Raw genomic sequence first — 72,089 nt, 5'->3', positions numbered from 1 at the left:
GGTGCCAGGAGCCAGTGTGGGGCCTCTTCTGCCCATCTGGGGCTCACCCTGTAATTTATCAGATGACTGCTGTGGTAGCAAATGGATCGTGCCACGCGCCAGGGATCTTTGGAACTGAAAGAGTGTTTCTGAAATGAGCCCTAATGCAAACCAAGGAGGGTGTGGCAGTGAATGGGTGCAGACAAAACCCCACTTTGGGGCAGGGTGGCTTTTCTACTAAGACCACATTTCACAGCACGTGCTGCCAACTGTTGCAAAAAGGAAAAAAAAAATCTCAGAAGAAAGAGAGGGGGAGACGCACGTATTCCTGCTGCCCGAACTCCCTTCTCTGCTCGTCATTGTTCCCGGAGCCGGCAGCAGGCGCAGCCAACAGCTGTACACTGCGTGGATCACTAACAGCTGCTTTCTCCTGGGGTGAAATTAAAAGATTAGGGGGTGTGGGCACGTGCTGGCCTCAGGAGCCCAAACAATGCTTGATTTAGGGTGAAACTAGTCTGGGAGGCTGACAAAGAAGAAGGCTCCGAGTTGGCCAAGGGTCAGGGTGGTGCTGAGGGGCTGGCTTTGACAGAGACAACAGGAGGGGGGGGGTGGGGCCAGGCCGGGGGAGATGGGCGCAGTGAAAGGAGGCGTCCAGAGCAGCTGCTCCTGCCCCAGAAATTTGAGACGGGTCTTTTCACAAACACAAATGCCCTAGAAGAATAGAGAGCCAGGCTTAGCTGAAATGGCTCGTTAGCAAATGAAAGGGAGACTGAGAGCCCTGTCCATTTTCCAAGTTTCCACCTAAGAGGATGGAAAATGATTAGGGCAGCTAGAAGTGTGCGGCCCGAGCAGATGGGCAAGCCACCCTGGAGCTGGGCTCGGTGTTTACATAACAATCATGGCCATGCTGGGGTGCCGGAGCTAAGCCCTCCCCCAACACCCTGTGCCAATACGGAGCCCCTGATTCCAAGAGTACAGTACTACCCAGTGCCCCCCCCCCCCCCCGCGGAGGTCTTGGCTACAGCAGATATTAATTGATGTGCTAAGTTAAATATACTTCATAGTCATGAAGGACCCAGAGGGCTGCCAGCAGGAGGCAGCCAGCCTTGTGTACCCTGTGAGGTTTTATCTGGGCAAGAAATCTGTCAGACCCAGCTTTACTTCTTTTTTTGGCGGGGGGGAGGGGGGACAATCTCTGAGAGTGGAGATTGACCTTTTAGAGGGGAACTCCTCACTTCTGAACACCCCCGCTCTGGAGGCACAGCCTGTGCGAACACTGAGGACACTTCTGACAAGTGGACTCAGCCTGAGCTCTCCCTAAGACTCCAGCGTCCTGGAAGACAAAGGGGCGGGAACATGTGGGACAGAGCCCAGATCCTGAGACTGGGTCTGCTCAGTGTGACTGCCGCCATCCAGGGCAACACTGAAACAGCTGGTGCTCTCTGAGCGTGACCTGCCGCTGGAGGTAGGGTGGCGCTGTCAACATCTAGTTGACTATGACTATGCTGTGGGCGTTTAGGAAAGGGTCCCTGAGTCTCAAGAAATACTCGGCAAGTACTTAGTAAGAAAGGTCCATGCAACTGCTTCTAGTGTAGATGAGATAAAATACAGCATTTCAGTATAGCTCAGTATTCATAACAGATGGTTTCAGGATCTCCTTAGGTATCAGAATGAGCAGGAAAGTTTGCACTTGCTAAAAATCAAAGATGATCTGATTTATCTCTTGCCTAGTTCCCCAGACCTGTTTTTCCACAAACAGCCAGGACCCCTCCTGGGAGGGAGGTCTTTTATAAGATTTAAACATTGTGGTTGGTCAAGTTCAACCCCCTCCTCCCAACTTGGTGCCAGAGCTAACCTCTTCCTGAGACAGTCCCTAGCCCTAACCAACCAGCTGGCCCTCTGGTTCACCTGAACTGAAAGATAGCCCATCTCCATAAGGTCATAAATACTCTCTGATCACTTGGGAACTTCCCGCTGTGGGTGAGTTTTTTTCCTCAGCTGGGCCTGGGCTGGTTTGGCTCAGGCCCAGGTCCAGCCAGGAGAGACCCCTAGCTCTTACTGTCCACATTATCCTTCTCAGTCTTCTTTTTAAAATTCAATTCTTTGATTAAAAATTAGAAGTAGGGCTGGAGAGATGGCTTAGCGGTTAAGGCATTTGTCTGCGAAGCCAAAGGACCCAGATTTGATGATTCCCAGGACCCACGTAAGCCAGATGCGCAGGGGCACATGCGTCCGGAGTTCGTTTGCAGTGGCTAGAGGTCCTGGCATGCCCATTCTCTTTCTATTCTGTCTCTCTTCTCTCTCTATTCACAAATAAATAAAAATTAAAGAAAACTACTACTAATAAATAAATAAAAATATTCTTAAAATATATTAATAGGATGTATTGCATATATGTAAGCAGAAGAACAGATTAATGGAGGTGAAAAGGCCTAAGTGAGGTCAGGGGAAGAGATTGAGTAAAGGAAAGGTGGAGGGAGGGCTAATCAAAATCTAAGAGGATTTAAATAAATCATATGGAAACCTACTTTTTTGGACAATGGAACACTAACATAGATTGCTACTAGAAAATTTTCAGTGCCAGGGATGGGATACCTTCCAGTGAGTTGTTGGCCAGGGAGGTTCCTAATGCTCCCAAAATATTACAGGCTATGGCCAAGGCCCTTGGTTTCCCACAGGAATAGATGGTAAGACCCTATTGCTGAAGACTCCACATACTTGTGCTGCAAAGTCATGAGAAATCCTGATGGAACTGAGCTGAAAACCTCCTCCATGTGGACCAGCTAACAGAAAGCTGGAAAAAGCCACATTGCTTGCAGCTCAATAGGAGACAGAGAAATCACCAATGAAGAGACTCAACAGTGGACACTGCAAGCCTTATATTTGGCCAGCCAGGCCAAATGAACTAACAGGTGCAATAGTGGCACATCTGTTATGGGGGAAACCAACCAGCCTCTAATTTGACTGGAGGTCTACTCCATGGAAGGGAATATATCCCTGATACTGAAAACCTACAACAGAGGTAGTCATGAGCTCTAGGGGTTGTAACATCTGCTGTTGTCTGGCTAAATGTATATACTATGCTCACCAAACTGCCCAGTAAGCACTTCTCTTAATGTTCATACCTATATATGAATGCTACTCTCACTTTTGGTTAGAGAACCTTCTCTTTTCAGGTGGCAATGACCTTGGGATGACTTAAAAGGTACCATGGTGCTGAGAAGAAGTGACAGAGGAGTGCTCAGCACTGAAACATCTCTATCACACCTTCCAAGGCTCATGGTCCATTGAGGAAGAGGTGGCAAAAAGAATGTCAGAGCCAAAGGAAGGGTAGGACTCCTTACAACATGCTCTTCCAGACACAAAATGGCTTGGATATTCATGACCTCTCAGGGCCTGACACTACCTACACAAGACCATCATAATAGGAGGAAAAGATGATGACATCAAAATAAAAGAGAGACTGATTGAGGTGGGGGGGATATGGAGAGTGGAGTTTAAAGGGGAAAGTGGGGGGAGGGAGTGAATTACCATGGGATATTGTTTACAATCATGGAAGTTGTCAATAAAAAAGAAGAAGCAAATAGAAGTTAACTTAGGGTTTGGGGTGCAAAGACTTTCCTGGATCCTTAGCACCCCATTACAAGAACAGTGTTAGGGATGGAACCCAGGGTTTTGTGCATGCTAGCCAAGGGTCCTCCCCCTGACTGCTACCAGCTGCCCTCCTCAGACACTTGGAATCACAGTTAGATGCCTTATAGTTGTTATAGTGCACTTTTCGGGGAATAATGGCAAGAAACAAAGTTTGTACATGTTTAGTACAATGCCAACTCCTCCTCCACCCCCCAATTTTTACTCAGAGGCTGGGGAAAGAGAAAGAGAAGAGGCCAAAAGGGTAGAATGTCAACACTTAGGTTACTATTTGGGAAACTGGGTGAAGGGCAGAGGATAATTCTTTGTTTCATTTTTGCAATATTTTTCTAAATCTGAAACCTGTCAAAATATCCATGTTGAAAGAAAGAGGCAACTGAGGCCTCGAACATGTGCATGGCCTCTGACCTCGGGCACATCATAAATCAGTTGACATCAGGTCTCAGGCAACTTTCTCCACTAGTCTTATGGTCTGACTGGCCTACTTATGGGGACAACCCCTGAACCTAGGATTGCAGCCACCTGAGAAGATATGTGGAGAAGAGCTGGTGCTGTTTTGGGGGTTCCCCAGATGAGTTGCCTGCTATAGTTGTCTTGATGAAGAGGCCCCAAGTCTCTGTTTGCCTTGAGAACATGAGAGGTGAGAAGGTTTTCATGACTTAAGGGGATCGAAGCCCATAGCTGAGCTAGTGGTACAGGCAAAAGCAAATGAGGCTACACCAGTTACTGAGAGGTCAGGCCTGTCTCAGAGACATTTTTGATGATAAGCTGTCATTTTCAGTTTTTAATTTACTTATTGGTGCGTATGCATGGATTTGGAGGGGCACAAATGTATGTTTGAGTGTGCATGTGTGTGTGTGTATGTGCATCTTGATGCTAGAGGTTGATGTTGAGTCTCTTCCTCAATTACCTTATTTTCTCAATTTACCTTATTATTATTATTATTATTATTATTTTGAGACAGGATCTCACTGAACTTGAAGCTCACTGACTAGGCTAGAACACCTAGTCAGCAAGCTCTAGGGAGTCTCCTGTCTCTGCATTCTCAGTGCTGGGATTATAGGTGAACATCAACATGCCTGGCTTTTACTTGGGTACTGGGGAACTGGGGATCTGAACTCAGTTTCTCAAGCTCAAATGGTAAACACTTTACCATATCAACTATCTTCCTAGCCTCAATTTTCACTCTCCTATGACTGCACTAAGTAGCTTCCTGTCCCAGGATATTCAGTAGATCTTTTTCTTCCATCTATACATTTGTTTTCCTTTGTCACCTGGGAGGTTCTTAAGACACGTGTAGGCCTCACCTAGAACACCTGCATTTGAATCCCTGGTGATTGGGGCTAGGACTGGCTAGGCATTGCCAAATATAAAAAGTATTTGGTGGGATTTCAGTATGTACTGGGGCTGCCAAAGAATATCTGGGGGTTTGGAGTTGAGAGTAAGCTAGTCAGGTAGCTGTATTAGGCAGGCGGTTAGAGGAAGACTCACAAGAGAGAAATCTTAAGATGTCACCCTCAGTCTGTTGCAGCAAAACTGGGATTTAGCATCTGCTCCACTCTCACCCAGCCAGGTATCTCTCTTTCTCTCCCTCCCGCCTTCCCTCCATTCATCTATCTAGCTATCTATCATCTATCTAAAATGGGGAATAGTATGTTAGGAATAATCCTAGAACCCAAAATCTTGAGTTCGTGTCTGTTAACCAAAGAATTGGCAATTCAGACGAAAGAGAATGTGTTGTAAACCACCACATTTTATTCTAATGTAACAAGGAGTAAGGGGAGAAGAGGGCCAAGGGCTTGAGGGCTGAGGAGGAAGAGAAGAGAAGAGAAAGTGGCTGGGGATGGGGGAAATACACATTATCCTGGGAGTTCATGTAGAAGAATGAACATGAACCCTGGACCCCCCCCAAAAAAAAAATGTGAGGAGGGTTTTTCTAAGAAGCAAAGACGTGAGCTTCCAAGGAGATGAAAAAGTCATAAAAATAGTAATTAAAAAAATCCCAGGGCTGGAGAGATGGCTTAACAGTTAAGGTGCTTGTCTGTGAAGCCTAAGGACCCAGGTTCGATTCTCCAGGTCCCATGTAAGCCAGATGCACAAGGTGACTCTAGTGTACAAGGTCACACATGTGCAGAAGGTGGCGCAAGCAGCAGAGTTTAATTAGAGTGCCTGGAGGCCCTCGAGCACCAATTTTCTCTCTTTCTCTCACTCTTGCTCTCACTCTCTCACATAAAATATAAAAAAGGTCAGCCTGTTAGGCTTGCCTCAGAAAAGAAAAAAATTCTAGCTGGAGAGATGTCTTAGCAGCTAAGGTGCTTGCCCGTGAAGCCTAACGATGCAGGTTCCATTTCCTAGAGCCCACAAAAGTCAGATGCATATGATGGCACATTCATCTGGAGTTGATTTACAGTGAGGCGCCCATTCTCTCACTCACAAATGAATAAATAAATAAAAACATATCCCTGGAGCAGAGAGGAGGCGTAGAGTTGTGTACAGCTCAAAAGTTAGAGAGAGAAGACTAACCTCTTCCGTGGACCCAAGTAAAAAATTTTTGGAGTTCACGCTTAGGAAGAGATTGGCATACCTTCATCAGGTGTATGGGCCAATTTGCCTGGGCTCAGAGGAAAGGTCCACCCATACCTGGACAGGGCAAGCCTGTGCTTGTGAGGGACAGAGAGAGATTAAGATTTGATTGATTGAGATGGGCAGATGCTCAGTTCTGCTACTGAAGCAGGCCGGGCACCTGAGATAGGTGGGGTGAGCTGAGTTAGGCATGGAGACGGTGTGATGTACGATCCTAGGTGGGCCGGCTGGCTCCCTGCCTGGCTACCTCAAAAAAGCTATCTAACCCAGCCCTCATACTTTCACACCTTCCCAGGTGTGTGTGGACTCCCTTCTCTGAACCCATATCAATCGGCTCTCCTGCGGTAGCCGGCCATGCCAACCTCTTCAGGAAACAGCACCCTGAGTCTAAATAAATAAAGATTTAAGGGGGGGGGGTGGAGTACTTTCTCTATCCTTTTCAAGCTCACCTGAGTCTCAGAATTCTCAATACTGGTAAGACCATGTCCTTCCCACTCTGTGGCCTGGCTGGCAGAGTGGGAAAGAATATTCCTTTTCTAAAATTATTTTTATGGCCTTTTAATTTCTAAAAGCACAATCCTTTAAAAAAAAATCCTTTCTACATTTTTTTTCCCCAGGCCCATGCTCAATTCCCATATGGACTCTCAGAGCATATGGGTGCGTCCATTCCCCTTTTCTTAGTTCATGGACTCTCTCTGACTCCCTGAATAAATGTAATAGTTTCTAAGTTATCTTTCTCAATATGTTTATTCCAGTTCTTTGTTAAAAACAGGTAAGAACTCAGGGCTTGGGGTTTAAAAACTTTCCAAACCCCATTATAGACTCAGTGACTTGTTTTCTCTCTCTGTGTGTCTCTCTCTCCCTCTGTGTGTGTGTGTGTGTGTGTGTGTGTGTGTGTGTTGTATGTACAAATGCATGTGCCCTGTGCACACATGTGCAGGGGCCAGCATAGAATGTTGGCTATCTTTCCTCCATTGCTCTTCCACATTGTTTTCTTGAGAAGGAATCTCTCACTCAACCTGGAGCTGCCAGTTTTTCATCAGACTGGCTGACTAGCAAGTCCCAGAGATTCTCCTTTCTCTGTCCCCCTCAGGACTGGAGTTATAGGCACATGTCACCATTCCTGGCATTTAACATGAGTGCTGGGGATCCAGCTTGTGCACCAAGCACACTTGCCTGCTGAGCCATCTCCCCAGCCTCCTTTATAAAAAGTTTATTATTATTAGTTATGGATATGCTTAGTATATAAATACCACATGTTGGTATCATCCTTTCCCTCATCTCTGCCCCTTTTCCAAAGGGGCCCTCCTTGTTGGGGATGTAGGTCATCCCCATGGGGATTGTAGGTCACCCCAGCCTCCTTTTTCTTTGTGTTTTTAAGAGGGGTATGAGCTTGGCCATCTGACAGAACTCCTTGGGGCCTGGTGACCCTGAGGACCAGAATCAGGACTGGGTGAAGATGCGCTGGTTTGTTCTGGTCAGGAGACAGGATGGCCACCCCAAAATCAGAAAGTTGAGTTACATTAAGGTCAGTCTTCATTCCAATCCTGGCTGCTGGCTAGAGTGGACATATGCGTGGAAACCATGAAATCTGCATTCTGAGTGGCTAGTGTGAAAATATGGGCATCATATGCCACCCCTGGGGAGCCTGGTCTTTGCTGAGCAAGGCCATGCAGTTAGAGCCACAGCTCTCACCGTTCCCCCATCATCCAGGCCCCAGGGCTAGTGCTGATGGATATTCAGAAAGCTGCAAGGAAGCTCTCTGAGCTGCACCCCAATCTACAAACAGGACGTCTTGGTCACATTGTAATCTCTTCCGTTCTCCAGGATTTGGGGAGCTTCCTGTGCTGCCTGTGCTGGCTGTATGCTTCTCCAGGGATGCATGTAGCAGGATGATTTTCAGAGCAGACAACCACGGTTCAATTCCCTAGCACTCATGTAAAGCCAGATACACAAGGTGGCAAATGCACCTGGGTTCTTTGAAGCAGATTGAGGTCCTGACTCGCTCATCTCACCAATTCTTTCTTTATCTCTGTTTGCAAATATATATATATAAACAAAAGGGATGGCTGAGAGAGAAAGCACCCTTCCTGCTGCCTTCACAGGCTGGGTGATTTCAGTGACAGTGACAGGAGTTACAGGGCAGTGAGTGGTGACGTTCCTGGTCACCCAGTCCTTGCATCTGCCTTCTGGACTAAGGAGAGGGGCAGGAGGTCAGGGGCTTTTGCGGATCACAGGACACCAGAGGCCCAGTGCACAAAGGCCCAGCTGTTGGAAATGACAGAAACCAGAGCCTGGATGGAAGGCTCTGCCCTCTGGCATGTGGGAGGCAGGTGAGGCAGCTGCCCACCCCCAGCCAATGTGGGCACTCATGTAAGCCTGGGTGGAGGGATCACCTGTCCCTGATTCAGATGTGGCCTGAAGCAAGGACACTAGGACCCTAAGAAATCTGTTGTCTGAGGAATGGAGGGGTGTCCTGCAGTTGACCTTCTTCCTCCACCCTCCCAATCTCAGTCCCTCTGAGCCCCAACATATTGGTACTGGTGGAAAGCTTGACTTGGTGCTAATTCTGCACCCGGGGGTTGTCACATGATCAATGTGAAAACAAAAATGAATCCAGACTCAGTGACACACCTAGAGTCCTACCAGTTCATTGGCTGAGACAGAAAAAACACCTGAGCCTGGGAGTTCAAAGCCAGCCTGAGCACCATGTGAAACCCTGTCTCAAAAAAAGCAAAACAAGGGCTGGAGAGATGGTTCAGTGGTTAAAGTGCTTGCCTGCAAAGCCAAAGGGCCCAGATTCAATTCCCCAGTACCCACATAAAGCCAGATGCACAAAGTGGTGAATGCATCTGGAGTTTGCAGTGACTAGAGGCCCTAGCATGACCCCCTTCTCTGTTTGCAAATAAAAAAAAAAGTTTGTAAAAAAAGAAAAAGCAAAACAAAGCTGAGCCTGGTGGTACAGGTCTATAATTCCAATTGCTCGGGAGGTGAGGCAGGAGGATTGCAAGCTGAGGGCCTTCCTGGGCTGCAGGGTAAGTTCAAGGGCAGCATGAGCATCTTAGTGAGACTGTCTCAAAATAAAAATGCACAAACACAACCAAAGCAATCAGACCCTAAGTGAAAGGATAGAATCCAGGCATAGTGCATCTGTCCTACCTACAAGGTCAGACTGAGCCATGGCTGACTTGGAGTTCTGAGGTCACACCGTCTCTGAGGTTTGGTTTCCTGGTCTCCAGTTGCGGAAGAATAGCCTCACGGCCCTGTTTTTACTGTAGATGGCTCTTAATGGCCCTACATGGCCGTCGTACCTGAGCAGGATAAGAAAAGTTCTGCTAGATATCAACACCGCTCAGGATGATCTTCACTCTGCATATTTCCATCTGTTGATTTCCTTGTCTGTAAGGACCCATGCCCAGCGGCTGGGGGCCGAGACTGCAATTAAGCCAAAGCTAAGGAGAGTTGCTCTCCTTTGCACACTAACCCGCTAAGCCCTCTTAACTCAGTAGACTCCTGTGGGGCTTGCTCTGTGGGGCCCAAGCCACCTGCACGCTTCCTAATTCTGTCCTAACCTAAGGTGGTAAGGTTGGTCTGACAAGTGTCCTGCCAGTGTCCCTCCAGCAAAGGGGTGCTTAGGGCAGAGCAGTGCCTGGTGAAGGGCTCAGTGGTAAGGCCAGCTCTATCCTGGCACTGCTGTGGGGTCCTTGCTGTAGACTTTGAAGGCAGGAAAAGTTATAGGTTTTGGCTGTGTGGAGGGGTGAAGGCCTTGGCAGCTGACCGTGAGGCTGTGGGGATATTTGATGGCCACAGCTGGAACAGAAGCCCTACCAACCACAAACAAACAAGTTCTCAGCAGCAGGCCACCCATCTCCTCTCATCGCCTGCCTTCCCTGAGGCTCAGATGGCATGCAAATTCATTCACTCACCTTCATCCTCTATCAAACATCACAACATAGTCCTCAAAACCCAGGCAAGCAACTGCAGCACAGACAGTCTAATCAACAGAGGGATGAATCCCAAAGGACCTGGCCTCTGTATTTTAAAATTTTTCAATTTTTTCAAACGGACAAGCACATATTAAGCTGTCACTGCCCTGGAGCCTAAGGCTGATCAAACTGTGAGCATCCCCATTGTTTCCAAGGAAGCAAAGCTGAATAGGCTCCTGGCAGGCGAGGGCACCAGCAGTGCCCAGTAGGCAGCCCCTTTCTGGGGCCCACAGTGCATCTAGCCAGCAGCCTGGCAGATGCTGAGCCCCAGGGCTCCCAGGGCTGGCATTACCCAGGAAGGATCTATGTGACCCATGCTTGGCTAGAGTGCTCCCACAGGGTGGCCCCGTTTCTCCTCAGGCACCGCCAGACCAAGGCGCGGGAGGGGGCGAGGCTTCTGTCCTCCATGGCTGTTTGGTGGGCTTGGCCTACACTTGGGCATGGCTTTTTCATAGGTGAGCACAGCCTCTAGATTCCTGGTTTTAGTGGGGTGTGGCCTTTGCGTGAGCTTGGCCTACGGGGTGCACGGCTCCGAGTGGGCGTGGCTTGCGGCTGGGCGTGGCTTTGGGAAAGCACAGCTTGGGGCTGGTTGTGCTATGTGGGTGTGGCCTGGGGATGGGCGTGGCTTGTGAGAGAAGTGGACCACAGTTCTCTTTTGGGTTAAGGTTGGGCCAGGGAAAACTGGTGTAGCAGCTTTAAGGAGGCCACTTGTGTTTTTTTTTTTTTTAAATCAGCTGTCCCGCAGATTGGGAACGCAGGGCCACCTTTAACTCTGGCACGTACACAGCACCGCAGTGACGTGACCGGCTCCTGACTCCAGTGGAGTCCTTGCTGATGGCTGCACCGTGTTCACTGGAGCCCCGAGCTATCCCACAATGGCTCCTAAAGGCAGAGGTGCCCTGTTGGGAGGGAGCACACGTTAGTGATGGACAAGCCGTGGTGGGATGGAGGGTGCAGGTGTTACCGGCTCCCCCAGCTGCAGCTGCCTCGGACCCCGCAGCCCAGGATCCTGGCCTCACCTCAGTACCCAGGTGCAACACACCGAACCCATGAGTGATCAGAAAACGAAACACACTTGTTTTAACACACTAAGTTTCGAAGTGACTTTATTACACAGCAACTGATCTGTGAAAAACGAGGCGCCCTCTTGTGTAACTGTCCTTTGCCTGCTTCTTTTTATCTATTAATTTATTTGCAAGGAGAGAGAATGAATGAATGGGATCGCTAGAGGTCTCTAGTCACGGCAAACGAACTCCAGATGCATATGCCACTTTGTGCATCTGGCTTTACATGGGTGCCAAGGAATTGAAGCAGTGTCATTAGACTTTGCAGGCAAGTGCCTTCACGGTTGAACAATCTCTCCATCCTCTCAGCCTACTTCTTTACAAGTGTGTGTTTGCTTGTTTCTTTTTAACTCCTCCCTGCTTTCAAAGAGCTTGCAGGTGTCTTGGCAAGAAGTTAAAGTGAGGTCAGGGACACCGGCAGAAGAGTAGACAACTAGGAAGGAGAAGCAGTCCAGCAGAGACCAGAGCTGAAGAGCATGCTGGCTCTCACTTCTCAGCAGCTCGGGCTTTAAACAAACAAAACAAAACAAAACCCCCTTCAGGTTTTAATTCAGAAAGAAAGCAGCCTTCTTCAGGACAGGTGAGCTATTTTCCTGGCATTTTTGTGAGGGGATACGAAGTACTTGAACATTAGAGGCAGGAAACAACATAGCCACAGCCTCCCATGTTTCCAGGAGCATTTGCTTTTAAGAAGAAAAGCTTTTTTAAAGACAAAAAACAAAAACCAACTTGGTAATTTTTACTGTCCTTGCGTAATAGGAGCTGTGGGCAACATGTTTTTTCTCCTCCCGGCAGGCACAGAGTATCTCTTGCTGCTGGATGGAGCCCAGGAAAGCAGGGAGATGGCCTCTGACTGGGCAGCATGTCCCCTGGGGACCTCAGTGGCCCTGACTGTGCTTTTGGCAGGAACAAGGTGATGTCCCGCGAATGCCAGGAGCAGATTTTCTGTGCTGTTGATGGAGACCAGCCCCACGTGCCTTAGGGCCTCCAGACGCGCGAACTGCTGACAGTCTGGGTTCTGCAATCCTGTTTGTGCTGCGCATGGGTCTGTGCCCTCAGTGCCTGCTTCTCCCCCAGGTTGGAGGTCAGAGACTGGAGACTGGCACCATATGGACTTCTCATCTGTGCAGTCTGATCCCAGTATTCACTCTGCGATCCGTGGGCTATGGGGCTTCTGGGCCTGGGAAGTGGCCTGTGGTGACTGACTGGCTTGAGGAGCTGAATAGCATCCTGAGTAATGGCTCTGTCTTCTCACTGGTCATGCGGCTGTTGAATCCTTTCCATCCCAAACACAGGCACAGCGAGTCACGTGTTTACACCCTATTCCCTCCACCCAGGCAAACTCTCCTTCTGACAGACTCAGTGCCTGGGTGCCCTTGCCTTCTGTGGGGGTTCCTCTGTTTCTCTTTCCTCCCTCTGACAGTCACAGAGAGGAGCTGCATGGAGAAACACAGATATTTGGGGCCCCAGATGTCTGCAAGGCAGGGGCACTGCACAGGTCCCTTCCCTGAAGTTCCACTATGGCCTGGTCTTGAATAAATCCCAGGAGTGTGCACAGACCAGCAGGGAGGGGCGTCTGAGGTACCTCTAGGAGGCAGAATCTCCTAGATATGCTCTGTGGACCCAACTCTTTGTTGGCAAGAAACAAGTTGTCATTCATGTCCACCCAAGCTCCATATGAGCCTCAAGAGCTTTTCTTATGTTCTGGAGGACAAGAACACTCTTTTCTCCCAACTCCCTGCACTCAGGGTAACACACCCCTAGCTGCCTGGTGGTTCTGTCTCTTGAAGGAGGCCTGATGATGCTGTGGGTCCTCTCCTGAGTCCAGCTGTGGCTCTCTTGAGACACCCTCCAGGGTGCCAGCCTTGCCATCTACCTGCCCATCTTTTGTCATAAGAGACCAGGATGGCTGTTGGAGAAGACATTAAGATTCATTTGTGACCTTCTCTACCCTTGAAGAGACTGAGTCAGGCTTGGAATTCCAGTTTGAGCCCCTGAGTAGGACCTTGCATGGTGCCCATGTAGCAGATGTCTTCTATGCCCAAGGGGCTCCTTCAGACAAGTGCTTCTCCTGTGACCTGTGGTGGGTTCCGATGCCTGCCGCATCTCAGGGGCATAAGAGGGTCAGGTTAGAGCTGGTGACCCACATACCCAGGACCTCTCATTGCTGCTCCTCACTACAAGATTCCACAATAGTTGCTTTTCCTTAAATTTCCCCTTCTTTGGTGACCACATGCAATGGTGATGGAGGTAGAGGCACAGGGCCAGCTATTGCCTAACAACAGCAAGTCTTCAGGTCTGTCAGCCCTGGAGCTCCTGGGAAGATAGCCCAGGCAGTCATGAAGTCTACTTCCTGGGGTCCACTGTGTTCTACCACACTGTGTTCCTAGGGTGCTCCTTAATCCAGTTCTGTTTGCTGGAGCCTGTTATGACAGGTGCCATGTGAGACACGGGTGGATCCAAGAGTTCTCCTGTGCTCTTCTGTAGCTGGGCACACTTCATAGAAGCCTGGTTTAGACCTCTCTCTGGTATCTGTCATGGCTTCCCTTTGAGACCCCTCTTTCCTGTCAAGAAGACACGCTGCACCTTTGTCAGGTCTTATGATTATGAATTTGTCTTGTGTCTCTGGTTCTGTCAACTAAGCACAAGGTTAAGGGCTGGTCAGCCCAAGGCTAGCCTTCACACTCACTCTGGATGTGGTTGGACTGTTGTCTGGCATCACGTGTCTACATCCTGGTGCCTCATTCTGCAGAACACCTCCAGGTTCATTTTTGGGCTTCACACTGTCCATAAGGTGTGGTCCTGACACCATCATCTTCAAGCTCACCAAGGTGACAAGACATGAAGTAATCATGCAAGCTAATCATAGCGGTAGGGTGTGACCTTGTCTACCTTCCTTGTGTAACAGTGCCACATCCAGGGTGCCCAGCAAGCCTGGACCCCAGAGAATTTGGGCCTTTGTTCAGGGATCATGTGGATGTCATAAGGGCCTTCTGAGTTGTAAAGTGGGTTTAAAATTAGACTAAACTGGTGTTTTTGGTTGGCTCACAATTCCCTCTGCACTCCCGCCTGCCTTTGAGCTCCCAGAAATCCTCCTGCCTCAGCCTCTGAGTGCTGAGATTACTGGGCATGAGCCATCACCCCCTACTCAGAAATCTTTTCTTAGATTCCACGGGGAAAGACTGAAACACAGCACAGCTCTCAGAAACCTGCCTGTAGAAGAATCAGCAGGTTCTGATCCTTACTACCATACTAATTATGGAGACACGGAAGATAGGGGCCAGAGCTGGGGTCTGGTGGAGTGATTGGTCAGCTTTGTAAATGAAAAAGGAAAGAAAAAGGAATACTAAGCTGTAGTCTAGATTGCTGCATCATCTTCAGTGGGATGTTCCCTGGTTAGTTTCTGTGGTCACAATGTCTTAAGAAAGAGACTCAATGTCTGGTGGTCTAACAGGTGACCTAAAATTACTGGACAGAAGTACTATGTGGAGAAGAAATGGCAATATGGCAATGAAGTGGATGGAATAAGAAGAATTGAGGGAAATCGAGGAAAATGAAAAGCAAGGAAGATGAGAGGTGGGAGTGAGATCACAGGATAGGCAGGAGGAACCGGGGTGGAGAATGGTGCTGGGCTAGCATTGGCATGGTTCAGAGTATTGACTATTTTTTGAAGCAAGTGCCTCTAACCACTAAGCAATCTTCCCAGCCCCAACTGAGAGTGCTTTGGGAGGAGGTGAGAACTTGGGAAAAACGAAGGTCTTGTGGAGAGGGGTTGAGGCGGGGAGCAGCTGCCTAGGGTGACATGCCAGATGCACAAGGTGGTGCATTGTCTGAAATTCTTTTGCACTGGCTGGTGGCCCTGGTGTGCCTATTGTCTTTCTCTCTCTCTTCTCTGTCTTGCTCTGCTTGTAAATAAACAGAAGTTTAAAAACTCATTGTTTAAGAAAATTTCAAGTCTCTAGGGTTACATTAAATTTTGTTCACCTTAATTTTTAGATCCTGGGAGATTAGTGTGCATGGGGTGGGGCTCATATTACAGTGATGGGTGCCCTGTGTTCTGGAAACAGCCACGCTGAGTGTCTATGGCAGGCTCTCTTTCCATTCTCAAGTCCTCTGGGCCTCACCTCCCCTTCAGGTGGCCAGTGTGAGAATAGAAGAAATCAGAATGTGTGACGAGTGGGGTCCATGTGGGAACTCAGCCTGTGCACCTGCAAGCTAAGGCTGGTGGTAGCTGAGTGCACTGCAGGGAGAATGTGGGCTGGAAACCACGGGTGGGATGCATGTGGGCGGGCACCCGGGTTGCCTCTTTCTGAGGTCTTAGAGATGCTGAGGGCTGAAGGGTTTCCAGGAGAGGAGAATTCATCCCCCTCCAAGCCTTCTCAGGCTTTCCCAGGCTGGGGGTAGAGTGCTCTGGTCTCTGAGTGGAAAGACTCCATCCAGTAAAGATGAAGAAAGGAGGCTGAGTGGGGCTGTCTGCAGGCCAGACAGTTCTGAGGCTCCCCAGGGGGCATGCTCAGGGACTGCCTGCCATCCTTAAGCAGCACCATTACTATGGAGAGTGGTTGGCTAAATGGCATGCTTGAACCAAGACTAGCTCACACCTTCTTTGGTGGCATGTATTTATGTCTGAAGAAAGATGTGATCACATACAATGCCCGGCAGTCCAAGATGGTGGCTTAAATTCAGGACAGAATGGCAATATTTCGTTGATTGTCCTCACAACCCCAGGATCAAACCCAGGGCCTCATGCGTCCTAGGCAACTGTTTCATCGCTGAGCTATATCTCTAGTCCTCTTTTTACTTTCTTCTTCTGTTTCTCATGTGTGTGTCTGTGCACATGCATACATGTGTGCATGCATGTGAAGTCTGGAAGTCAATGTTGGGTGTCTTCCTCAGTCTCTTTTCAGCTTACTTATTGAGACACAGTCTCTCACAGAACCCAGAACTCACTAATTGGGTTAGTCAAGGTAGCCAGCAAGTCCCGTGGGTCCTCCTGTCTCTTCCTTACCAGAGCTGGGATTATAGGTGTATACATAACACTGCACCTGGGCCTTCAGATCCTCATGCAAGCACTTAACCAGCTAAAACAAAGTGCCAACCTCTCTTTTTTACTTTATTTCTATTTTTAAACTTTTTAATTTATTTGTGCACACTTGTGCTTGCATGTGTGTGTGTATGCACGTGTGCATGTGTGCCCTGGGTCCCCTTGCTGCTGCAGAAGAATGCCAGATACTTACACCAATTTTTGTGTCCCTTATGTCTCACTTATGTGGATGCTGAGGAATCGAAGCCAGGTCAGCAGACTTTGTAGCTTGAGTGGAGCAGGAATGAAGCACCAGATATGCCCCTGGTGCAGGTTTGTGAGGGCATCTGCAGGAAGGATGAACTGAGGGAGAAAGACTCTCCTTCAGAAGTGGCAGCCTTCCTGGTGGCAGCCTGCATTAAAAAAAAGTTCCAGAAAAAGCAATGCCTTTTTGCCTGGCTGCCCTTGTTACCTGTTTGTGACATCCTTTGTGGACGTCAGAACCTGCTTTATCAGCTTCCAGTATGAACTGAAGATCAGCAGCCTTCAGGAATCCTCCAGCCTTTGGGGCCAGATTGGGACCACTGAGGCCTCCAGCCTCATGGACTGAGCTACTTGAGCTTCTCAGACTCTCCAACCTGCTGTCATTGTTGAGCTGCCCAGCTCGTGTCCTGTAAGCCAATCTAATAGATTTCCTTTACAATATATAGTTATTCTATCGACTCTACTACCTCCTCCTCCTCCTGCCACATTTGGGTTTCAAGTCATCCTGCTCCCCAGTGACTTCCAGCCCTGTTCTGCTCTCAAGCTGCACTGCTCTCCCTCCCATTCCAGCCTTGGCTCCCCTTCTCGGTGGCCCTGTTCTAGGCAGCACCTGACAGCCACCCTTCCCTCCTGCCCGTGTGCCTGTCTGCTTTCTTCAGTAGAGCAGAGATGTCTTCACTTTGCACCTTTGTCTCCAGTGTGTTGACACACATTCCTTTGTATCAGCCAGGGGTCCCCGGGGCCCGGTGTCCCTCTCTGGCCAGCTCTATCTGGTGACCTGTACACAGGGTGCTAGAGGAATGTTTCTGCAGGGAGAGCATGTGCTGTGCTCTCTGCCACATATCTTAGAGAACCATCTCAGCAGAGCTCAGAGCACCATGTGCAGTGGAAATCTTTGGCCTCTAAACACAGTTTGCAGTATGCCACAGTTACTCTGGATGGTTTTTACAGCAAATGGACAAAGAACTTTTGGGTTTTTAAATTGAAATTCATCAACTGTATATCTGGTTAGAAAACAGGGACCAATGAGCTGAGGATGAAGTTCAGCTGGGGGAGTGCTTGTCTAGCATGCACAAAGCTCTGGGTTCAATTTCAGATACCACAGACGTGAGAGGGGTATACGCACTTAGGAGTGGTGGCACAAAGACCAGAAGCCACACTCCACATAAAAAAACTGAAAACATGACTACCCCTGTTGTAGGTTTTCAGTATCAGGTATGTATTCCCTCCCATGGAGCAGGCCTCCAGTCAAATTAGAGGGCAGTTGGTTTCCACCATAACAGATGTGCCCTGTTGCACCTGTTGGCTCATTTTGCCTGGTTGGACAAATATAAGGCTTGCAGTGTCCACTGTGGAGTATCTTCACTGGTGATTTCTCTCTGTCCTATTGAACTGCATGCAGCATGGCTTCTTCCAGCTTTCTGTCAGGTGGTCTACATGGAGGAGGTTTTCAGCTAAGTTCCAGCAGGATTTTTCAGTGATCTTGCAGCCCAAGTATATGGAATATTCAGCAATAGGGTTTTACCATCTATTCTTGGTGGGAAACCAAGGGCCTTGGCAATGGACTGTAATGTTTTGAGGGCATCAGGGACCCCCCTGGCCAACAAATCACTGGAAGGTATCCCATGCCTGGCATTGAAACTTTTCTAGTAACAATCTATGGCTCCTGAGTGTTCCATTGTCCAAAAAAGTAGGTTTTCATATGATTTACTTATATCCTCTTAGATTTGATTGCCCTCCCTCCATCTTTCCTTTACTCAGTCTGTTTCCCTGACCTCACTTAGGTCTTTTCACCTCCATTAATCTGTTCTTCTACTTACATATACACAATACCATCCTATTAAGTCTCCCCTCCCTTTCTTTCTAGTCCCTTTATATCTCCTTTCTAGCTTTCTGGCCTCTGCTACTGAGTTTTCTTCCTACATACACAGAAGTCCAATCATTTGTAGCTAGGATCCACATATGAGAGAGAACATGCGACATTTGGCTTTCTGGGCCTGGGTTACCTCACTTGGTATAAGCCTTTCCAGATCCATCCATTTTCCTGCAAATTTCATAACTTCACTTTTCTTTACCATTGAGTAGAACTCCATTGTATAAATGTTCCATATCTTCATTATCTACTCATCAGTTGAGGGACTTCTAGGCTGGTTCCATTTCCTAGCTACTGTGAACAGAGCAGCAATAAACATGGTTGAGCAAGTATCACTAAGGTAATGAGATGAGTCCTTAGGATATATGCCTAGGAGTGGTATAGCTGGGTCATATGGTAAATCTACATTTAGCTGTCCCAGGAACCTCCACACTGATTTCCATAATGGCTGGACCAGATTGCATTCCAACCAACAGTGTAGAAGTGGTCCTGTTTTTACATATCTTCACCAGCATTTATGATCATTTGTTTTCATGATGGTAGCCAATCTGATAGTAGTGAGATGGAATCTCAACATAGTCTTAATCAGCATTTTCCTGATGGCTAGGGATGTAGAACGTCTGCTGCTGTCTGGCTAAATGTATATACTATGCTCATCAAACTGCCCAGTAAGTACTTCTCTTCATGTTCATACCCATATATTAATGCTACTCTCACTTTTTCATTAGAGAACTTTCTCTTTTTAGATGGAAGTGACCTTGAGATGACTCAGAAGGCATCATGGAACTGAGAAGAAGTGACAAAGGAGTGCTCAGCACTGTAATATCTCTATCACAACTTCCAAGGCTCAGGGTTCATTGCAGAAGAGGTGGCAGAAAGAATGTAAGAGCCAAAGGAAGGGTAGGACTTCATACAACATGCTCCTCCAGACACAAAATGGTCTGAATATCCATGACCTCACAGTGCCTGACACTACCTATACAAGACCATCATGATAGGAGGCAAAGATGATGAGATCAAAATAAAAGAGAGACTGATTGGGGGGGAGGGGATATGATGCAGAGTGGAGTTTCAAAGGGGAAAGTGGGCGGGGAGGGAGGGAATTACCCTGGGATATTGTTTACAATCACGGAAGTTGTTAATCATAAAAAATTTTAAAAAAGAAAAAAGTTGAAAACAGTGGTGGTCTTCTGTGATCCCAGCATATGGACACTGAAGATGATATGGGAGGTGGGCAGGAGAACTTCCTGGAAGCTCATAATGAATCCAGCCAAGAACAACAGCAGAGTGAGATCCAGTGAGGCAAGCTCTGCCTCAAATAAGTGGAAAGATGAGGACTATGAAAGTCGTTTCCTGACCTCCACCTGTGTATACACTCACACACAAGAACAGACACACCAAGAAGGAAAGAAAGACTGAAAGAAAGAAGAAATAAAGAAAAAGTAGCCTTTAAGAAATAGCCTCCCACTGCTATGGGATAAACTATGCTTTATTTACAATTTCCCCTGTCCACCCACAGGGTCCACCCAGTCTCTGGAGACTTTCCCCTTCATTTGTGGTAGCTTTGCATTACTATGAGGAAATGCCTGAGATAGGCTAACTTGATGAACAGGTTTATTTAGATCACTGTTTTAGAGGCTGACAGTTCAAAGTCAGAAGCAACCCTGTTGGTCCAGCCTCTGGTAATGAAGACATTCTGTCAGAAGAGCATCCGAAACAGGGGGATCACATCTCAAAACAGAATACCATTGGGAGTCTCAGGGGTTGTGGTGACAGACAACCATCTTTCTCCCAGGATCTCCTTCTCAAAACATGCTCCTGTGATCTGAGGGCTGCTTAACACACTGGGAACCAAGCTCCTAACACAAAGGCTTTTGGGTGGCAAGCCACATCCAAAGAAACCCAGTGACCTTAGCGTTCTGTTTGTGTCCCTGGAGCTGTCGGTTGCTAAGCATTTCTATAGCCTGCTGGCCTTGGGCTCTGGGCTGCTTGAGTGGTCCTTCAGTAGTTTTACAGTTGACTTTTCAGGATACCTTAAACTATGTTTGTACTATTCTCTAACTTGTGTGTGTATGGGCATTGCATGTATGCATGAGTTTGTGTGGGGGGATGTGTGTGTGTGCACATGCAGGTGCATGTGGAGGTCAGAGTTCAATGGGACAGATTTTCTTTAATCACTCTCCACTTTAGTTTTTTATTTATTTGACAAAGAGGGAGAGAGAGAGAATGGGCACGCCAGGGCCTCCAGCCACTGTAGATGAACTCTAGATGTGTGTGCCCCCTTGTGCAGGTGGCTGATGTGGGTCTGCAGGATCAAACCTGGGTCCTTTGGCTTTGCAGGCAAAGACCTTAACCGCTAAGCTATCCCTCCAGCCCTCCACCTTAGTTTTTGAGACAAGGTCTCTCACTGAACCTGAAGCTCACTAATTTGATTACACCAGCTTGTCAGCAGGCCCCAGGGACCTTTCTGCCTCCACCTCTCCAGCACTAGGATTATAGGCACATAGCTTTTTGCATGTGTTGTGGTTTGATTCAGGTGTCCCCCATAAACTTAGGTGTACTGAATGCTGGGTTTCCAGCTGATGGAGATTTGGAAATTAATGCCTCCTGGAGGCAGTGTCTTGTTGGGGGCAGGCTTATGGGTGTTATAGCCACTTTTCCCTTGCCAGTGGTTGGCACACTGTCTTGTTGCTGTTGTCTACCTGATGTTGGGGAGGAGGTGATGTCCACCCTCTGCTCATGCCATTGTTTTCCCCTGCCATCGTGGAGCTTCCCATTTTCCCTCCACAAGCTCACTTGGTCAGGCATTTTTCACCAGCAATGTGAACCTGACTGCAATAGCATGGCTACTGGGGATCAGAACTCAGGTCCTCACACTTGCATGGCTAGCACTTTGCCCACTGAGCAGCTCCCCAGTCTCCACTCTCCAGCTCCATACATGAGAAGTTCCCAACTAGGGGAGGGCCCACTCAGAGCTAAAGGGCCACTAGCTCGGGGTCTGAATTTCTTTCTGAGGTTGCTGGAGTCACAGCTGAAGTGAGGAGTGTAAGAAGAGCAGGAAGTGGGAGAGGCATGTGAAGCTTTCGGGGCTGAAAATGCCAAGAGCTGTTTGGAGGTGGCACCCCAGGGGCAGCTCTATAATTTCCCCAGAGGAGGTTGACTGAGCCTTTCTTAGAAAAACTGAGGTGCCTTCAGGTCTTACAGACCTGGGGACAGTCCCCAAGGAGCTGTGTGAAGCTAGCAGGCTGGGGGGAAATTTGGCCCTGATGTCCCCTGGCAGGTGGCAGCCACCCAGGTGCCTGGTGTGGGTGAGTGTCCAGGCCTGGTGGTGATGCCTGGTGACCAAGGCCACCCATGCGGATTAGCCAGCTTGGAGGTCCAGCTGGTCCCTGGCAGGGAGGCCTCTGCCAGCAGCCATGTCTGGTCTTGAAAGTCTCAGTGTGAGCCTGTGCTGGCCTTGTTTCCAGCTGTCTTCCATTGCTTGACACTGCTGCCCGGGAGGCTGACCAGGGATGTCTGCTGCAGGGATGTGGCGTCAGTACCAGAGACGAGGCGGTGCTTCCTGGAAGGTAAAGTAGATTAGCCCAGATTTCCTGGGCCAAATACTGGGGTGTTTCTGTTAACAAGGAGCACAACATTACAATGAACACTGCCCGTGGGCCAGGAGACCACTCAGCTGGTAGTGCTTGCTCTGGACACATCCCCAGTACATGGTTGTGGTGGTACATGCTGTACAGAGCACTCAGAAGTTGGAGCAGAAGATAAGGCACTCAAAACTTTCTTTGACTACATAGTGAGTTCAAGACCAGCCTGGGTCCGGCTACTGTGATAATGAAAGGACTGCCGAACATCTGTTAGGAGGGGAGTTGGTGAGGGAGCCACTGTCACTATCAGTTTTAACCTGCTGCATTTTCAACCACTTCCTTTGTGAAATTCACGGAAGGGGGTGATGGTGATTGTGGGGAAATCTCCTCTCCCTACCCAGGTGGCCCATGTCAGGGAAAGGGCAGAGTGTCATCCCAGACTTGGGAGCCCTGTGCTACTGCTTCTGACTTGACTCTGACAAGCTGCAGAAGCATTGGGACAGCACCTGGGCCATGACATTTATTTTGAAACGTCTCAGAATGTGACACGGCAGAACTATGCTGAAGGAAGGAAGTAATGAAAGAAAGCACGCCACCTTATTCTGTCATTCTTGATAAGCTTTCTTCTTAGTATGAGCAAGAGTTTTAAGACAATTAGAGCAATAATCTTGGAGGATGCTATGAGAATGCTGAACAGCCCCTCGTAGCCAAATCCACATATTTGAACCTGACTCCCAGTGTGATGTAAGGAAATGGGGCTTCTGCAAGGAGATCTGGCAGAAGGGTGACACCCTCATTTATAGAGAGAGATGCCAGCACACTGCTTCTTTCTTCTACTGTGTGAGGACATGGCACAAAGGCATCATCTAGGAACAAGAACGCAGGTCATTGCCAGAACCCAAATACGCTGGTGTATTAACCTTGCACTTCCAGCCTTGGAACTGTGAGAAATAAATGGGTTATTTACGACCTACATAGTCATTGGTGATTTTTGTTGTAATGGCCCAGGTGGATTCAGACAGTCCTCTCTAAGAAGGACCCAGGAGGTAGAAGGGAGGGCTGAGGAGACGGCTCCTCCTTGTTGGTAAGAGCACTTGCTGCACATGCATGAAGAGCTGGGTTCAACCCTCAGTGCCTGTGTACGAAGCTGGGCATAGCCTTACATTGGTCAGACAGTCTAACTGGAAAATGGCGAACCCCAAGTTCAGTGAGAGACTCTGCCTCTCCCAAGGAAGTGAGGTGGAAGAGGGATGGAGGAGGACACCTGACATCCCCTCTGGCCAGTCTCGGCAAGTATCTGCATGGGGCATGCACATCCGTAAACACATGAAAGTACAAATGATTGATACGCATAAGAATAAACTAGTGTAGCTGTACATACATATGCCAAGCCAAAAGATAAATGAAAACCTAGGAAAATATTTGCAACTCAAACAAAGACAAAGGGGTCATTTTCTTAATTTATAAAGAAATCTTACAAAGTAACAACAGAAAGTATGATAGCCCTAAATGATAAGAAGATATATATATATATGGTTTTCAGATACAGAAACACAAAATGACTAAGCCATGAAATGAAGTTCTAACTCTAAACATAAAAGTCAGGCAAGGGCTGGAGAGATGGCTTAGCGGTTAAGCGCTCGCCTGTGAAGCCTAAGGACCCCGGTTCGAGGCTCGGTTCCCCAGGTCCCATGTTAGCCAGATGCACAAGGGGGCGCACGCGTCTGGAGTTCGTTTGCAGAGGCTGGAAGCCCTGGCGCGCCCATTCTCTCTCTCTCCCTCTATCTGTCTTTCTCTCTGTCTCTGTCACTCTCAAATAAATAAATAAATAAATAATAAAAAAAATTAAAAAAAAAGTCAGGCAAATAAGAGCTATACGGAAGAGTTTAAGAGCAATATTAAAAAAAAAAATGAACCCTGGCAAACCCTAGGGATGCCAACAAACTCCTCTGTGAGCCAATGTGATCCTGAAGAAGAAAAATAGCACAAGAACCTAAGCTCTCCATCTTAAAGCCAGGGAGAGCCAGGCTGTGGTGTGCACACACACACAGACCAATGCAGCAGGAGAAGGAAGCCCAGAACAGAGACCAGGGTTCATGACCCCCTTGATCTATCCAATAAAAAGACGGCGAGGCTGGGAGATGGCTCCATGGGAAAAGTGCTTGCAGTGTGAGTGTGAGGGCTGGACTCCAATCTCCAGCACGCATGTGCGAAGCTGGACATGGCTGCCTGTTTTTTATCTCAGTGCTGAGGGGTGGGGCTCCGGTTCAAGAGAATCATCGGAGCTTGCTGGTCAATCAGCCTCATCAAAAATGATATCTCTGGGCTGGAGAGATGGCTTAGTGGTTAAGGCATTTGCCTGCAAAGCCAAAGGACCCAGGTTTGATTCCCCAGGACCCACATAAACCAGATGCACAGGGGCCGCATGTGTCTGGAGTTCATTTGCTGTGGCTGGATGCCCTGGCATGCCCATCCTCTCTCTCTCTTTCTTTGTGTCTCTCCCTCACTCACCCTCTTTCTGCCTCTTTCTTCAAAAAATAAATAAAAGGGCTGGAGAGATGGCTTAGCAGTTAAGCGCTTGCCTGTGAAGCCTAAGGACCCCGGTTCGAGGCTCGGTTCCCCAGGTCCCATGTTAGCCAGATGCACAAGGGGGCGCACGCGTCTGGAGTTCGTTTGCAAAGGCTGGAAGCCCTGGTGCGCCCATTCCCTCTCTCTCCCTCTATCTGTCTTTCCCTCTGTGTCTGTCACTCTCAAATAAATAAATAAAAAATTAAAAAAAAATAAATAAAAATGAAAATATTTTCAAAAGTAACAGCTCTGATTTCAGTGAGAGACGCTGTCTTAAGGAAACAATGCATAAAAGTGATAAATAAATGGCATTTGTTAATTAGGTATCCATATGGAAAAATACTTTGTTTTGATGCCCACCTTCCTTTAAATTCATAATGAACTACAGATGAATAGCAGTCCTACATGCAAAAGACAAAGTAATAAAACAAAGAAAACAGGTTGTCCTCCTGAGCTTGGGGGAGGCAAATATTTCTTACCCCAGGCATGATCAGCAGGAGTCCACCGAGATTAACATTAGACTGTGAGAAGGCAGCCTCAGAATGGGAGGAGATATTTGCAAACTGAATTTGACAGAGGACTCATATGTAAAATATAGTTTTAAAAAGCCGTGATGGCTCAGTGAGTAACGTGCTTGCCATGCAGGCATGAAGACTTAAGTTTGATTCCCAGTACTCACATAGAATGCCTGGTCTGGTGGTGTGTGCCTGCATCATGTTTTAGCTCTGGGGAAGCAGAGGCAGGAAGATTCCCCAGGGCTTGCTAGCTAGCTATTCTAGCTTAGTTGGTGAGCTATGGGTCCTGCGAGAAACTCTGTCTCAAAAGATATGGAGAGCCACTGAAGGGGACACAGAATGTCAACCTCTGCCTGATGCCCCCCCCCAAAATGCATACACACACCACCACCACACATAAGCTTATAGACACAAACACACCATATCAACACACACACATACACACACACACACACACACACACACACACACACACCTCACTCCAGTAGGAAACCGGGACTGCTCAGAAGAGGAAACAGTTCCTTAAGCTCATGAAAGGCACTCAAATTTCTTAGTCATTAGGGAAGGACACATGCCATCAAATTGGCTAGTGTACAACAGGGCTGGCAGGGGTCAATGTTGAGAAGGGTCTGGAGCAACTCACCCCAAACTACTACTGGTGGGGTCCACTGGGTGTAGCCAGTCGGCGGGAGCTGGCCGGGTCTGGCCTTAGACTCACTGTGTAGCTGCAACTGGACTCCTGATCCTCAAGCCCTCCCCTCTCCGGTGCTGGGATCAGAGCTGTGCAATGCTGGCCTCCACACTTCTTTATTTTGTTTCTTCACGGAAGGAGAACCAGGCTAGGCTCAGGGTGGTCCTTCCCCTTCTTTCCCCTACTTCTCTCCTCTCTCCCCTCCCTCCCTCTCCTTTTCTTTTCTTTCTTGTGATTCCAAGTATCTTGATTCTGTCATTCATCTTTCTTTAAATTGCACCAAAAAAATTATTGAAATGAAAACCTATACTCTTCAGTGGGTTGAAAATATTGTTCATGTTAGTAATGATTTTCAAAAGTCAGTTTTATAAAATATGTAAATTTATAAAATATGAAGATATGTAAGCCAAACAACTGGGAAAAGTTTCCAAAATGCTCAACATGCACATGTGTGCTTTGTGACTAAAAATAGATTTACGTCCTTGTAAGATCAGAGTTTTCAGAGAGAAAAATATATTTGTATACCAAGCACCATTTTTGCATCTACTTTGCTTATAAGTCACCTCGTCTTAATTACTATTAAAAGGAATATGGGCAGTGACCCAGAACTACACACTGCAGAAGAAGAGCTGTGAAGATCTCATCTAACAGGCCTGTGCTATATGACTCCCGGGGCAGACACCCTAGGAAGGTGCTGTCCATCCATCGCAGATGCCGGTGGCACTGATGACCCACGTAGTCTGAGTTGCTATGTTGGCAATGTGTCTTCTCCAACTGGCATAAGCTGCATGTAGATTGTATTGGGTGAAATGTTTATTTTTACACACCAAACTTTTTGAGGGGCGGAATCAAGAAGGGCAACACTGGGAAGGAAGTGGTGGGGTTGGGGGACAAGGTGGCCTGGGCACTCAGGGGTACAGGCATGGGAGAAGGAACTGCTCTTGTACTTCTCAGGCTCCTCCTCATGGGCTCACAGCACAGCACTTACTGTGGGCAAGACATGCTATTTCTTCTACCCTCTGCCCCACTTAGTAAAAACAAGATCCCAAACTGTAAATCCCAGACCTCGGCTATGAATGTTTCTCAACTAGAAATATAGAAGCCCATTCCAGGAGGCCCCAGGAACCCAGGTATGGGAGTTTCCACTGTTCAGGAAAGATGGCACCCTGGATCTGGCTGGCTTTGGCCATATGATGGCAAGGCAGAGTGCTGGCCTGCTCTTACCAGCTGGAGAAACAAGGATGCAGGTTTCCTTTGGCCTTTGAGAGAGTAAGGAGATGGAGACATTTGTCCTGGAGTTTACGAGTGAGTGTGGCCCAAAAGCTCAAAGGGAAGTGAAAACCTCTGATGACCTAGCCTTGGCAGAGCCAGAACTTGAATTGCTTGAGCAGGCCATGAGGCAGGCTAGGATTCAAGGGAGGGAGATCAGCCAGCTATGGAAGACAGTGGGCCATGCGGCTGTGTCCAGCCACCCATGGAAAACAGGTCTGCCACTCAGTGGCCCTGAAGCCACTGCTTTCCTTTCTGTGCTTTCTTGTCCACTCTGCCGGATCAGAAAGTGCAGGCTGGCCGGGGGACCTCATCTGAAGAGCTCTCAGCTGGGCCCCTGCATCTGCCCCCACCTCACTGTGCTAAAGTGGACAAAGTGAATGAGCCATCCATTTTGCTTTTAACAGGGGGAATAAAACTCTATAGGGTGAATATCCAAGCTAGAACACTTTAACAGAGGAGGCGAAGGTACAAGAAAACTGGGAATGCTGTTGAATTGCCTAGGGACAGGCTGCCGCGTTGCCCTCATTCACTGTGTCATTTAACAGACGTTCAATGGCATTCATGACATGTGCCAGAAACAGCAGTGGATTATAGGGACTTCACAAAAACATTGTCACACCTCACGGCTCTTTGTTGGTGAATTTCCATGGGCCTTTGGGCAATATCACTGACCCTGCATTGGACATGCATGCTATGCCATGCGCTGCACCAAACTATGTATGAGTGTTGGCTTCTTGCATTCCCCCTTTTAAAATAATTTATTTGCAAGCAGAGAAAGAGAGGAGAGAGAGGAGGGGGAGAGAGAGGGAGAGAATGAGTACATCAGGGCCTTCTGTCACTGCAAACAAACTCCAGATGCACCTACCATTTTGTGCATCTGGTTTTACGTGAGTCCTGGGAATCAAAGCTGGGCCATCAGGCTTTGAAAGCAGATGCTTTTAACCGCTGAGCCATCTCTCCAGCCCAGCTCCTTACATTCCTGCAACAACGTTTACCAGCTGGTTGCTAGCATTCTTACTCAGTAGACACAGACTCTGGACTTCAGAGACATAGAGTGACATGTGCACGGCTTTACAGCTGTCTTCTCTACCATCACAGCGTGCTATCACCAAGTGCCAGCTGCTCCATGGGTGGCATCTATCCATGGAACTGGGCCTAAGTCCTGTGGTCTCTACTGCTGGTCATATACCCCCTCATCCACCAGGGCTGGGGGGAAGTGCCAATCTGCACTTACAGTCTTCTGGGGCTCCTGCAGGCAGGTGGGTCCGATGTGAGTTCAATAGTCAAGAGTGAAAGAAACAGTGTGAAAATAAAATCTGACCTATGACTAAGAAGTCAGCAGAGGCCAACAGGAGATTTGTGTGAAAAACTAACGTGCTGGGGGCAGGAAGGGGTGGGGGGCAAGCTGCCTTACTCTGGCTGATGATGACTTCCTGTTTCTGAGCAAAGAGGCCCCTGGTGGACATAAAGTATTTCTTACAAAATGACTGTCTGTTGGTCTCAGGCCAGTGACTCAATGCCATGTGGGTTATGTTTCCTACAAAAAGAAACTGGGCTGAAAAGTCAAGGGTAAAGCACTAGAAGGGGCTTTGGGAAGTGGAACATGCTGGGTGCAGAAGGGGTTTTCTCCACACTCCTTGGGGCCATGGGCTGCAAGATTCAGGATACCTTGGTAGGCTGGGCAGGCAATGGCGCTCTCCCTCTGTGCTCTGGACCTCACATACTGCTATAAGTCAGGTAGGATTTTTTTGGCATGTGTAGATATATATGATGAATGTGGGTATGTGTATTTGTGTATTGTGTATATTTGTGTGTGTGTGTGTGTGTATAGGCCAGAGGTCAACTCTCAGGTGTTGGTCTTCATCTTCTATCTTGTTTGAGACAGGATCTCTCCTTCACCATCCTGCATAGCACTTTCCAGCACTATGGCAGCTAGTGAGCAGGAGGAGGAGGCTTCCAGTTCAGCACCAGTTTGGTTTCTCAATGTCTAACATCTGAAGCATGTTGTGTCTTCAGCAGAAGAGTCTTCCATTCTAGTTATGGTGGGGAACCAAGAGCAAGGGTCTGGAAGAGCCTGCATTGTTTTTGAAGTCTCACAGACCTCCCTGGAAAACAGCCAACACTGAGAGCTTCCCCACCATGGCACTGGGATTTCCCTGTAAGAACCTATGGCTTAAATTTTATATTTAGTTATTTAAACAAAAAAAGTAAGTTTCAGGCTTGAGAGATGGCTTGGCTGTTAAGGTGCTTGCCTGCAAAATCAAAGGATCCAGATTCAATTCCCCAGAATCCACATAAGCCAGATGCACAAGGTGGCACATGCATCTGGAGTTTGTTTGCAGTGGCTGGAGGTCCTGTGATGTGTCCATTCATTATCTCTCTCTCAAATGAGAAAATAAGTTAAAGAGTACATTTCCATATGGTGTATCCATATCATCTTTAGTTTTGGTTAAGCCTCTCCCACCCTCTTCCTTCCTCCATCTCCATCTCCTGAGTCTCCTACATCACCCTACTCCTAACACTCTGTCCCTCTACCTATCTGCTATTCCTGTTTTTCTAGTCCCCTCATCCCCATGGCCCCATTCTAGCTATTTGGCCTCCAGTACTGACTATTACTCCATGTTACATATGGATCTAAACATGCAGTGTTAGGATCCGCCTATGAGGGAGAGAGACTATGAGACATTCGTCTTTCGGTAGAACCTCATTATAAGTAGGCTTTCCCAGTGGTGCTGGCTTTGAAGGGCCATAGATGCCCCTCAACTATGGGCATTCCTCACACTCAGATAACTCCACTCCACTGGGGAGGGGATCGTTTTGTTATCCACGCTGATTAACCACCCTGATAGCAGGGTTTATTTTTTATTTTTTATTTTTTAATTTGAGAGCAACAGACAGAGAGAGAGAAAGAGGAAGATAGATAGAGAATGGGCACTCCAGGGCTTCCAGCCACTGCAAACAAACTCTAGATGCGTGCATCCCCTTGTGTATCTGGCTAACCTAGGTCCTAGGGAATCGAGCCTCAAACCGGGGTCCTTAGGCTTGACAGGCAAGCCCTTAACCGCCAAGCCATGTCTCCAGCCTGATAGCAGGGTTTGAAAGAACAACATAGGGAACCAGTGGGTTGCTTTCTATGGTCAGGAATCCAGGTACATACAGTGGTGGGGACACTCAGCTGGGCTCCTGCCTGGGTCCTTGGGGATATTTTCTGAGGCTATAGCCATTTTAAGGCTCTGTGTGAATTCTTTTGCATTGCTGAATTTTGTTGTTCTGTCAGGTGTTGTGGTGGTTTGATTCAGGTCTCCCCCATAAACTTAGGTGTTCTAAAAGCTAGGTCCCCAGCTGATGGCAACTTGGAAATTAAAGCCTCCTGGAGGCAGTGTATTATTGGGAGTGGGCTTATGGGTGTTACAGCCAGCTTGCTCTTGCCAGTGTTTGGCATACTCTCTTGTTGCTGTTGTCCACCTTATGTTGGCTGGGGAGGTGATGTACACCCTCTGCTCATGCCATCGTTTACCCTAACCATCATGGAGCTTCCCCTTGACTCTGTAAGATAAACTAAATGCTTCTCCCCAAGAAGCTGCTCTTGGTTGGGTGTATTCTACCAGTAATGTGAACCTGACTGCAACTGGTGTTTACAAAATACCTAACAGGAACAACTTAAGGAAGGTAGGATTTATTTTGGCTCACCATTTCACAGGGGTCAGCCCATGGTCACATGGCCCTTTACACTTGGGAAGTTCATCATGGTAGCAGGAGTCTGCATAGGAGGCTGTTCTTCCCTTGTAGGCAGGAAGCAGAGGGAAGTGGTATGAAGGGAGAGGCCAGCACAAGATACAGCCTCCAGGGACACGCCCCAGTGACTTACCTCTTCCGACTGCCTTTCACAACCTCCTACCAATTCCAGGATGTGGAGAATCCATGAAGGCATTAATCCATTCACCGCATGAGAGTCCTCAGGAAGTGTTCAGCTCTGGTAATACCTTCACAGACACTACAGATGACCGTCACTAATCTCTTTAGTGTTTCTCAATCTAGTTAAGCTGATGATCAAAACTAACCGGACAGGCTTGTGCTTTAGTCCTGGCTGTTGTAACAAAAGTACCACAGAGGGGGCAGCTTAAATGTTTGTGTCTCACTGCTGTAGAGACTGGAAGTCCAAGACCAAGGTATGGGCAAGTTGGTATCTAGGGAGGTCCACTTCTTGATTCATAGATGGATACCTTTCCATGGCTTTGAATGGTAGCAACTGTGAGAGAACTCTCTGGGCCTCTTTGAAAAGTCTTTATGGGCTCCTCCATCCTGACCAAGTGTTCTCCAAGGGCTGTGGATTCACTGTGAATGTTTAGGAACATAAACATTTGGTCAGCTACATTCTCTGTTCTCAGTGACAGGTCCAGGTCCTTATGGGCCAGGGCCTTGATTTCTCCTTGGCTGAGAGGCTTGCTTTGTTTCTTGCCATCTGTGGTTGCCTTCAACATGATTCTGTGCTGGTCACAGTGAGCCAGACAAGAGAGAAAGCTCAAGTGCAGCAGAAGTCACCATCTTATGGCCAAGTCTTGAAAGTGACATCTTGTCATCTTTTCTGTGTGTTTTAAAATAGTTTCACTTATTTATTTTCAAAGAGAGAAAAATAGAGGAAAACAGAAAGCATGAGAGAGAAGAAATGGGCTCACCAGGGCCTCTTGCCTCTGCAAATGAACCCCAGATGTATGCTCCACTTTGTGCATTTGGCTTTACGTGGCTACTGGGGAATTGAATCTGGGCCAGCAGGCTTTAATAGGAAGTGGCTCTAAAAGGCTGAGCCATCTTTCTAACCCTATCTTTGCTGCATCTGATCCTCAGAATCACCTTACAAGGTGTAGCCTTGTCCTTTTCCCCTCGCCATGGGGAGAGGGGGAGGCTACTATGAGCCATTTCTCCAGCCTGTCCTCTGTTCTCTGGGGACTCGTGTCCTGCTGCTGGGTCCCCCATGTCTCACCACATTGCAGCACCAGCTCCACGTTGAAAATGTTGCTCCCTAAGCCGGGTCTGGAAGAGGCTGAAGCGCCTGTGTAGACGTGCTGTGCTGTGCCGTGCCATACCCTCCTCTCAGTCTGCAGCCCTGTGCGCTGGGCTGGGCAGGAGGCTCAGTTAGGAGAGTGCTTCTTAGCACGCACAAGGCTCTGGATTCCACCCCTAGCATTGCCATGGGGATTCCTCCTAGGTCTCCCTACAGAAGCTCCTAGATTCTGCTTTTCACGTGTTTGCAGCTTTACCCTAATTTCTCTTTAAGATTTTCAGTTTTCCTCAAGTCCACATGTTCACAGCCGTATTCCAGCTTTTCCTCAAAGACCCTCAATTTCTCCCCTGTGTTGATACTTTCTCACTTCAGGAAAGCATGTGGTGGATGCCTTGTGCGTGCTTTCTGAGCCTCTCTACATATACATCTAAGTGCTCCTTTCCATGTGCTTACAACCTGTTCCAGGTATTTCTGAAAGGCCTTAATTTCTCTTAAATGAGCAGTGTTTCCACATGACTGTGTTTCCTATACACCACGATTTGTGGCTTCCCCCTAAATAAACTTAACAATTCATAATTTATTTTTCTTGAGTCTATCTTTATTAATTTTTTTTGGAGGCAGGGTCGCACTCTAGCCCAGGCTGACCTGGAATTCACTCTGTAGTCTCAGGGTAGCCTCCAACACACGGTGATCCTCCTACCTTTGCCTCCCGAGTGCTGGGATTAAAGGTGTGTGCCACCATGCCAGGCTAATAATTCTTTACTAAAGGTTGGACCGAACCCAAAACCTTGGGTTCATAAATTCTTGGGGGACCCTTCCTGAACCCCCAAATCCTGCATCAATATCTTAAGTCAAAAATGTATTTGTGGGCTGAGATGTCTCAGTCACTAAAGTGATTACCACACAAGCGTGAGGAACTGAGTTTGGATGCCCAACACTCATGTAAGAGCTGGGCATGGCAGCATTTGCTGTAATCCCACTGTCTGGGAGCCAGAGACCGGAGTGTCCCTGGGGCTTGCTGTCTATTTTAGCTCAGTAGGTGAGCTCCAGGTTCAATGAGCGATTCAAGGCCTTTGAGGCTTTGAGTATCTCAAAGAATAAGGTGGAAACTGACTGAAGAAGAAATCTACATCAGCTTCTGGCCTCTACACACATGTGTGCATACACATGACACACACACTCACAAGAAGAAAATAAACTGGGGAGGCTGCTGGTCACACCCTTTTATTTTATCTCTGCTTGTTGCCAAACTTTCATAGGTCCACATACATGATGGTGGAGCCCCAGCGGCCAGTGCTGCTGTACCCTGCATGGGTGGTGGCTGCTCCTAAGGCTCTTGGTCTCTGGAAGCTGCTGGCTCAATGAACCTGACCAATGTCTTAGAGGTTACCACAGCCATGAGGCTGCTAAAGCTAATGCTTAGAATTGTAAAATGGGCTTATCCTCTCTGTCCATCAGTCCCTCCAATGTTTTATAAATATTTTTGTCCTTGGGGGAGTGGAAGGAACCTTCAGGGCTCCTGTCGCAGCTTTTTCCTTCCCAACCACCAGCCCTGGGCTGGTGTGCCTGAGGCCCACAGTCGGCTAGGGGACACAGCCTGGTTCCCTGGTCTCTGGCCAAAGCTCTTGGCTGAAAAGTCAGGGACAGACTGAGGGCATTGGGGTTGCTGAGTTCCATGGCCAGTTCTTACTTACTACAGTGGGCATCTTAGTGTGTGCCTTGTATCCCAAGAAGCAGTGAAGCCCCGACCACTGTTGAAAGTTGTGTACATAATGGGGCACCCCTTTGTTTGTTTTAAAATTTTTTTAAAATTAAAAAAAAATATTTTATTTATTTATGTGGGTCCTGGGAAATCGAACCTAGGCCCTTAGGCTTTTCAGGCAAGTGCCTTAACCACTAAGCCTCCAGCCCTTTGCTTATTTTTAATTCTAGTAAAAATGCATTAAAAAATCTAGCATCCTAGCCATTTTCAAGTAGTGTTAAGTCACCCACATGGTTGTTGTGGGGCAGGCACCTCGAATGTCTTCATGTGGCTAATCCAACACCCTGTCCCTGTTAAGGAGCGGATCCCCTCCTATTGTCTGTCCACCACCGTTCTGCTGTCTGTTACTTTGGAATCACGTAAGTGGAATCACGTTCTATTTGTCCTGTGGTAACAGACTGGATTATTTAACTGAGTTCATGTCGTCAAGATTCGTTTGTGTGCCGAAATTTGTTTTGCAGGAATCTTTTGTGTGTGTGTATGTACAATGTGGTGCATGTGTGGAAATGAAAAGTTGCCTGCCCTCTCCTACCTTCTTTGAGACAAGGTCTCTCTTTCAATGTTGTTGGCATTGCCAGCAGGCGTGAGCTTCAGGCTTCTTGTGCCTCTCCCATTGCCGTAGGTATGCTGGCATCATGGATGTGTGTACCATTTGGCATTCAGGTTTATATGGATGCTGCAGAGGATTGAACTTGGGTCGACAGGCTTTCAAACAAGAGTCTTTACCTGCTGAGCCATCTCCTGAGCCCCAGACATCTCTTTGTAAGGCCCAATAATATTCCATTATCCAGACGTGACCCACTCTGACCTTCGTCCACAGAAATTCGGTGGGTTCCGCTGTGGCCATTGCAGAGCTGCTACAGACACGAGGAGACACATTCAGTACATGGTTTCTGTCCGGTGGGGCTGTGGCCATGGACCCCTTTCTCCACAGCAGACACAGGGCACCTGGCAGCTGGCTGCCTGGGGGTCCAGGCTGAGGGTCTCTCTGAGAACTCCCTGACAGAATAGATGGGCCTGAAGTGTCTGGCCTCTTTAAAGTCATGCAAAGGGGAACCTGCATCGAAATGGGCTCAGGCAGCTGTCATCTTTCTTCACACCACAGGGGACCAGGTGCCACCAGATACAAGTCATGAATTACCCCTAACTAGTGCCCTGACAGCCATAGTTGTGGACCCACCTGTTGCTTGAAAAGACGTCTCGGGTTTCCTTGGCCAGCTCGAGTCAGAGGGCTTCCAGCACAGATGTTCCGTGGATCCCAGAGATCGGGGCCTCTGTCAGATTATCTGCTAAACCTGCAACACCAGACCCAGTCGACTGAGGAGATCCTAAAGGCGCAACCTGAAGGAATACCTGACGAAGCCAGTTTATTGCAGGCAGATATGCAGCGGCCTGCGGTCTGGCGGCCCAGCTGAGAGTCCTGTTGAGCAGTGTGGCCCAACACAGTGCAGGCAGGGGGAGGAAGAGGTCGTAAAACTGGATGTGCTGATGGGGCTCGTAAGACAGATGGGCTGGGTGGGTTGGGCTGAGGAAGGTGGGGGAACGGGTCCCAAAGGTCATGACCTGGGTGGCTTTCAGACTTATGGGGTGGTCTGCATAGGAGACATGGGACTGCCACTCGGGAGTGCTTTCCAGAGGACACAGAGGCAGGCTGGGTGCAGGGAGGCGGTGGGGAGTGAGCAGGCCATAAATCTCAGGTTTTAGGAGGTGTTAGGATGCCAAGGCCAGTGGGAAGAGAGAAAGGTTTGACTGCATTTCCCATAAGGTATTTTTTTTTTTTTTTTTTAGTTCTTAAGTGAGTGTCGGATTGAGTGTTTCCCACACACTTTAAATACCAGAGCTTGAGCAGTGGTCTGGGAAGGATCTAGATAGAGTTCCAAGTAACCTTAAAGCATCAAAATGGTATCAGTAATGTCTGGGCATGCAGGGTTGGACCTGGCCATCCCTCAGCCCTCTCCAGTGGCGATCTGGGCAAGATGAGACTGTGTGTGTCCACTATCTCCCTGCTCCCCTGGTGACTTTCTGTCCGTTCTCAGCCAGCCTTGTGTCTGTGCTGGCCTGGTGGCTTTCTCAAGTGAGTGGCCACAAGCCGCAGTCTGGGCTCCAGGCTCCATGTTAGCCCTGTTGGGACTCTCTGAGTTGGGCATCCTGAGCCACAGCAGGTCAGGCCCTCCTTTTGTGTCCTGATATTGCCTTCCATGAGAACTGGAAGAATTGGATCTGGACTGACTTCAGTACCAGTTGAAAGCTCAGAGGACCCACAGTTATGGTCTATTTCCCCCCAAAGGGTTGGATTTACACAAGATTCCAACTGACTTTGGGATAACAAAGAAACTCAAAGTCATGCCCAATGAGGACAAAAAGGGCAGAGCTTTCTAGCAAAGCTATCTCAATCGATGGGGCTGGCTCTTGGGGCCACTCTTTCTCAAAGATTTTTAGGTCCTTGGTGCATTCCAGGGAAGGAAGGGCTAACTTAAAGTTATGAATATGAAACCTGTATGACTGACTGAAAAGATTTGAACCAAGTACTTAACCCCCAAACCTAGAAAGGAGGAGAAATAATATAAAGAAAAGGAAATACAAAGAAGAAAAACAAGTCCCCATTTTTGAAACATGAAGTAATTGGAAAATAAGCATCAATAGTAAAGGTCTGTAAAATCTAAGCTTGAGGCTTTGAAGATAGCACTTTCTCTCCAGCACACAGGAATGTCTTGTAAGCCTGACAGAGTGAGAGGGGAGTGGACACAGCATTAGCGATGTCGGGATTCCCACCAGGAGATGGGGTATGTCAGTTTTATAGCTTTAATCTTTATCTGCTCATTGTTTTTTTTTGTTTATTTTTATTTATTTATTTGAGAGTGACAGACAGAGAAAGAGAGAATGGGCACTCCAGGGCCTCCAACCACTGCAAATGAACTCCAGATGCGTGCGCCCCCTTGTGCATCTGGCTAACGTAGGTGCTGTGGAATTGAGCCTCAAACTGGGGTCCTTAGGCTTCACAGGCAAGCACTTAACCGCTAAGCCATCTCTCCAGCCCCTGTTCATTGTTTGTATTATGCTTTCATTCTTGTGTGTATGTGTGTGCACAGGTGTGCATGCACATGTGTGCATGTGTGTATGTGTGTGTGCATGCACACATATGTGCATGTGCATTTGGAAGCCAGATGACAGCCTTGGCTGTTGTTCCTTCAGATACCATCCACCTTAAAAAAATTCTTATTTTATTTTAAATATTTTATTTATTCATCTGACAGAGAAAGAGGGAGAGAGAGAGAGAAAGAGAGAGAGAAAGAGAGAGAAAGGGTGTGCCAGGGCCTCCAGCCACTGCAAATGAACTCCAAATGCATGCGCCCCCTTGTGCATCTGGCTAACGTGGATTCTGGGGAACCAAACCTGGGTCCTTTGGCTTTGCAGGCAAGTGCCTTAACCGCTAAGTCATCCCTCCAGCCCTTATTTTATTGTTTTTTAAGATTTTATTTTTATTTATTTATGAGAGAGAGAGAGATAGATGGGGGGGGGGAGAGAATGGGCACACCAGGGCCTCTAGCCACTGCAAATGAACTCCAGATCATTTGCCACCATGTGCGTCTGGCTTACGTGGGACCTGGAGAATCAAACCTAGGTGCCTTAACTGCAAAGCCATCACTCCAGCCCCCATCTACCTTTTTTTTTTTTAAAGATTTTTTTAAAAATTTATTTATTTATTTATTTGACAGAGAGAAAGAGGGAGAGAGAGGGAGAGAATGGGTGTGCCAGGGCCTCTAGCCAATGCAAACAAACTCAAGACGCATGTGCCACTTTGTACATCTGGCTAACTTGGGTCCTGGGGAGTCAAACCTGGGTCTTTTGGCTTTGCAGGTAAATGCCTTAACCATTAAGTCATCCCTCCAGCCCCCATCCACCCTTGTTGAGACAGGGTCTCTCACTGGCCTAGAGCTTATCAATTAGGCTTGTCCAGCTGGCCAGTGAGCCCTAGGGACCCACCTGTCTCTGCCTCCCAGTGCCGGGACTGCAAGCAGGCCACTCTTTTTTCGTTTTGCTGCTGTTCTGTAGGCATTGGGGATTGAACTCTGGTCGTCATGCTTGCAAGTACTTTGCCAACAGAGCTATTTACCCAGTCCCTTTATTCATGAATTTTGATATGCAGATAGAATGGATAGTTTTTACCACAAGAAAATAAAATTAAACCAAGAATCAGAATTCTGAAGGCACTCAAACTTGAGCAGACATTAATTGTCTAGTCCCTCTTCCATCAGAGGCAGCTCAGAGACCAGTGTCACCTTAGAGGATGGTTAATTACCATTCCTAAATAATTTGTCAGGGATTAAAAAGAGAAGGAAGGTTTGCATGTAATTCTGCAAAAGCAGTGGCAATTGGATAGTGAAACTGGATAAAAATCAAAGAGAGAACTGAGTCCTAATGTCATTTAGGACTATGGCCAGGCAGACCCAGCTGTGCCCACAGGATCAAGCTGTGTTCTCCGTGGAAAAAGAATGTGAAGTCTCAGGACCTGGGAGCCCAGGCAGAAGCAGGGAGAGAGGAGGTCAGCCCAGCATAGGAAGAGATCTTAACTGGCCTGTTGGGCTCCTAGTTGCGAAGTCAAGGCCCACAGTCCTATCCACTTGAGAGAGACCTGAGATCGTTGTTCAAGAAATGTCAGATAACAGAAAAATATCCCAAAGACATGGACATGTAGGACCCTCAAGGAAATGGCTGAGCCTTGCTGAGTTTCTTAGACTTTTGTCTACTTAGAAGCCACACACACACCCCTGCAAGGTCTTTCTAATGCCTTTGAAACATAAGCTTTGTATATTTTTTTCTTTTTTAAGAGAGAGAGAGTGGGAGAGAGGAAAGGAGAGGTGAAGAGGGAAGAGGAGAGGGAGTAAGGGCACGTCAGGACGTCTTGCCACTGCAAACAAACTCTAAACACATGTGCCACTTTGTGCATCTGGATTTATGTGGGTACTAGGGAATTGATCCCTAGGCCTGCAAACTTTACAAGCAAGCACCTTTAACTGCTGAGCCATCTTCCGCACCAGAAATATAAACTTTTCTTTTTACTTTAATTTTTATTTCTCTCTCTCTCTGTCTCTGAGTGTGTGTATGTACACCTCAGGGCCTCTTGTTGCTGCAAACTAAGGCCCGTATGCTTGCTCCGTCTTTTGCATTTGGCCTACATGTGTGACTTGGGAACTGAACTTGGGCTGGTAGGCTTGGCAGCAAGTACCTTTAATTACGAACCATCTTCCTAACCCATATACATAAACGTGTGTGTGTGTGTGTGTGTGTGTGTGTGTGTGTGTATGGAGAGAGAGAGAGAGTCTCGTGTAGCATAAGTTTAAAACACTTGCTAGGCCCCTGGTCTCATCCCTAGCATTGCACAGATAAATAGACAAGAATAATTCTGAAATACTGAGGGAAGTTGGAAGCGATCTCTAGGGAGGGATCTGCCATAGAAAGCGTGGAGGCTCCTCAGGGTGGCTTGCAGAACCAGTGCACCCTTCTGCCTCTGCTCCCCTGCCTGCCTCTAGCAGGCTGCTGTTGGAGGAGGCAACCTTGGCCCAGCCTTCAGAGAGACTCTGAGGAACTGATGGGCAGACCCTCAGAGTTGGCTGTGGGGGAGGGGCTTGCTTGGGGAGTTTTGATAGCATCTTCTCCTTATCAGACTTTGCTTTGGCCCTGGGGTGTTTTGTTCCCAGTCCAAGGGGGATGGAGGTTGGCCAAGTGAGCCAACTGCTGGAGCAAATCTGGGGCTGGGATTATGCTCAGAGAGTATTTGCAGTTTGTCTGGTGAGCTAACACCGTGGGGGGCGCGGGCGGTGAGGGTGGTTGCCTGATCTCGTTTGCTATAGAACTTTTTCCTGTTCCTGGACGGCCAGATCAGTCATCAGTCTCCAGTGTTTCTTTCATTAGGACCACAGCCCTGGTCTGTGAGGGGAGGATACAGGAGTCTGCAGACCCGCGAGATGTGCACACAAGGTGAGTATTCCCAGATAGCAAACATTACAGGCTGTCCTGAGCATACCCAACAAGCTGCTGTCACTAGCTGAAAGTCCCCAGGCCACGTGCAAAGGGTGTCAGACCTGAGGTCTGGCTTTTTTTTTTTTTTTTTTTTTTTTAATTTTTATTAGCATTTTCCATGATTATAAAAAAATCCCGTGTTAATTCCCTCCCTCCCTCCCCCCCCAGGTCTGGCTGTTTTAAGAGTCAGAGTCAAACCTCAGGACCAGTTGCTAAAGTGCAGACTTCTAGGCTCTGCCTCCTAACAGTGCTAACTCAGGGTGTGTGTTCAGTGTAGTTGGGTACTTGTGATGTATGTGCTATGTGTATATGTGTAGGATGTGTGTGTTGAGCTGGGGGGAGATGGCTCAGTGATTAAAAATGCTGAGTTGCCTGCTGGCCCTGGTTCAGTTCCCCAGATGCACAAAATAATGCAGGCATCTGGAGTTCATTTGTAGTGGCAAGAGGCCCATTTTCTCTCTCTCAAAGAAATAAAAATATAGACTACTAGAATGTGTGTGTTGTGTCTACATTGCACATAGTGTGTGTGCATATATGTGCATAAGTACAGTATGAGACTTATGTGGTGTGTATGCATGTGAAGTGTGTGGGTAGGTGTGAATATGTTGTGTGTATATCATGTGTTGTATGTGTCTGTGTCGAGTGTCTGCCTGTGTCGTGTGTGGATTCATGTGCATATGTAGTGCGTGTGTGTTGTTTGTGCACATGTAGTGTGTGTCGTGTCGAGGATCTGGATTTTGAGGTTCGAGCTCCTTGGGTCAGGTGAGCCAGTCACAGTTCTGTTTACACGGTGTGTACTAAACATAGTTAAACAGCCAGGAGAACAAAAGTGGGCTGGAGAGCTTTAGGAAAACAAATCCCACGCTGAGTGGGCTGTTAGATTTAGAAACTTCGGCTGACCCTGCCTCCCGTGATCCCAGGAGGAGCGCAGGGTGGCTAGCAGCAGCTGGAGTCTGTTTACTGGGTGAGTGGGTTGTTATTTGCATAGGTTGGGACCACAGCAGGGTGGTGGTGACACCCCTCTAGATCAGGGGCCGTATGGATATCAGCAGGATTTGTCCTCAGCTGACTTGTAGGTCAACATGGGGACATTTGTCTGCTGAGGCCCCTGGGAACAGCCCAGCAGGGAAATCTTGGTGTCTAGCCACTCAGGACTGCATATCTTTTATGGGACCAGTGACTCCTCATCTAGAAGACCCAAGGAATATTGCAAGCAACTGATAAAAACCACATCCTTCCTCTGGTTCTTGTGAGCTGTGAAGTATTTAATGGAGCCGAATGACCTTAGTCTAAAATAGTTTGGCCATTGGTGGTTTGAACACTTTGATCTTTGGAAATTCACAGCATGGTTATTTTAGTTTACTGTTCTTGGACACTGATTCATGATCTTTGCATGAGCGATTATCCCACATGTGACAGGCTCATATGTAGATACATGTATCATGTATATTGTGTTACCAAGTTGGATGTAAATGGAGTGACCTCTTTTCTCTCCCTGCTCTCTTGCTTTCCCATGAAGATGTCTTCATATTAGTGGGCCTTGGCTCTCTGTTGTTTCTCACACTGTCTGATTGGCAGCTACCAGAGCTAGCAGCATCCTTCATCCAGGTCTGACTACTGTTCTTCCCTTGACATTACAATAGTTCTGAGGTGCCCACTCAGCCTGGTGACTTGGAGCAGATCCAGTCCCCTCCTCTGATGTGGCTGAACCCTTGTCTTCCTTGGCCACGTCTATGTGGCTCCTTAGTGCCTTCCAGGCAGGCATATGTCTCTCCAGGAAGTCCTTCCTTGGCTATTTCTCTCTGGAATAGGATCGCAGCTCTGAGGCAGGGCTCTGGAAGCCCAGTCATCCTCCAGCTGCCTGGCCAAGCAGAGGATTGTAACTCAGCACCCAGGGGTGGGCACAGAGCGACATGCTCATGCTGGACACCCAGGGGATGATTGCCCAGCTGGGGGTTCTCAGAGCACCTTCCTCTTCTAGCCTGTACCGTCAACTAACCAGTTGGCAGAGGTGGTCAGATGAAGGTAGAGACGATATGGGGTCTAGTCCCAGATGCCTCCTTCACAGCAATTCAGTGGTGGCTTCACATTCTCACAGTCCCCCGCCCCCAGCAGCCTTTACGAACTCTGAGAAATTGCAGGACCTGGAGAACAATAGGTTGTGGAGCCTGAGAGCCTCATCTCTGACAATCCAGAGGGTTCCATGCTGGGATAAGGTTTCAGATGGAGAGGAAAGGGTCCTTCGGCTCAAAGGTCTTTCGTGTTTGCTCCTCTTCTCTGTGCTCAAGGAAGGCTGACAAAGGACTCTTTTTTTTTTTTTTCACTTTCATTCTTCTTAAGTGAAATTTTCAGATTAGCAAAGTCATGTCTCTTTTTGCAAAACTGTAGTGGAGGAAGGTGGGGGGGGGGGATACAGGAAATAGCACGTGTGTAAACCAAGCCTGCAGGGTACACACGAACACACTCATAAGGAATGCCTCTTCCGGTGGTGTGACTCAGGGATCCTGACAACCGGAGACTTACACATCCCAGTTCTGTCTTGGAAGTGTTATCGAGGCTGCATCATGGTTTCGTCGCCCCTCCTCTCTATCTCTGGTGACAGTGGGTGGCTTTTCTTTGATGGTGCAGCTGAGACCTCCTCATGGCCACTCTGGAGCCCCCACGTGTCACACGATGAGCAGATGGCCAGAGGCTGGCAACCCTCTGGATGCTCTCTGCTGCTCCCAGGTCACATAGTGCCCGGGTTTGGCTGTCGGGCTCTGGGTGTTCTGTTGCCCCAACCACCAACAGCTTGGCTCGTTCACTGGCAGATGCGCCCTACAGTGACAGGAAAACCCTCTGTTGATAACAGCTGCTACGTGAGGGGGATGGACGGGCGGAGCGGCTAGTCTGTATATCTGCCCAGAGGTTAGGTTGGAGCAGATGTATGAAAATCCCATCCTCGCTGCCTGAACCAGTTCACGGGAATTTATTTTGCAGAGAATTCTACTGTCCTTGGGGCTTTTGGAACTAGGAGAATGATTTAGTGTCTTCCAAAGGCACTCTCTTATGTAAGTGTGTATGTGCATATGTATGTGTGTGTGCATGCATGTGTGCATATATGTATGTATGTATATGTGTGAATATGTGTATGTGCATCCATATATGTGTGCATGTGCATGTATGCACATGTATATTTATGTAGATGTATGTATGTGCGTGCACATGTGTATGTGATGTGCATGTGTGGGTATGTGCTGCATATTCATCCAGTTCTATTTCTCTTCCACCAGTTCTTATTTGAGCTGGAGTCACTGATACCAGAGTTTGCTGCTTTCCGTAAGCTCTGGCAATTCCCTGGTCTCTGCTCTCCTTTGCTGGACTGGGGTTACAGACACATGTGGCCACGCCCAACTGTTCATGTGGTTTCTAGAGATTTGAACTCCTGAAGTTTCATGACGCCTCAGGCCTTCATACTTTTACAAGAAACACACTTAACCACTGAGCCATCATCTCCAGCCCCTCCACCTTTTTTCTCTTTTTCTTTTTCTTTTCTTTCTTTTTTTTTTTTTTTTTTTTTTTTGAGACAAAGCCTCTTGCTGAACTTGGAGCTCACTAATTGCCTAGACTAGTTAGCCAGCTTGCCCCGGGGGAATCCTCCTGTTCTTGCCCCCCGAGTGCTGGAATTATAGGCACACATTGCCACACCTGGCATTTATGTGGGTGCTAGGGACACAAACTAAGGTTCTCATGCTTGTGTGGCAAATGCTTTGCCACCTGTGTAACCTCCCCAACCTTCCAACTTACTTATTCTTTTACCAGGCTGGGGGTCAAGCCAGAGCTTCACACATGCTTGGTAAGAGCTCTACCACCAAACCTCTCCCTGAGCCTGGCCTCTTGTTCATGAAACAAAGAGGGGAGAATCCTGTTGCTTCCCCATTCTTTGACTTCTTCCTCTTTTCCATTTATTCATCCAAAGGTAAGGCTCACCTGGGGAAGGGGGTGTCTCAGCCTGTCAGGACCACCATTATTTTCAGTAACATCTAACTTCAGTGTGTCTTTCTGCTGCACTGATGGTACCTCTGACCTCTGACCCCTGACCTTGGGAACAGCACAGCTGTCCTTTCAGGAAGGTTGTTGAGATATCTTGACATATCCTTTTTGCTCAGCAACACTGGGGCCTGGCAATGGATTGATCAGCCACTAATTGTCGCTTAATGTCTTTATGAAGAAGATTTTAATGCGAAAATATTTTTTATATTTTATTTTTATTTGTGTATTTGATAGAGAGAAAGGGAGAGAGAGACAGAGAGAGAGAGACAGAGAGAGAGAGAAAGGGAGAAGGAAGAGAATAGGCATGCCAGGGCCTCCAGACACTACAAATGAACTCCAGACATTTGTGCCACCTTGTGCATCTGGCTTACGTGGGTCCTGGGAAATCCAACCTGGGTCATTTGGCCTTGCAGGCAAACACCGTAATTGCTAAGCCATCTTTCCAGCCTCCAAAAAATATTTTAGAGCTGAAATACACTCAAACTGGTTTTCTTTGTAATCTAGATAATGCAATTAATAAAAATTAAAAAAAAAAACCAGAAACTATTTTAAAATGTTACCCTGGCTGGGAGATGGCTCATGGCAAAGTGCTTGCCCAGAAAGCATGGGGAACTGAGTTTGACCCCTGAGCACACACATCAAAGTTGGGCATGGTGATGCATGCCTATAATCCAAGCACTTGGAAGGCAGAGAGAGGGAATTCCTAGAATTTTCTGGCTAGCTAGTCTAGCTGAATTAGTGAGCTCTAGGTTCAGTGTGAGACCGGGCCTCAATGAATAATGTAGAGAGAGATTGAGGAAAATATTTCTGGCCTCCACGTGCACCCCTCACCATAGCCACGCGCGTCCACACACACACGAACGTGCACATTCAGATCCTCCCCCACCACACACACACACACACACGTCATTTCATGACGGGGTCTCTGTTCTTCCCAAGACTGCTCCAGCCTTCACAGCACAGACATGACTAGTGTGAGGGAAGATGGAGTGGAGGAAGGGGAGGCACAGTGGACAGAGATGTGGCCTGGGGCTAGAGAGCCTTCTGGAGCCTTCCAGACCAGATGGGTATGAGGGTGTAGAGATACTTAGTACAACTGTTTTCTATTTCTTCATGCACAGAACAGTGACAGTGTGTCTGACACTGCATCTATGCAGCATGTAGTTATGTGAAATGACATTTCTGAGCAGTTGTTATTTTATGCCCAGTGGGATTCCTAGTTAAAATGAGATTCTGATCCCCAGGAAGGACAGAGGTAGTATGACTTGCTGGAGAGAAGAACAAGCTGCAGTAGAAAATGTGCTTTCAGGCTCTTTAGACCTGGGTCTGATGACAAGAAGCATTTCATCATTCCTGCCAGGCTCCTTTTGGAGTGGCAGCTGATGATGAGCCCAGTGTCCCATGGACACACATGGGACATTGGGCTCGAGGCTCCCTTGCCCTAAAGGAATGCCAGAATCCCCGTGGAGACTTGCTGTTTTCCAGAGCCCTCCCTGGCAGGCTTGGACCACCAGGAGTAGACTGAGTACACCGCAAACAGTAGCTGGCCACCTTGGTCCCAGGATCTTGGGGACCTTGCTTGTGCTTTCTAGAGAGGATGGGGCTCATCTGGGTCTGGAGGATCCACTCTGAAGGAGATTCCAGAATCCTCAGGCTGTTGGCAGAGTTCAACCTCTCCTGCCCTGGGCTGAGACTACGTGGCTTTCTGGCCATCAAAGGGGACTGCATTTGGCCCCTGTGGTGAGTACCCTCAACTCCTTGGCCAAGAGCCCTGCATGGCCCTCTTACTTCATGACCGCTCCTTCTGCAAGGCCAGCAGTGAGGAGTCTCTCACACTGTGAAGGGACATTATCCTGAGGGGTTTTGTCTGTATATACTTTTTGTTGTCAGAACCAACTGAGTGAGACTTTAAAGACAATTGGCTGGGGATGCAGCTCAGTTGGTAGAGTGCTTGCCTAGAAAGTACAAAACCCTGGGTCCAATTCCTAGCTGTTAGGGTCATGGTGGCACATACTTGCAGTGTAAGAATTAGGTTGGAGGTGGGGTAGAGGCAGGAATATTAGAAGTTCAAGGTCATTCTTAGCTACATAGTGAGTTTGAGGCCAGCCTGGGCTACAGGAGACCCTATCTCAAAGAAAGAAAGTAAAAAAAAAAAAAAAAAAAAAAAAGAAATGAAAAGAAAGAAAAGTAAGCTGGGCATGGTGGTGCATGCCTTTAATCCCAGCACTCAGGAGGCATAGGTAGGAGATCACTGTGAGTTTGAGGCAACCCTGAGACTCCATTAGTGAATTCCAGGTCAGCCTGAGCTAGAATGAGAGCCTCCCAAACAAACAAACAAACAAACAAACAAACAAACAAACAAACAAAAAGATAATGGAGAACTTTCTTTCTGGTTAGTATCCTCTATCGCTGAGAAGCAAGAGTCAGGTTCTGTGGCCCTGAGAAGGGACCACACAAGCATGGACCCCAGGAAATAAGAATCATTGAGGCTTCTCTTATCTTTCTGACCCTCTCCCCGCAAGGTGCCAGGCTTGGATAACCCCCAGGGGAAGTGTATGCACAGTTGGGGTAGCAGCAATAACCCTTGAGCCCTTTGTCTCATGGCTGGCACAGGGCCTGGTTGCGCGGTGTTCACCACCTGCCAGCACGCCGGCAGTTTCCACAGCTGTCCACCGACTCTGCAAGGCCCTGCCGAGACTGTGAGCAAGCCCGCGGTGAAGGTCAGCTCCTCCTCTCACAGCCCCCTCGTTCCACCAAGGCCAGAGGCCCTGAGAGCTGCATCCTTATCAGACCACCGCTGGTCCCCATCTGCCCCAGGGGCTGCTTCTCCACTGACCTCCTGGTTGACTGCCCTTGGCAGGGAGCTTTCCCCTAATCCTTGATTTCACACAGGGAAGCTGAAGTGGGCAGGGTTTGTGGGAGGCTGGGTAGTCAAGCAAACATGGGCTGGCTTCACAGCTCCTTCTTGACCCTCACAAAGCACTGAAGCCTCAGGGAGGAGTTACCCCCAGGCCTTGACTTATGTCACATGCATGTGGGACCTCTGTGCTGTCAGGTGGCGGTGGTAGGTGGGGGCCTGGGTGCGGAATGTCCAAATGCCCAAAGGCCATGGCCTCTGCAAAGCCTCCCTCCTGCTCAGGCCCTGAACCTCTGCAGGCTTAGGTCACCTGTCCTGTGTTCCTTGACACCGTGTAAAGATTCTGCACCAACCTTGGTCATAATTGCTGGTTTGCATGAGCCTCATGGCCAGCTGGTGAACGCTTGAGGACAGCCGCTGTCTTTGTCTTTGCGGGCCTCAGCACCCATTCATCCCTTGGCTCATACGGGCACGTAGCCAATGCTTGTTGCAGGGCTGAATGAAGGAAATAGAGCACTCATGACACGAACACTTGCTTTCTCAGACATGAGACTTTCACAGGCATGAGTGACAGACAGAAGAAGTCTTGGGTTTCCATATTTGCCAATTTAGTAAAGACTTTGGTCCCTTGTTATAGTGGGTGGATCCTAAAAGAGGGGAGTCTTTGCTTGTGCCAAGGGTGAGAATCATTGGCCCCCACACTCTTCCTGGGTCCTTGTGAGTGAGTTATTATGAGTCTTCTAAGATGGGGTCTCAGATATAGGAGGTGGCTGAGCCAAAGCCACCACTGCACGGTTAGCAAGGCCTAGGCTGAAAGCCCATCTTCATCCATATTGGCATGTACAGCCCTCGCTTCCCTGGCCATAGTTAACCTATTTAGTTTTTGTTTGTTTGTGTTGTTGATGTTTGTTTGTCTTGAGGCAGGGTCTCATGTAGCTCAGAGCAGTCTTGAACTCTGTATGTAGTTGAGGATTGCCTTGGACTTTATTTTTAATTTTTATTTATTTATTTATTTGAGAGAGAGACAGAGCAAGAGAGAGGGGAAGAGGCATACAGAGAGAATGGGCATGCCAGTGCCTCCAGCCACTGCAAACAAACTCCAGACGCATGCGCCCCCTTGTGCATCTGGCTTCCGTGGGTCCTGAAGAATTGAACCAGGGTCTTTAGACTTCCCAGGCAAACACCTTAACCACTAAGCCATTTCTCCAGCCTTTGTTTTCGTTTTTCAAGGCAAGATCTCACTCTAGCCCAGGCTGACCCTAAACTCACTCTGTAGTCCCAGGCTGGCCTCAAACTCATGGTGATCCCCCTACCTCTGCCTCCCTGCTGGTATTAAAGGTGTGTCACCACACCCAGTGACCTTGGACCTTTGCTCCTTGGCCTCTGCCTCCAGAATGCTGGGATTTCAGGTATGCATCATCATGTCTGGATCTATGCAGTGCCAGGACTTGAACCCAGGCCTTCATGCATGCTAGACAGGTACTCTACCAATTGGGCAATACCCCTAGCCATTCTCTTCTCCCATGCACTTATTTATAAACACAGAATTCGGGCTGTTTCTGCAACTCAAAATCACTGGCCAGGGCTGGAATCCCTTCACTTATTCAGCAAATGGGCTATCCCAAGCTCCTTGCCCCAGGCTAGGTCCTCAGAGGCAGACAGTCAGGAAGAAGAAGGCTCTGTGGGGTGGGGGAAACCAGATGGCTGAGAAGAAGCTTGGCATCCAGGGTGGCACGTAAGCCTGCAGACTCGGGGCCTGGTGTGGTAGAGAGCCAGGTCTGCAGGAGTGACAGAAAATCATGAAGCCTTAAAGAAAACCAAAACTCTGGGATTTCAACGGAGGCTTAAAGATGGGGTGGGATAGAGCCCCAGCGTTTACTAGGTTTTCTTCACCCACAGTCATTCATTTATTTATAATCAAGTACAGCTAATCCTACACTTATGCAACTGTTCCATCCCAAAAGGTCTTTCTCAACTTGAACTTTACATGAGGGAGGGACGGGGGAAGAACAACACTGTACTACACACGCTTTCAAATGTTGCTTAGGATTTAAAGACACAGGACCTTTTCAGAATGCATGCGCTTGGTGTCTGCAGGTTAATTTGAGATGTTTCTCCTGGTTTCAGGACCAAGTTGAGACTGCCCTAAGTGGAAGAGAGCATCTGGCCATACCAGACTTCAACTTCCTTGAGGTTGGCTTTGTCCGTCTTCATCCACGAAGATGGCTTTGTTCATCTCCTGTTAGTGACCAGGTCCTCCCTTTCCAGCCTGGCCTCCTGCAGGTGTGTGTGTGTGCATGCCTTTTTGTCAGCAATGATGACAGGGCTGGGGGAAGCACAAGAAACCCTTGAAAAAGATGGGCCAGATCCTGGGAGGCCACCTGCCCCGTTTCCATCTCTGGACCTCTGGCAAGCCTGGCCCTTGGACTCAGTCCCAGGGTGGCTCTTCCCTGGCTCTGACACTTTGCTAAGTGCTCAGTGGTGTCTTATGGGGCCTCTCCTGTCTCTGTTCCTGACCTGTGACCCAAAGCTTGGTGACTATGGGCTGTCAGATTGCTCCCCTGTTTTGTCCTCTTTCTGAAGTTCAGCTATAGGGACACCCCCAGTAGAAAACAGGCTGTTGGCAGTGTGGTATGCGGTCTCTGAGTAGTGACTCTTAACTGAAGTCCCAATTTCCTGTTGGGTGGCTTCTCTCAAAAGGCTCATTTGGGTTCCAATAAGGAGTTTTAGGCCTTGTGGATGGGAACATCCTTTCCCACACACATCTTTTGTGGCTTCTCTATCACAACCTGCTCTTATGCAGAAATCCTTTGGTTGACCTGCAGCTTGGGATCTCACAAGAACCTCAAGGAATAATTTCTGTGTGTTTTCTATTTATTTAATACAAGCACAGAACCATCTGGATGAAGTCTAAGCTCTACAGGCTGGGCAGTCTGAATTGGGCTACCTAATCGGGCCTTGGCGACACTCTGAGTCACCTTGCTTTCCATTGGAGCTCCTCATCTCTCTGCTTCTTGCCATTTCAAATGCACAAGTCTCCTTTCTACCCTAGTGCCCTTGCCTTGCAATCCCAATTCCTTTCCCCAGAAAGCTCTTCCTCTTCCCTGTCCCTTCCTTGTTGAGTCCTGAGCCAACAACACAGACAATATTCCATCCAGTGCCTGCCACTCTGAAACTTCTCTCCTCACCAGGAGCTCCACACTGAGGCCTCTTTCCTCACCAGGAGCTCCACAGTGAGGCCTCTCTCTTCACCAGGAGCTCCACACTGAGGCTTCTCTCCTCACCAGGAGCTCCACACTGAGGCTTCTCTCCTCACCAGGAGCTCCACACTGAGGCTTCTCTCCTCACCAGGAGCTCCACACTGAGGCTTCCTGGGCAGGCTCTCCGTTAATGGTCAGCTCACATGTATGCTGGCCTCTGCAAGGTGCTAGCACATCCCACACAGTGACACAGAAGCTCTGCTTTCTCTCCTCATCCCTCCTGCTTGTTTGTTCTTGAAGTTGTCATCCATTTCTGCAGTCTCACCCTGCAGTGTGTTTCTGTGATCAGCAGGTGAGCTTGGCTAGAACAGAAACCTCTGTCTCAGTCGCCCATGGATCCATACGACCTGGTCAAGTCAGAGTTTAACCATTTGCAGAGGCTCCATAGACCTGGGTCACATGACTGAATGCATAAAGTAGCCATGTTGCTCCATAATGCTCTGCATTGTGACAACAGAAACCAACAAGCCGAAAATAGAAAGGACGGTTAGGAGAGATGGCCCCACTCGGTAAGGTGCTTGATGCACAAGCATGAGGACCTGAGATCAGATCCCTAGCACTTGACTTGGCAGCACATGCTTAATTGGTGAGATCTGGCTTAAGTGAGAGAGTTTGTCTCAAAAGGTAAGATGGGGCTGGAGAGATTGCTTAGCTGTTAAGGTGCTTGTCTGTGAAGCCTAAGGACCCATGTTTGATCTCTCTCCAGATCCCATGTAAGCCAGATGCACAAAGGTGACACAAGTACAAGGTCACACATGCGCATTAGGCGGTTCAAGCATCTAGAGTGTGATTGCAGTTGCTGAGGCCCTGGCATGCCAATTCTCTCCCTCTCTCTCTTGTTCTTACTCTCTCTAAAAAAAAGTAAGACAGGGCTGGAGAGATGGCTTAGCTGTTAAGCCCTTGCCTGTGAAGCCTAAGGACCCTGGGTCGAGGCTTAACTCCTCAGGACCCACGTTAGCCAGATGCACAAGGAGCTGCATGTGTCTGGAGTTCGTCTGCAGTGGCTGGAGGCCCTGGCGCACCCATTCTCTTTCTATATCTGCCTCCTTCTCTTTGTCTGTCACTCACAAATAAATAAAAATAAGCAAAAAAAATTAAAGAAATTAAGATGGAAAGTGATTGCAGAGAATATCTGGCTTTGACCTTGAGCCTCTACACACACACACACACACACACACACACACACACACACGTATATCCATACACATATGAGTATAAATTCACAGATGCATGCAAACCATACATACATATGCATCCTCAAAAAGAACTCTATAGACCCATGTTCCTTGAATTAGTTTACTTTCTCTGAATTTGCTGTTCTGGGAGGCATGCACTGGGAAGGGAGGGGGAAGAACAGATTTCCAGTCTAAGGAAGGGTCATAGAAAGGCTAGAGTGGATGAGAAACCACACTGACTCAGTGGCCTTTTGCTGCTGCGGCACCATGCAGATGCAGGTTCTTGCTGCTAGGCCCCCTTGTAGGACAGCCTATGCAGGCTCAAGGTTGCTGGCCGGGGCTTCCTTTTCTTTTTATCCTTCTCAATTGTCTCCTAAGTGGCTCACGTTCTTTGGCCTTCTCAGAGCTGCCTGGGAATTTCTCATGAGTCAGGGTTCCTAGTTTGAGGGAGGAGGTGAGGGAGGAGGGACGCCTTCCTGCTGACCTCTCCCTCGCAGCACTCAGCCATCGCTGTGTGTCAGTGGGCCAATTCTGATTCATCCGTGGCTCTCCCCTTCAGTTCTTGAAGACGGTTATCATGTGCAGCACTGCGCGCGCCGGCCCCTCCCCCCACCCAAATAATCTGAGATAGATTGCCATGAAAAGTCTGACACATAGGTGTTCTAGTAATGAGTGTTTTCTTTCCTCGGAAAAACTGCAGGCTATGTGCTCTTCTCTCTGACTTGTCATGGTGCAGCAACACCCAGAGCTCCATCAAGCACAAGAAGATAGCTGAGGTTCTGATACTCACCTTAGAGAGGAATGGTGAGCTGGGCTTAGCAGAGCGAGGGGACACGAGCTGGGGCAGTGGGGAAAGGGGATGGTGTGCTGGGCTCATGGTACAGCCCTGTAGCACACATCCACAGGGAAGGCAAAGGATTCGGAGGTCACGGGTCCTCAGTGTGCTGGTTGGTCAATAGTTTTGTGTGTTGGCAAAGGGTGCTGAGGGCACCTGATCAGGGGTCACCAGCTGTCCCTTACCACAGAGGTGGACCTGGATTGTTTCTTGCTGCAGGAGCAGAAGGTGACTGGGTTTTGTGATGGTTCTGGCCAGAGAAGCTGGAGAAAAGAGGCTGAGGGCAAAACCCATTCAGCTAGGGGAGGCTACTGTGTTTCACCTTAGGTTTTTGGAGCTCTCTTCATCTTTTCTGGAAAAAAAAAGTTGGGATCTGGGGTTGGGGCAATGGCTTGGTTAGTAAAGTGCTTGCTGCATAAGTGTGCAGACCTGCATTCAGGATTTCCAGCAACCACATAAGAAGGCAGGGATGGGGCATGCACCTGTGGCCCCAGTGCAGACTGGAGGATCCCAGGGCTTGCTAGTAACTAGTCTAGATGAGTTGGTGAGCTCTGGGTTCAGAGAGACCCTGTGTCAAAGAACAAGGTCCAGAATGATTGAGGAAGACAGACACCTGCCAACCTCTGGCTTGTATATGGGCACACACATGTGCGTGTGCACCTCCACACACACATACACGAACAGACATACATACACATGTGAAGAAAACTCCAAGTGGGTTCTCAGTGTGCTTTGAAATATTCAGGCTGCTCAGCACTGGAGCAGACACTTGTCACAAGCCAGCCGTTATGGCAGCTGCGTGTCACAGGCAGCACAGCCCAAAGTTGAGGCAGCACCAGAGCCCATGGGTGGACTCATGGGTAAGCAGAGTGTGGTCTTATGTATGTGTGTGCCAACCATGGATCCTATTTTGGATGCTTTGGCTAGTGGAGCCTTGATAACCCCGCAGAGACTGCACCTCGTGACTTCCTAGGAAAAGGTTTCTGCAAACCAGCCCATCTCAGTCCTATTCCTCTTTCGTGAGAGTCCCCCATTCCAGGCTACTCTTTATCTGCTCCCCTCACCCCAGGGCCAGGTGACAGACAATAGGGACATCTCTGCCCCAGAGCCTTCTGAACTTACGCAAGTGAACCACCTGGAGCCTGCTCACCCCGCCTGACTGGTTTCTTCCCTAAGAAAGCCACAGTCAAGGCACTGGTCCATGTTTTCCTCCTTCCCTCTGCTCCTGACCTTCCCTGGGGCTTCTCATGTGCCCTTTTAAGGCTTGTCCTGCCTCTTGGAAACCCAAATTAACTTTTTCCTTCGTGACAGTCATTTCCTTGTCTGTAAGCCTTACCATACCATACATGCGGCTAAGTGAAACAGGACAGGTAAGAATGACAGGATAGGCAAGTGTGCAGTAGGGCCTGGAAATGGCTCAGTGGGTAAAGTGCTTACTGTGTGAACATAAGAACCTGAGCTCAGATCTCCAAAACCCTACCTAGAAATGTTCCGTGTGGTGGTATGCACCTGCCGAGGAGTGGGCACAGGAAATCGCTGGGGCTTGCTGCCTAGCCAGACTAGCAGCAGACCCTGTCTCAAAGGATAAGGTGGAGAGTGACTGAGGAAAACCCCTAAGCTTCATCTCTGGTCTCCACACACGTGCACGCAAGTGGATACACACCTGCACACGCCTGGGTGCCAACACACACACACACAAGCATGCACACCCACACATATGTGCACCACACACACATATCCAAAAGAACCCACCAGGCTGCTGCTGTGTGATGAAAGAGAACAGACTGTTTTACATTCAGCAAGGATGAGCCTCAAAGCTTTCCACTGAGTGACCCGGTCTAAGGCTGCATGCTTTCGGTGCAGAGCTTCCTCAGCGCGTGCCCTGGGAATCCATGGTAAGCGGAAAATGCACCAAGTACAGTGAACTGTTGGACGTCGCAGCTTAACCTCACCTGCCTTCACAGCTCAGGACACTGTGCTCTCTGCTCTTGGGCAAAACCGTCAGACACAAGCCTATTTATAATGAAGTGTCAAATAGCTCATGGAACTTGCTGAGTGCAGTGAACCGTGCAGCACATTATTTATTGTTTCCCTGGTGATCGTGGGGCTGACTGGGAACTGCAATCACTTCGCACTGCCCAGCATCCCGTCAGCATCACACTGCATGTTGACAAACACACAAACTACAATTTCCACTGAATTGCTTTCAGAACTTGGGAAAACCATAACTATGGACCACCTGTAGGACATTCTTGGAAAGGTCACTGGCAGGACATAGCATAAATGGTAGATGTAATTGGTTTGGCCACTAGGTGAATATAAAGTGATACTTGGAGAAAGATTTTGGGGCTGTAGCAGTGGTTCCAAGCTTACATGTCTTATGATGCTCAGAATTCTACACTGGAATAATTATGTGTGTTGTACAGTAATTGAAAAAATAAATTATAAAACAACTGTGCCAATTTGACTGAAATGTCTTTATTTTTAGACAAATGCAAACCAGCAAATTCCATATGGTTCCAGTTATATGAAGTCCTTAACTTCATAGAAGGTAGAAGAGAGGTTGGCAAGGGTAGAGGAAGGAAAAGGGGGGAGGTCATGTTTAACGGGGATGGCTACAGTCTGAGAAGGTGAGAAAGTTCTGGAGATGGATGGCATTGATGGCTGCACAACCCTGTGGCTGTTCTTGCAGCCTCTGAACTGTGTGCTTAGAACATGCTAGATGGGGCTGGGCAGCTTGTTCAATGGCTAAAGTGCTTGCCTCACAAGCATGGGGAGCTGAGTTTGGATCCCCAGAAGCCATGTGACAACCAACCACCCCACCTGTGGTCCCAGCACGGGGGAGGTGAACACAACGTGGCTCTGGGACTTGTTGGCCATCTAGTCTAGCAGAACTGGGAAGCTCTGAGTTCAGTGAGAAACCCTTTCTCAAAAAAGGTGGATGGGCTGGAGAGATAGCTCAACAGTTAAGGTACTTGCCTGCAAAGCCTACGGACCCAGCCAGGCTCAGTTCCCCAGTACTCATGTAAACCAGCTGTACAAGGGAGCACATGCATCTGGAGTTCGTGCACAGTGGCTAGAGGCCCTAGATGCACATTCTCTCTCTCCCTCTCTTTAATTAACTAATTATTTTAAAAAAGGTAGAATGAGGAAGGCACCTGGCATCAATGTCTGGCCTCCACTCATCCATGCTTACAGGAGCCTGCACACATACAACAGTCATATAACATAGGCACACACACTATGTACATATGCACATGCAGAACAGAAGGTTGGATGGCATATATGTTATATGTGTTTGACCCCAGTGAAAAGAACCTTTTAAGCTGTTGGCCAAAATGTCCATCAGCCCAGTATGTGGGTGATCTCAAGGGTAGGGTGCAGTCACCTTTCCATGGCCCACACCCTGCAGGTGCCTGGCCTGGGGCACCCCACAGGGGACACCCTGTTATTGGTTAAGCATGAATACAAGTCACCCCGACTTGGCTTTGCACAGTCTTCATGTGGTGTTACTGGCTTGGGGGAGCCTGGCTTGGCCGCTACTGCCACAGGAGCGCTTTGGTATGGCTCCGTGGCCTCTGAGAAGGCCTGCCCCTCCCCAAACCAGGCGCACAGTGTAACTCACTGCCAGCCGCACTGCTAGGATGCTGGTTCCTCAAGGGCTGTCTTTCATCTGAGGAACAGTTTTCTGGTCTTTTGAGTCCAGGGAACCCAGACCTGTTTGTTTGAGTTGGTCTACACCACAGCTTTCTTCTCTCTTAAATTCCTGTTTGCATTTTTCTGAAGCCAGCCCTGTCTCACTTACCTGCCCGGCCCAGAGGTCTGGCTCACTGAATTTCCCAGGCAGAGAAGGCTCAGGTGGCGGACACCCCCTTGAATTTATTTTTTCTTTAGAAGTTATTGATTTATTTGTGTGTGTGTGCATGCATGTGTACACACACACACACACACACACACACACACACACACACACACACACCAGGGTTTCTTGTAGTTGCAAACAAACAAACAAAAAGCCTGTTGCCTGGCTTTATACATGGGTGGCTGGGAATCAAACCTGGGCTGACAGACTCTGCAAACAAGTGCCTTTGACCATTAGCAATTCCTCCACCAGCCTGCATTTGTTTTTTAAAAAAATTGTTTATTTTTATTTATTTATCTGAGAGCGACAGACAGAGAGAGAAAGAGGCAGATAGATAGAGAATGGGAGCGCCAGGGCTCCAGCCACTGCAAACGAACTCCAGACGTGTGCGCCTCCTTGTGCATTTGGCTAATGTAATTCCTGGGGAATTGAGCCTTGAACTGGGGTCCTCAGGCTTCACAGGCAGGCGCTTAGCTGCTAAGCCATCTCCCCAGCCTCAATCTGCATTTTGATGCAGAACAAGAGAGCCCCCATCCTGTTTTTATATGGGATCCATGCTGCCATAAGCTAACTCCCATGTGCAGCCTGGCAGCGTGCTCCTGTGAGGCTATAGGCCCAGAACAGGGCTCTGAGCTTGGAGAAGGCTATAGACATAAGTTGGCTTCCTTTCAGAGCTTGTGGTGGGTTTTTGTCCCTCCCCGGTCTTGCAGGTTCTTTTGAAAACCTCAGGCACCCCACTTTCAAGTCCTTCCTCTGGTCTCTGATAAAAGGCACCTTGAGAGTGACTTGTAACAGTTTTATCCAGAGCCAGGCTTGTCTGCAAAGGCAGAACTTCAAAGCTCTGATCTCAGGTGTGTGCCTGCCCCGCCTGAGCCTGAGCGCTGGTGCAGGTGGGAGATAGCTCGCTATGCCTGGTCCTCAGCAGTGGCTCTGGCATTCCCAAGGAGGTCTTAGCTTCTTTCAACTGCAACCCTTACCCCGGGCCTCTGGCCACTGCCTGGCTATGCCTGGCAGACCATGGAGCCCCAGCCAATCCTGAAAATAGCTTGATACCTGCAGACAGCATCTTAATTGCCCTGTAAGAGCAGTTTGACTGGGGAGCCCTGGCTGTGGGAAGGCTCAGTTTGAACTTCAAAGAGTTTCATTGTTTACAACAGCACGGGAGTGACAGGATAATTTTGGTGTCCTTGGAGAGGCGGCTTGGCGGGGCTCCTACCTCTGCTCCTGGTCTACAAGCCCCAGGGGCACCCTGGTCTGTGAGACTCGCCCAATACAGCCCTCTCTTGCCCGGGAAGGCTGCCAGCTCTGCCTCAATGGCGCCGTGACTCCAGCTCTACCACAGGGCTGGGCTTGGGCGTGGGCTGCAGGCTTTGGCTGATCTCAGCGATCTCCCCAGGCCTTGAAGGAGTCAGCTCGCCTCTCCGGGTCCCTGGGGAGGCCCATGCTGATTGCTGGACTCATCCAAAGGAAGACAACATGTTTCTGTATTTTATGTTTCACTTCCCCAAGCAGTTGCTTGAGAAGTCAGGAAAGTACTTTCTGACAACTCAGGAGACACGAATCCTGGTTAGCAAACCCATCTGAGCCTCAAGTAAGTGCAGAAGCTCCAGCCTCAGTTTCCCTGCCTCAGCACGGAGTCTTGGCATTCTGGAGGTTTCCCCATCCTCTTTGACAGCGGTCATGCTAGTCCCCATGCTGGTGGGACAAGGCTGGGAGCTGTGAGCACCCCCTGCTTGCAGCTCCTGAAAAGATTTGGGTGTGAGGAATGCAGGGAGGCCTGGGCGGAGCCAACCCCAGGGAGCAGCTGCGGTCTCCTTCAATTATGACCGGAATGTCAGCCTGTGCTCTTTTGGGTAGGATGGGCGAAACAGCCGTTTTTAGTAGCGGTGTGGCCCAGCCCTGCCTCATCCAGCCAATGGGCTGTGTGGCTCTGGGCTCTGGTTCTATAATGTGCAGGGTCCATACTGTGCTTCATGGTGAGGGCAGGAGACCGAGCAGAGCTGTGGGAAGAATGTGCACCCAGGGCACCTGCTCGGCTCTGGTGATTCCCCCTCCTGATCCTGCTGTCCAAAGGCAGCTTCCTTCCTAGACACAGACCCTCCTGCAGGCTTGCCACCTTCAAGAACTCCCAGGGCCAGTTTGCAGAACCGGGTCTCAGAGTAGTATGAGTAGTGTTTGCTGTCCCCATGGTTACCCTGCTGGCTGGCTGCCAGCCTCCTTAAATTCACTTGGACTGACACAGGACTGATACGGATCTATAGTAACGAGGTGGATGAGATTTTACCTGTGCAGGCAGACATCTGGCTTCGCCTGTAGTAAATGTGATCTTATTGTCCTGATGGTTTTGTTTGTGACAGGGTCATGGAGGCTGCTGCTACCGTGAGGTGAGAGTTTCTCTCCTTCCCACCCGTGCAAGACAGGGTGGGGTCTCCGCTCTGAGGCTCCAGGTTCCCAGCAGAGGAGTGAGGGAGGGTCATCCCATTTCAGGGGCTCCCCAGGGTGGGTCCTCTAGATGTCAAGATTGTGTATTGAGGTCGCTCACTGCATGCCCCCCACCCTGACACACACAGCAGAGCCACAGTGAGGCCTGCCCCTGCTGCTAGAGGGGACAAAGGGCTGCTGACCGCTGGCTCAGGGCCTGTGCTGGGCTTCCTTTTCCTTTCTGTCTTTCCCACCTCCCTCCCAACTGCTTCTGCTTCCAGGTCACCTCTACAGTCCCCAGGAAGGCACCACGCTCCATGTTTGAGTAGCTGCTGCCAGAACCTTGTATACCACACACCCACTGTGCACCTTGACCCTCCATGTGCATGTGGAGAGAGAGAGAGAGAGAGAGAGAGAGAGAGAGAGGAATTGTCGAAGCCAGGAAGTCCCATGTCCTATGTCTGCCCACTGAAGACCCAAGATTATGGTGATGTCGTTCTTATCTGAAGGGCTGAGAATCAGGGCACTGATATCCCAGGGCAGGAGAAGGTGGGTGTTTCAACTTACCAGAGCCAAGTCCCCCATCCTCAGGCCTTCTGGTCCATCTGGACCCTCAGAGATTAGGGTGATGGGTCCCTGCAGTGGTGACGGCAGATATCTTTTTTTACTCTGCCAACCAAGCCGAACACTAATATCTCCAGCAACACCCAGAATTCCCAGCTCTCTGGGCAGCTCTTAGCTTAGGCAAGTTGACATGACATTGACCTCCCTGCTGCTCCTTTGAGTCTTTTGTGAGCTAACGTACCAGGGACAATGCCTCAGGGACAAATGTTTTGCCTCCCAGCATGGAGCATAGGTGCCCTGACCCTTGATCCTCCCAGGATGGCAAGGGGTGAGGCTGAGACACGAGAGGATACCAGGCCCCCATGGCCTGCATGCTGTTATTGGGTGTCACCATTTAAATGTGAAGTGTCCCTCATACGCTCATGTCTGGGACACTGGGTTACCAGCTGGCAGCTGTTTGGGAAGGTTACTGAATCTGCAGGAGGTGAGTTCTAGGCTGGTTCTTGCTTCCTGATCTGTGGAGATGTGACAAGCAGCTGCAGCCCACTTCCCACACCATGGATATGCCGTGCCTTCCCCACCATGGTGGGTAACATCTCCCCAGACCGTTAACTGAGTGAAGTACGCCTCTCTCCCCTGAAATTGCTTCTTTTAGGCATTTGGTCATAGCAACAAGAAAAGTAACACACTGGACCACAGAGAGGAGAACACAGGAGACAGGAGTAAGCAAAGGCTTCATAGCACGAGATCCCAGAAACAACATGCAGGCTTACAGCCACTTCAGTTCATTTCGCAGGATGCATTTCACAGATAGCCGTCTGGGACAGGTTGGTCACAGAAACACCTCATCCTTCCCAGTGGATTGATTGAGAACTGGTTTTTCTACTGTGGGCCCAGGGCTACTGCAAGAGCCCACGCTGGGAGATGCATGCTGTCTTTGGTGTTCTGTGTGCATGTTGCAGACCTCTGCCACGCAGCTTCCTGCATGCTCTGTTCTACTCTGTGGGCCAGGGACATGACTTTCTGACATGGCCTCCTTAGCACCATGGTGGCAGTCTGTGGTGGAGATGTCTGGCTCTGTCACAGCATGATGAATTGTCCTGAAATTAACAGGGCATGGTGGCCCTGGGCTGTTTCCAGAGCAGCCTCCAGGGAATTACTTCTTGCTTTCTGGGTGTGTACTGGGGGCTGAAGGAGCCAGCTTGTCCTTGCTGGCCAACTCAGCTTTTAAGGGCTGCTCTGACCCAGGGCAGAAGCCCAATGGCTTCCAGGAAGGGTCTGGAAGAGCAAATTGGGGTGGGGTGGAAGGAGGAAGGACAAAGGAAACAAACATTATAAACTTTGTTTAGGACATGGGCTGTCTGTTTTCCAGTAAAAGTGAAAGATGAGAGAGAATCAATCAAGTGAACCCTCTGGAAGGTGGGCAGAGCCTTCTCCAAAGTCATTGCCGCTTTGAGAAAATGAAGAAGGCTGGGGACTCTGTTATCTGTGTGTGAGAAGGCTCCCACACAGGTTACTGCACACAACAGCTACACATGCACAAACATGTGCACAGATGTGCCAACATGCCCATGTGTACATGCAGGCACATATGCACACTTAACTTTCAAGCTACTTCCTCTGAGCTGTTAATGCTTGGATGTGAGCTAACGTACCAGGGACAATGCCTCAGGGACAAATGTTTTGCCTCCCAGCATGGAGCATAGGTGCCCTGACCCTTGATCCTCCCAGGATGGCAAGGGGTGAGGCTGAGACACGAGAGGATACCAGGCCCCCATGGCCTGCATGCTGTTATTGGGTGTCACCATTTAAATGTGAAGTGTATGTGTATGACTGTGTATATGCAGGTGCATGTGCACATATGTATGCATGCATGTGGAGGCCAGAGTGCACCATTGGGGTTATCCTCAGGAACGCCATCCACTCTCTGAGACATGGTTCTTCATTAGCCCAAAGCTTGCCATTCAGATTCAACTGGCAAGCCCAGCAAGCCCCAGAGACAGAGTTTCTATGCTTTTGTGTGTGTGTGTGCATAGTATATGTGGTGTGCTGTGAGTGTGGTGTATGCACATGTGTGTGTAGGTGAGTTAGCCTAGTGTGCATGACTGCGGAGGTCAGAACATCAGTACCTTCCTCCATCACTCACCAGTGTGTTTTCTTGAGATAGATGGAGTCTCTTGCTGGAGCTTGTCAGTTTTGCAAGTCCACTAAGTCTCTGCTCCCAATAGGGCTGAGATTACAGGTGTTCAAGGCCATGCCCAGTTGTTTATGTGAGGGCTGGGGAATTAAACTCAGGTAGCCTTACATGTCCTCAGGCCCTTGTGCTTGTGTAGGAGACGCTGTCAAGCGCTGGAACATCTCTTAGGCCCCAGAGCTCCTATTGCTTTTTTAAGGAAGGGAGGGGGACAAAGAAATGGATACAAAAACAAAAAGAACACTGCAGAAAGAAAAGGACCTTCCAAAGACTGTCTTGTAAAAATGACAGGCACTTCCAGCTGCCCATGTTGCGGCTGGAACATGGAGCTGGAGAAGCACTTTTAAGAGCAGAACTGACAGCAGCCTGACTCCCCAATTCTGCCCTGTCCCTCATTTCACTTGAGAAGACAACAGATGAGACTGTGGCAATGGGACACCCATAAAGTCAAGTATCACATTTCAAATGCTAAGTCTGTTTCTTCTCCCCAAGACACCCTTGCATCCTAAGCTGACAGTGCCCTTCTGTGGAGCTTTGGGATCCAGAGATGGAGAGCTATGATGATATGGCTGGTCCAGGGCTTTTTGAGGGGTTTCTGGATGGCTGTGCTGGCAGAGAGAGGTCAAGTGAGCTGACAGCTCCAGGGCTGAGGGTGCTGCAGAGCCTGTGGGTGTTGAGGCACACGGAAGCTCCTGTGCTATATTGTCTGCATCTCTAGTGTCACCTACCTCAGTTAGGCAATTGATGGGCTGAGAACAGAAAACCTTCTAGACGGTTCTAGGGCAGCACCAGAGCTCTTAGTTTCCAGGCTACTGAGGAGGTTAGCAGGAATTCTGGAAAGTCCTAGAGAGTGGGAAGTCACGGAAAGTCCCCAATTGGGGTCTCCTGAGAGGGTGGTGGAAAGGAGCAAGGGGCTCATGGGATCACAGTGGGTTCTCCATGTGGCTTGCAGGGCCTAGAGAGGTCCAGAAAGTTCCATGTTCAGAGTTAAGGCTGGGACATATGTCACTCCCATGTCCATGCTGAAACATGTACACACACACACACACACACACATACACGTGTGTGCACACACACTTACACCTGCACATGCAACCACAGGCATGCACACTGCTATGCATTCAGCCAGCTGGATCTTTACCATCCCCTTCACTCTCACAGCGGCAGCTTTGACCAGCTCTGTCTTACATAGTAGTGGATCGAAACTTCTAGAGGTCACACCAGATGCAAGGTCAGGTGGTTAGGCTCCATAGCTTGCATTCTCCCACCACCCAGCCCAGTCCCTGGTGGCCGATTAACTCGTGTGCAGGGGACAAGGCTTAGATGAGTCTGTGCAGGTCTGGATAAAGCAGTGTCATCTACATGCATGACTGCTGAGCCCATGGTATGCTGAGCCACAGGCCATGCCTACCCTAGGCCCGCCTGGGAAAGAAAGTATGCGACAACTGTTCTCTGGCCATTTGCTTGGCCAAAGTCTAGTTGCCAGGCAGTTACTATTGAAGGAGGTTCCTGGAAGCAGATGTGGTTCATAGACTAGACAAGATACACTGGCTACAATAATATTTCACCACTGCCTTTGGCTGATCACAGCTGCTGCTCCTCATGGCAGGGAGACTGCAAGCCCTGTGGATGTCTGGACCTGGATACAGCAGGTCTGTAGGTTCCCTGGGTAGTCTCTGAGTGGGAGAGCCACGCTGGCCTTACAGACCCAGGGGTCGGCTAGCTTCTGCCCCAGAGGAGGGAGACTGGTGATCATGATCTGGCCTGCTGCCCTCTGGGTCCTCCACTTCCTGTGCACAAAGAGTCCTCCTGAGTTTTTTGGGTACAGTACATTTCCCTCACAGCTCAGCATAGCTCTCAGATGCACACTGTCCTCATACGTACTGCCCAGACTCAACTTTGGGGGACCAAGATGTTCTCTCAGTGGGTGGAATATTGGTCATACTATGGGGCCATATGTGGATGGGGTGGGCACACAGATAGAAACCTGAATGCCCAGCTCTGAAAACAAGTGTGTGGTGAGGGTTGTGATAAAGAGACCACAGCATCATTGCACTTTCAGTCCCACAGTGGTTTTGCTTCTGACATGGTGTCACGGGCTGTGGGAATCCTGGTAGAGCACAGCTCCTGGAATCCAGTGCCAGGATCTGGCAAGTAAATGAAAAGAGGCCAGTCAGCAAAAGCCAGAGGTAAACACGCCCACATGACATTATGAGGTTACAGGGACTTGGCTAACCCTGTGCAGAGCTGTGCTCCTATTGGCTTCTTCACAATCCTGGGGACTTGGGACTCATGGGCCTAAAAGCTATGGCTTACTGTGACCATTGAGTTAAAAAAAAATTTGGTCTTTGCATGTGTGTGTGTGTGTGTGTGTGTGTGTGTGTATGTGTGTGTGTGTGTGTGTGTGTGTGTGTGTGTGTGTGTGTGCTGAGGCTAGCAAACAGCCTTGGATATTATTTTACCTGTTTTCGAGACAGGATCTTCTGTTGGCCTGGAGCTCACCCATTCGGCTAGACTGGCTGGTTCAGCAGGTTCCAGAGATTCTCCTGTCTCTGCTCCCCTGGCTCACCACCACGCCTAGCTTTTCTATGCAGGTTTGGGGATCAAACTCAGGTCTTCATGCAAGACTAGCACTTTACCCACTGAGCCATCTTCCTAGCCTGTGTGTAGAATTTAAAGTTATGATCTATTTTTATTTGAAAAATATAGCAAAAACTTGACAAAAGAAGCTGCGCGTGGTGGCGCACGCCTTTAATCCCAGCACTCGGGAGGCAGAGGTGGGAGGATCGCAGAGCGTTCAAGGACACCCTGAGACTGCATAGTGAATTCCACGTCAGCCTGGGCTAGAGTGAGACCCTACTTTGGAAAAACAAACAAACAAAATAATAATAATAATAATAATAATAATAATGAAAAAAATAAAAATAAAAGTCGGATGGGAGACGTAGCTCTGGTGCTTGAGTGCCCGCAGCCCGAGGCCCTGGTTCCATCCGCAGCACCGCGTAAACTGAGTGCGCGGTGCAGCCTATGACCCCAGCACTAGAGGTGGAAGTGGAAGGCCAGCCTGGGCCACAAGCGACCCTGTCTCAATGCAAAATCAAACAAGACGTTAACAAAAGTCAGGTAACTTGGCCTCAGGTGAGGCAAGGGCAGTGTACACTGGTTGGTGTTTTGCCAGCAACAACCAGCTCAGCTCCACACCTTCGCTGTGTTGAGTTCCATGGGGACAAGAGCTTGGGGGTCTGGCCCAGCCAGCCTGACGGGTGATCCTGGGCCCCGTGATCAGCCCACTCCCCATGTTCTGCAGGGCTGAGGGAGCACAAAACCCGATGTGCTCTTTCCAGGCTGGGAAGGTCTCCTGCTTCTTGCCCCCAGGGCCAGTGGAGGCGCTTACTCCTGCATTGTGCTGGGCTCTTTGGCTGCTGAATCAGCGCAGCAATTGGACCTTTGATGTGAGACTCTTCAGTGGTGCCATTTATCCAGGCAGACCCACACCTGGGGCTTGGAGCTAATCAGTTTCCACCCTCCTCCCCGCCCCTTCACTAGGAAACCTTTTTGATTTTCCCCTTCCTTGGTGCCTTCATTCACTCTGCATGGGCTTGGACAGCCTCCTGGACACAGATCAGTGCCCCTGGCTTCCACATAGGTGGTTTAGCTATTTCCTTGAAATTGAAACCTTCCCTCCTGGATGGAGTGTCCTTAAGACTCCTGAAGTAAATGAACCGCATAAGGTTCAGGGTACTTCTGAAATGTGAAGGATTCCCAAAGGCCCTCCCGATGTCACATACTAAAGTATACAGGAACAGTTACTGGGGAGTAGAGACTTTCCCAGGTGCTGGCTGCAAGTTGTGCAGGGAGCTCAAGGGACGAAGCTTTTGGGAATCGTCACCTATGCTGGGGTGGGCTTTTTGGTGATAGAGCTGCCTTCGAGTCCTCCATGCTCCTGTAAGTAACCCCTCACCCTGCTTTGTATGTAGCCCCCAGGAAATTCACTGGCTCACTAAGCTGGATGTGGGTGGAATTGTTCCTCTGGTGTGTCATTGGTGTCCCATCTGGGGTGAGTAAATGTTTGTTCACATCTCCCAGGAAATGTCATGCAACACCAGAGCTCAGAGGTCTGCCCTAGGGAAGAGGAGCTTCCTGATTAAGCCTTGACCACAGAGGGCTGGCTGTGTGGTGGTGGAGGGGTTCTATGCTTGACAAGGTCTTTCAGAGAGATCTATGCTCCTTCCAAAGCCCACATCTGACACCATTGATGGCCTTGAGCGTCCTTAGTCCTCTGAATCCAGGCAGCAGATGAGGAGAAAGAGGGAAGAGCTTGAGCCTGTGGAAAGTTTTGGGGTCAGATCTCAATGTGATATACATCACTTCTGCTCATGTTCCACTGTCACAAATGTTCATCAGGCTGATGTGACACTGAGGATGCTGGGAAATGTAGTCTTTCAGTAGACCACGGGCTTGAAGGACAAATGCCATATGTGGGCCATGCATGGGAAAGAATAAGGTACTGTGGTCAAGCCTCTCAGCAACAGGTAGCACAGAGTCTAGTGGGATAATGCACCTCCACACAATCTCAGAACACCACCTGCCACATACGTGTTGGGTGTCCTCCATTCAACAGCCTCAACAGCCTCGTTTTCCCAGGCAGATGTTGGGGCACATTTTTCAAATATAAACATTATGATGATTTTAAAATCAATACACATTTGGATTGGTTACTCATGCACAGTATTTTCTCCCACGTGGTGTCCTGCTGCCCATGGATACCCTTAGAGAGCCTCCTGGGGAATAAGTAGGTGGCAGAGGTGTGGGGTGAGGTGTGTGCTGACCAGCCTGGCAGGGCTCTGTGCCATGTGTTATGACTGAACAGGTGCAGGTATGACTATAGGAATCTATGCTTCCTGAGGTCAGGGAGCCAGGGCGTGTTTAAAAATGCAGCTCTGGAGCTGGAGAGATGGCTTAGCAGTTAAGGCACATAGCTGCAAAGCCTAAGGACCCAGGTTCAATTCTCCAGGTCCAAAGTAAGCCAGATGCACATGGTGGTGCACACATCTGGGGTTCATTTGCAGTGGCTAGAGGGCCTGTCACACCCATTCTCTCTCTGTCTCTCTCTCTCAGTCTTTAATAAGTAAATAAAAATAAATCTTTAAAAAAATGGAACTCTGTTTAAAGTGCAATGTACAAAAAAAGATCTGTTTATAAAATTGCATCAAGTCAGGACTGTCATTGTAAATCAGACTTGATGTTGGACTGAAGGGGATGCGGGACCAGTCCATAGGAGAGGACCTGTGCAAGAGAGAGGCATCATGTGTGAGAGAAGACAAAAGGAGGGGAGGGACAAGCCTTGCTTTTTTAATTTCTAAATTTATTTGTGTGCAAGTGTGCTCATATTTGTGTGGGTGCATGACGTGTATGTGCATGTGTGTGGAAACCAGAGGTCCATATTGGGTGTCTTCTTCAATGGCTCTCCACCTTATTTTGAGAACCTCTGAACCAGGAACTCACAGATTTGCCTAGCTGGTCAGCAAGTCCTAGGAACCTTTCTATCTCCACCTTCTCAATCCTGGAACCTTCCTGTCCCCACCTTCTGAGTCCTAGGAACCTTCCTGTCCCCACATTCTCAGACCTAGGAACCTTCCTGTCCCCACCTTCTCAGACCTAGGAACCTTCCTGTCCCCACCTTCTCAGACCTAGGAACCTTCCTGTCCCCACCTTCTCAGACCTAGGAACCTTCCTGTCCCCACCTTCTCAGACCTAGGAACCTTCCTGTCCCCACCTTCTCAGACCTAGGAACCTTCCTGTCCCCATATTCTCAGATCTAAGAACCTTCCTGTCCCCACCTTCTCAGGGCTGGAATTCAATGCTTCTCAGTGCAGGCCCATGCCTCTGCTCCTGGCACTTACCTGGGTGCTGGGGTTCAACCTCAGATCCTCATGTTTGTGAGGCATTTCCCACAGAGCCATCTCCTCAACCCCTGTTCTTTATTAAAAAAAAAAAAAAAAAAAAACACTCTATGGAGGACTAAGTTAAGATCCAACAAGAATGACTTTTATCCCTTCCAAAGGTGATTCCCCCAGTGACCTAACTACGTTCCATTAAGCCCCCATCTCATAAATGTCCCACAAGCTGGGATCACACTGGGTCAGCAGTGCCTTGCTGGGTCTAATCCTGCAACTCTTGATCTCTTGGGGGTACTCATTCAAGCCATACCCCAGCACACTCAGTCCACATGTCATACCTCCTGCAGGAAATGCATTCTTGCTGTCTCTGTATCTGAGGCATTTACCACCCTGAAACACAAACAGAAAGAATGAGGGGATAGCGACATGAACACATGAAAACAGTTATTTTAAAATTACGTTTACAATTGATTTCTGTTGTATGCGTGCTGGGGCCTGCATGCTCATGTGTGTCATGTCTGAGTGCAGGAGCACATGCGCCCCCGTGTCCGTGTGGAGATCAGAGGACATCTTTTGTGTCGGTCCTCACCTTCCCACTTCACTTGAGGCAGGCTTTCTCGGTTCAGTCTTGCTTTTCTGGTATTCTTCTTTGCCCTACTCAGCAGGAGCCTCCAGAAAATTCTCCTGTCTGCTTCTCATCTTGCCTTCAGCATCAGTATTGGGGAGTTGGGATCCCAGAAGCCCACCACAGCTTCTGGCTTTTATGTGAAATCTGGAACTACAACTCAGGTACTCACACTTGAGTGGCAAGCACTCTATTCACTGAGCCATCTCCCCGCCCTGTGAACACATTTTTCAGTAAATAATATGTGAGCAATTTCAAGTGAGTCATTATTCATCAGAAAGAACGGGTTTACAGGAATGTTCTAGAAGCAGTCAAGATCCTTTCTGGAACTTATTTGCCTTGAGCTCTGTCCTAGCTCCCACATGCTATTTGGGAGACCCTTGGCTGTCTCCACCTGGGGCTGACAGCTGGTCTCAGTCAGAAACCAAACTCTGGTTTGGTTTGGGAATGCTCTACCTTCCCTTTGCAGCCTCTCTAGGGTATGTGGCCCTGTGCTTCGTTCAGGTGACAGTCATTGCTTGTCCTGTTCCTCCTTTTGTACTTTGATGAGTGTCCAAGAAACCAAAGTGGGTTCAGTAGTGAGAGCAAAACACGGGCCAGGCAAGTCAAAATACTGTCCTGTTTACACCATGGCACCATAATTATTATTTACATTCTCTGCATGAAGGGCTATGGTGACACCCAAAAGGGATGGAGAGCTGTCTTTCCTGTTCCCATATGAGCCACTTGCTAGTGGAGGGCTCTGGACCTTAACCATATTTCCACAGCCCTCAGCATCTCAGCCAACAAGGCTATATTTGCTCCTCACATATGAGGTTTCATACATTTGTGTTGAATTTAAAGAGGTGAACCTATTCCCAGAGATCCCTGGTGTTGGCTGGAAATGGCTGGGCAGGTCTGGTGGACAGGTTGGCTGGGGGCTGTCATGGGTTCAAGAGCAGGGGAACATGCCTGGTGGTGACTGCAGGGTTTCAGACTTGAGGGGAGCTGAGGATAAGGTGATAACAGCTACTCTCTCTTGTTCCTTCTTATCACAGAGGCAACAACCACAAGGCCCCGAGGCTGATGGGTGATCTGCAGTTAGGTAATATTGATTTTGGATTTCTCTAGACCCAGGTTAATGAGTGTTTTGTTTCTTTCCAAAGCAGCTTTCTTCAGGATTACAAAACAAAAATAATGTGTGACTCCCGTGTCTACAGTCCCTGGCTTGGAAGAAACCAGCATGGCATCAATTCCAGAACTCTAAGGATCCCTCGCCTGCCCCCTTTGATTTTGCTCTCTGAGTACACATGTGGAGGGGCACCGCACTGGTGACTGTTGTCCTTTGTGCACAGGAAGCTTCCGGCCTGCCTTCCACCAACTTCTTTGACCCCATCTGAGGCTTCCTTCTTTAGGCCTTGCCTCTGTCTCTGCCCACTGTCCCAAGCATCAACAAACCTTTAGGTGCCAGGGTCCCCTCTGCCCTGTGGGAGCACCTCTGCTGGCGTAGACATCAGTCTCTACCTACCACACGTGTCTTCTGTCATTTGGGCTCCTGGGCTCACTGAAACTTTAAGAGCCAATTCCTGCCACACAGGCCCCCATTCAATCTCTCTGCACAGAGCTGTAAAACTGTCACAATTACCTGTTGTTCCTCTGCTTCTAGGCCTCTCCACTAGGCAACAAACCACACAAGGTCATGTTCATGGACACCTGTCTACTGAGTCCTTGGCTTGTCTGAGCCAAGCTCTGGGTGTGGTGAACCTATAGCAAAATCCATGCCCAGGACTTCCGAGGCACCTCAGAGCTTCTCCCAGTGTCTCTGCCATCTCTCCCTTCTCATTTTTCCCATTTACCCGTGACACACGCTTGGCCTTGGACAGGGGGCACCTCTTCTCTGTTGCTTTTCTTGTCAGAGCAGGCCTGAGTCTTTTCTGCTGCCTTGGTCATCACCATGGGCTCTTAGACTACCAGCTTGCCCCAAAGACAAGATCAGGAATAGGTTTGGGTATCACCTTGACCTGGGATGCCAGGCTCTGTGTGCAGTAATGAGGGAAAGGCGCCGTGACACAGGAGGGTTGGGTCACAGGAACCTGTATTCTGGAAGTCACACTGCCCCAGCTGGCCTGTCATTGTTTGAAAAAGACTTCATTTCCGAATGAAGTCATTGAATGGTGGTTTTGCTATTTTTATTAACAAAACACTCTCTTGAACTAGTTCCATGTCCAGTAATACAACAGATGCAAGTGTGGCAGCTTCAGCTTATGGGAAGGGTGGGGAGGCCTTGATGCTGAGGGATCTCCAGGAGCCTTGCCTTCTCCCCCAGGAATGAGAACCTTTAAAAAGATTATGGCCTCAGGGCTGGAGATGAAGCTCAGTTGGTAGAGGGCTTGCCTAGTGTGCACAGAGTGCTGAGCTTCATCCCCAGGTGTGAGATGCATGCCTGAGATCTCAGCACCCGCGAGCTAGAAGCAGGAAGATCAGAAGTTCAAAATCAGCTGGGCGTGGTGGCGCATGCCTTTAATCCCAGCACTTGGGAGGCAGAGGTAGGAGGATCACCGTGAGTTCGAGGCCACCCTGAGACTACATAGTGAATTCCAGGTCAGCTTGGGCTAGAGTGAGACCCTACCTCAAAAAACAAAAAACAAAAAACAAAAAAAAAAAGAAGTTCAAAATCATTCTCAGCTGCATAGTGAATTTGAGGCCCGCCTATGCTGCATGAGATCCTGTCTCAAAATAAAATAAAGTAAAGTAAAATAAAATAAAATAAACTCCACAACCCATTGTTGTCTCAATGGCTAGGTTAATGGACTGCAGTGTTCATTCTATTCTTTATGTTTTTTTTTTTTTTTTTCTCTCTCCTAGTTGTTTGAGACAAGGTCTTCCTATGCAGCTCAGGCAAGCCTTGAACTTGTGACCCTACCATCTCAGCTGTTGAGTGCCGTCCTTACAGACATGCACTCTGTGCTTACTTTATGCTTTCTTTCTAAAGGGAAATGCCTTTCAGTACCATAACTTCTGTTCCTTTCATGATCTCCGTCGTCAAGAAGGGCTTTGCCTTTCATTCTAGATGCTTCTTAGAAGGCACCTCCGCCAGGGTGTCTCTGTATCAATCATTCCAAGTCTGTGACCCGCTGTGATAGGGTTTCCATCTTTGATGCTTTGTGATGGTTGGTAAACATCAGTAACTGAGGCAGAACTATAACTTTATGAAAAGCCGAGCCTTATGTCAGAACACAGGTGTCAGCCAGCAGTCTGTCACTATTACAAATATCTGACATGGTCACTTTATAAAGAGAAAAGGTTTACTTTAGCTGACAGGTCAATCTGCCATTGTTGCTTTGAACTAGTGGCAAGATATAACAGAAAAGTGAAATGTGTGGTGGGGTGAAATGACTCACTATGGTCAGGAAACCAAAAAGAGAGAAGAGGTAATCCCAATCTCTATTCTCTTTGAGAGCAAGACCCCCTCTCCAAAGCCCTCCTGCTAAGCCCCACCTTTTTATGACTTCATCCTCTCACAGCGAATAAGCCTTTAGCACATGGGCCTTGAGGCTGGAATGGGGGGGGAGTTGAATTTCAGTCCACAGTGATATGTGATTATGAACTTGTCTTGATTGACTCTCAAGTTGGCTGTCTGCAGTGGTCTCTGGGCCTGTTGTGGCTCACAGATCTGTGGCTGCACTCTCAGGAAAGGGCTGGAGCGCTAGCTGCTGGGGAGGGTATGCACCCCTGCTTTAGACTGTCAGCAGGAAACAGTGATGTGTCCTCAGTGTGAGAATGGCTACATTTCCACACAGAGACAAGATAGTCATGATTCTGCATGTGCCTGCATTCTGCCAGAATCTGTGGACTCTGCTTCCCTGGACTCAAGTAGCCACGAGTCAAAGTACAAGAAAACAATTGCTTCTCTCCAGCACATGTATAGACATCTTTCTGTTGTTATTCTTGAAGCAATATAGTGTGATGAAAGACTATTTCCATAGCATTTACATTGTAGTCATATGGTGTAGGTATTACAAAAATCCAAAAGTGAGTTGAAGTCTATGGGAAGATGTGCATAGGTTCTGTGCAAATAGTAGGCCATTTTGTATAAGGAACTTGACAATATATGGATAGGATGTCCTTGTGGGTCCTTAGTCAACCCCTTGTAAATATAGAGAAATAAGTTATTTAACTTAAAATTTTAAAATATTAAACAGTATTTATTTATCATAAAATTCACCTATTTTAAGCATACAGTTCAAAGATTCTTTTTATTTATTAATTTAATTTATTTAGTTGAGAGAGAGAGAGAGAGATAGAGAGAATGGGCACGCTAGGGCCTCCAGTCACTGCAAATGAACTCGAGATGCTTGCACTATTTTGTGCATCTGTCTTAGGTGGGACCTGGAAAATCAGACTTGGGTCCTTAGGCTTTACAGGCAAGCATCTTAACTGCTGAGCCATCTCTCCAGCCCTCAAAGATTCTTTAGTAATTTTTCAGGACTATGTAAACATGGGCTGGGCCCAGTTTTGTTTGTTTGGTTCTGTTTTGATTTTCAAGG

Source organism: Jaculus jaculus, chromosome 12, assembly GCF_020740685.1.
Source record: "Jaculus jaculus isolate mJacJac1 chromosome 12, mJacJac1.mat.Y.cur, whole genome shotgun sequence".
NCBI lineage: Eukaryota > Metazoa > Chordata > Mammalia > Rodentia > Dipodidae > Jaculus > Jaculus jaculus.
This window is presented reverse-complemented; position numbering follows the sequence as displayed.